The sequence below is a fragment of the Enhydra lutris genome, unplaced genomic scaffold (assembly GCF_002288905.1).
Source record: "Enhydra lutris kenyoni isolate GAN:26980312 unplaced genomic scaffold, ASM228890v2 scaffoldscaffold3, whole genome shotgun sequence".
In the NCBI taxonomy this organism is placed as follows: domain Eukaryota; kingdom Metazoa; phylum Chordata; class Mammalia; order Carnivora; family Mustelidae; genus Enhydra; species Enhydra lutris.
In genome coordinates this window covers 87,289,774-87,348,530 of record NW_019154087.1, presented here as the reverse complement: position 1 = coordinate 87,348,530, position 58,757 = coordinate 87,289,774, and the positions used below count along the sequence as shown (strand labels likewise).

The 58,757-nt window shown below is 38.5% G+C and overlaps 1 protein-coding gene across 1 annotated transcript; it reads left to right on the top strand.

Annotated features, from left to right (window-relative positions):
- The first annotated feature begins 17,842 nt into the window (after positions 1-17,842).
- LOC111155049 (ATPase H+ transporting V1 subunit B2) lies at positions 17,843-43,536 on the top strand. The gene is made up of 14 exons (XM_022515079.1): positions 17,843-18,066; positions 24,963-25,018; positions 29,955-30,053; positions 30,817-30,910; positions 31,041-31,118; positions 31,582-31,721; positions 32,089-32,190; positions 33,108-33,205; positions 33,951-34,074; positions 35,550-35,700; positions 37,608-37,690; positions 38,902-39,006; positions 40,074-40,203; positions 42,102-43,536. The coding sequence occupies exons 1-14, from the start codon at positions 17,931-17,933 to the stop codon at positions 42,239-42,241; spliced, it is 1,536 nt and encodes a 511-aa protein (XP_022370787.1). The 5' UTR covers positions 17,843-17,930; the 3' UTR covers positions 42,242-43,536.
- Positions 43,537-58,757: the final 15,221 nt, after the last annotated feature.

Here is a 58,757-nt window from a genome sequence, read left to right as displayed (position 1 = left end):
ATCTCATGTGAGGTACTCAGTGAGGTATTGGCAGCTGTTAGCAGTTCAGAAGGGACTCTGTTCTCTGAGTGGATGTTCTGATGGATTTATTGCCACCTGTTATCTGAGGATGTCATGTGTGCCCTTTGTCCACAAAGATTTAATTGGAACTTCCAACAGGTTTCATTCAGAGCCTTAGTTCCCTGCGTCAGAGACAGGAAAGCAGAACTGGAGAGGATAAAGAGAGGGGGAAATTATCCTAAGCAAAGATGGACTGGGCTGTGCTGTTTTTCATCTGTGCTTATCTATCATTGAATTCATTAACTCTTGCCTAGGTCTGAATATAAATTGGAAGATTGGATGAAGCCAGAGTACAGTTCCTGTCCCTTGTTACTTAGTGAAAGAGACTCCATGTACCCCAATTGCTTTCCGGAAAGAAACAAATCTTAGAACATCCACCAGACTGAAACAAACAAGAATTTATGCATATTGTTCTCAAGTCATAAAAATCCAACCTCTATTTCCTCTAAAGCATAGATAGTACTGCCATCTTTGCATCTCAATGCTAGCAGATTGCCTGACATACAGTGGCTTCCAACCACTATTTCTTGTATGGATGATTGAATTAATGGCTACAGAAGAGAGTGTGGCTCCTTGTGGGGTCTTGGAGTACAACTACAGATCTATATTTTTCCCAACTTAGGAGTCATCAGTGGGGCCAAGAACATAAACAATTCACAAAAGAACAAAAGCAGCAACAGATGTTCCCAATTCATGTTCCCTCCTGTTTTAAGTAACTTGGGGATTTTCAATTTAGGGTCAAAAAAGAAGGAAAGAATTTTAAAGGAAACCTGAAAAGAGAAATAAGGGCAAGGGGCAAGGACATTAAGGGAGCATATGAGTTTCCTGTTGCTGTTTTAACAAATTACCACAAATTTAGTGGCTTAAAACAACACAGATTTATTATCTTAGAGATCTGGAGGTCAGAACTCCAAAATAGGTTGTATTGAACTAAAAATTAAAGTGTTTACAGAACTGCAATTCTTCTGGAGGTTCCAGGAAAAAATCTGTTTTCTTGTCCGTTTTTAGCTTCTAGAAGTGTCCTGTGTTTCTTGGCTTGCAGCTCCAATCCACCTTCAAGGCAGCAGCAAAGCACTAACTCGTTTAACACACACTCTCTCTCTCTCTCTCTCTCTCTCTGTGTCTCCCTAATTCTTAGTTTCCTATATACTCCCTTTACTTATAAGAATTCATGTATAATTGCATTGAGCCAATCCACATAATCTAAAATAATCTCCTCCATCTGAAAATTCTGAACTTAATCACATTAACAAAGATTCTTTACCATTGAAAGTAACATATTCACAGGTTCTGGGATTTGAAGGTGGACATCTCTGGGGCCATTGTTCTTCCTACTGTGGGGAGCATGACATACTATTCCCTTGTATACTCTGTGGCCTGAGCCTTTATGAAGAGAGTGGGTTGTGACTAAAAGATGGAGAAGCAATATTAATAAAGGCATTTTTATAAGACTCTAAGCATAAGGTGGTGCCATATATGAAGCCCAGGTGACACTTCTGCCACTCTGCTACCCACCCTAAGTGCAGTTTTGAAACACTGAGGGCTTAGGAAAGCTACCAGCAAAGCAAAGCTGTGACTAAGAGAGAACACCAGCAGCAGAGGACTTGGGTGTAGCACCTCCACAGTGAGGAAAAAACTCCTCTGAGATACCACCAAACTGGGGATGACCCACATAACTGGAAAGTCATGGTTTGTGGGAGCTGAGGGCTTGAAAGAGCAGGTACAGGTTAAAAATAATCATACTTTATGTATTAATAGAAGCAATGGCAACGTAATAAGAGCTATCATTTATTGAGTACCCACTATGTAAGGTATGTTTTTAATACACATATATAATTATACTTACATAGGTTGACTGTGACCATGTTAGTACTTACAGGTTATCCAAGCCTGGGATGTTCTTACAAATGTTCATCACTGGGGGGCCTGGGGGGCTCAGTTGGTTAAGCGGCTACCTTTGGCTCTGGTCATGATCCTGGGACTGAGCCCCACATCGGGCTCCCTGCTCAGTGGGGAGTCTGCTTCTCCCTCTGCCTGCTGCTCTGCCTACTTGTACTCTCTATCTGTCAAAATAAAATAAATAAAATCTTTTAAAAAAAACAAATGTTCATCACTGTTAATAATCAGAGTGTTGTCTATTAAATAGGAATGAGTTTTTATCTTCCCATTTAATTGTTTAAATTTTAATTCCAGTATAGATAAGATATAGCATTACATTAGTTTCAGGTATACAATATAGCGATTCAGAAAACTACATTGAGATACCACCTTACACCAGTTAGAATGGCATAAATTAACAAGGCAAGAAACAACAAATGTTGGAGAGGATGTCGAGAAAGTGGAACTTCTTACACTGTTGGTGGGAATGCATGTTGGTATAGCCACTTTGGAAAACACTGTGGAGGTTCCTCAAAAAAATTAAAAATAGAGGTACCCAGCAATTTGACTACAGGGTATTTACCCCAAAGATACAGATGTAGTGAAAAGAAGGGCCACATGCACCCCAATGTTCATAACAACAATGTCCACAATAGCCAAACTGCAGAAAGAGTAGAGATGCTCTTCAACAGAAAAATGGATAAAGAAGATGTGGTCCATATATACAATGGAATATTACTCAGCCATCAGAAATGATGAATACCAAATTTTTGCATCAACATGGATGAGACTGGAGGAGATTATGCTGAGTGAAATAAGTCAAGCAGAGAAAGTCAATTATCATATGGTTTCATTACTTACTTGTGGAACATAAGGAATAGCACGGAGAACATTAGGAGAAGGAAGGGAAAAATAAACGGGGCGGGGGGCAGAATGAATGGGAGATGAACCAGGAGAGACTGTGGACTCCAAGAAACAAACTGAAGGTTTTAGAGGGGAGGGTTGAATGGATGGGTTGACCCAGTAATGGGTATTAAGGAGGGCACATATTGCATGGAGCACTGGGTGTTATACATAAACAATGAATCTTGGAACACCACATCAAAAACTAATGATGTACTATATGGTGACTAATATAACATAATAAAAATAATTAAAAATATAGTGATTCAGCAGTTTCATATATTACATTATATCAGAGTTCATCAAGATAAGTATACTCTAATCCCCTTCATCTATTTCACCCATTTCCTTACCCTTCTACCCTTTTGCAGCCATCAGTTTGTTTTCCATAGTTAAGAGTCTGTGTCTTTGTTTCTTTTCTTTCCCTTTGTTTCCCTTTGTTCATTTGTTTTACTTCTTAAATTCCACATATGAGTAAAATCATATGGCATTTATGTTTCTCTGACTGGCTTATTTCTCTTAGCACTGTACTCTTTAGATCCATCCATATTGTTGCAAATGGTAAGATTTTATTTTTCATGGCTAAATAATATTCAATTCATATATCTATATCACATTCATATGAATTCATATATATATATATATATATCACATTTTCTTTATTCATCTGTCAGTGGACACTTGGGCTTCTTCCATGCTTTGGCTACTGTAAATAATGTTGCAATAATGGATGTATATATCCTTTTGAATTAGTGTTTTCATATTCTTTGGGTAAATGCCCAGTAGTGCAATTACTGAACAGTAGGGTAGTTCATTTTTAAGTTTTGGAGGAAACTCCATATCGTTTGCCACAGAGGCTGCATCAGGTTGCATTCCCACCAAGAGTGCACAAGGGTTCATTTTTCTCTACATCCACACCACCATTTGTTGTTTCTTAAGTATTTGATTTTAGCCATTCTGACAAATGTAAGATGATATCCTTGTGGTTTTGATTTGCATTTCCCTGATAATCAGTGATGCGGAGCAGCTTTTAATATGTCTATTGGCCATCCTGATGCCTTCTTTGAAAAAATGTCTGCTCATGTCTTCTGTCCATTTTTTAATTGAATTATTTAGTTTTTGTATAAGCTCTTTCTATATTTTGAATACTAGCCCTCTATTGGATATGTCATTTATAAATATCTTCCCTCATTCAGTATGTTGCCTTTTAGTCTTGTTGGTTATTTTCCTCTTTTTAAAATCGTGTTATGTTCATCACCATATAGTACATCATTAGCTTTTGATGTAGTGTTCCAAGATTCATTGCTTATGTATAACACCAAGTGCTCCATGTAATACATGCCCTCCTTAATACCCACCACGAGGCTATTTTCTTTTACTGTGTGGAAGTTTTTTATTTTGATGTAATCCCAGTATTGTATTTTTGCTTTTGTTTCCCTTACCTCAAGAGACATATCTAGAAAGATATTGCTATGACCAATGTCAGAGAATTTACTGTCTGGGCTCTCTTCTAAGATTTTTATGGCTTCAGGTCTCACATTTATGTCCTTAGCCCATTTTGAGTTTATTTTTGTGTATGGTATAAGAAAGTGGTCCAGTTTCTTTCTTTTTGCATGTAGTTGTCCATTTTCCCCACCATCATGTATTGAAGAGACTGTCTTTTTCCCATTGCATAATCTTGCATTCTTTGTCAGAGAATAATTGACCATATAATTTTGGGCTTATTCCTGGGCTTCCTGTTCTATGTTCTATGTGTCTACTTTTGCGCCAGTACCATATTGTTTTGATTACTACAGCTTTGTGATATAACTTGAAGTCTGGAATTGTGATTCATCCAGTTTTGCTTTTCTGTTGCAATGTTATCTTGGTTATTCAGGGTCTTTTGTAGTTTCATACAAATTTTAGGATTGTTTGTTCTAGTACTATGAAAAATGCTGTGGGTGTTTCGATAGGGATTGCATTAAATGTGTAGATTGCTTTGTGTAGTGTAGACATTTCAACAATATTTATTTTTCCAATCCAGAAATTTTCAATTTCTTTCATCAGTGTTTAATATTTTTCAAAATACAGGTCTTTCACATTTTCACAAGTTTATTCCTAGATATATTAGTTTATTCCTAGACATATTATTATTTTTATTTTATTTTATTTATTTTATTATTTTTTAATTTATTATTTATTTTATTTTATTTTATTTTATTTTTATTATTTTTAGTGCAATTGTAAGTGGAATTGATTTTTTAATTTCTCTTTCTGCTGCTTCATTATTAGCATATAGAAATGCAATGGATCTCTGTACATTGACTTTGTATCCTAACCTTACCAAATTCACTTATCCATTTTTTCATCTCTGATTTAATTTCCTAATGTAAAAAAAATGAAGCAGATATGTATATAATGAAATGCAATTTCATGTGCTACTAATTCACTATTAGTAGCTATGCAAACAGACACAATTCTTCTAGAAAGTAATTTGGCTTTCTATGTTTTGTCTTTCAAGTCATAAAATGTTCATACCTTTTGACCTAGTAAGTTGACTTCTTAGGAATCTATTCTAAGAAAATAATCTAAAATATGTGAGGAACATGATAAATACAATATTTTTATCATAGTAATTAAGGAAAAATTGAAAATATCAAACATCAAATATCCAACTTTTAAGAAATGTGTAAGTACATGGGATTAAGAACTATCTGTTGTTAAAACAGAGAAGAAAAGATTATTATGAAGACCATATATCTGGGATGCTTGTGTGGCTCAGTCATTAAGCATCTGCTTTCAGCTCAGGTCATGATCCCATGGTCCTGGGATCAAGCCCTGAATTGGGCTCCCTGCTCACTGCTTCTCCCTATCCCTCTCCTACTCCCCCTGCTTGTATTCCCTCTCTCTCCTTGTCAAATAAATAAATAAATAAAATAATAAATCATAAATCAAATAAATAAAGTCTTTTTTAAAAAAGACTACATATGAACCTGAAAAAAATTATCTTTGCATATACATAGTTATTATAATGTGAAGTGAAAGGTAGGACATGACAGTTTATGTATATTCATGGTAGAATTATACGCAATTGCCAAACGGTAGAGATAGCCCCAAATATTCATTGATGTATGAATGGATAAACAAAATGTGGTGGGGTATATCCATACCGTGAATTCTTTAAAAGGAAGGCAATTCTGGGGCACCTGGATGGTGCAGTTGGTTGAGTGACTGAGTCTTGGTTTCATCCAGGGTCAAGATCTCCAGTCACTGGGGAGATTGAGCGCAGAGTCAGGCTCTGCCCTCCATGACAATTCCGTTTAAGACTTTCCAGGGCAGAGTCTGCCTGAAACTTTTTGTCCCTCTCCCTCTGCCCCTCTCCCTCCAAATAAATAAATGAATCTTAAAAAAAAAAAAAAAGGCAATTCTGACACATGTTAATCTTGAAGATGAATCTTGAAGACGTTATGCTAAGTAAAATAAGCTGGTCACAAAAATACAAATGCTGTATGATTCCACTTATAGGAGGTATCTGGAGTAGTGAAATTCATAGAAACAGAAAGCATAATGGTGGTTTCCAGGGCCTGGAGGGAGAGGAGGAAGTGAGGAATTGTTTAACTAATAGACTAAACTAATAGAGTTACAATTTTGCAAGACAAAAAACTGGAGACAGGTTGCACAACAATGGGAATATACTTAATACTACTGAACTGGAGACCTAAACATTTTTAAGATAATAAATTTTGTGTATATTTGACCACAACTAAAAAATGTTTGACATTTCAAGTACATTGTATTATATGCCTATGAAAACTCCATATAAATAGGATAAATATACATAAATTATATTAGTGGTTATGCTAAATGGGCAAATTATGGGAGATTCTTCATTTATTATCTAAATTACAGTGGAAAATGTAAAAATAAAGAGTCACCAGTAAAAAAAAAAAAAAAGTAGCTCATTCTATATGCTTTTGGACTAACGAACTCTGAGTCCTTGATATAGACTAGTGATTTCTAGACAGAGCAGCTTACTGAGAGCAATTTGGGACTTAAGTGGAAGTTTGAGGACCTTTGATAGTGGTTTTGTTATCATTCCAGTTAAAGTGGCTGGCACACAGCATCATCAGACAGATAGATTTTTCTCCAGACCAAATAACATGCATAACCTAATTACTCTTTTGCCTGTGACTGACATAGCCTGCCAGAGCAGATGGTCTGATAGCTCAGACCTAGAGGGTGCTTTTTGTTTCTCATTGCTTCCTGGTTTTCTTGCTGTTGAAATATTGAGCAATCGTTTCAGACTTCCTCTTATATCAAGTGTGTATGTCAGCGTTCCAGCCTCAGACTAGAGGGGTTTGGTTCCTGTCACAAGCTTCTGAAAAGAACGCCAGGAAGATGTTACTTTATGGCAATGATTTATATGGTATTGTAGACCCTGCAGGAATGGGTTTGTGTCCAAAAGGCATGGAAGTGCTATGCCCAGTAAACTGAGGGAAGAGTTCATTTCAGACCAAGGGAAATGAGGTAGTTTAAAACCAAACTCAAAATAAGCTGGAACTTCATAGAATAATTGTATTGTAGAGACCCTGGACACAAACTGGATAAAATGATTAAGTAGACTGGAGATTAGGGAAATTCAGCATTCCCCCATTTCCAACCAACACCTCTTGATCCCCAGTGTTCTTGAGGATATAGCCCTGCCTATAAGAGATAGCAGACTCAGGAATGTCTAAAACCAAAGAAGATAGAAAATTTGGCCATATGATAACCAGCTTCTTTATCCCTAGAGCCAGGTCCCTTCAAATTCAGTCTGGATTTCCTTTAGCCAAGCCTACCAAGAAGAGCCTGCAGCTCTTCCATGACAGTAATAGGTATCTTTGTAGAATTAGGAGGATTTTCTAGCTGTTGATTCTCACCTGCTATCTCAGTCATTTCCTTTGTTTCCTCAGTATAGACCTAAGACTCATATCCACATGCCTGCCTATCTTGTACTTTCTACCTGTTTTTAATCTAACCTGATAAAGTCCCTCCCTCCTTTCTAGTTTCTTATTGCCTCTCAATATGTCATTTCAGAAATTCTCCCTTGCTATCAATTTTCTGCCTGCTGTCTTTCCCTGATTATCAGGGTGCATCATTTCTGCCTAGTGTGAGTCAAGCCCACTGTGCTTAAGAAATGCAGTCCTAACTACATTTACCAGTCAGTGCTTCCATCTCCTTTCTTTAGTGCCCACCTTGGAGCTATGCAGGAGAACAAGACTGGCCAAAAGCCAGAAGCAGAAATATGATACTTTATTACACTTGTGGCTTTTTTCTTTGAATTGCCATTATCTGCTTCTAGACTGCACACCGCTTAAGGGCAGGGTTTTATCTTCCCCATCTTTGCATTCCACATAGCAGCTGGCATCTTGCCCAGTAGAAGTACTTGATAACTAATAGTAGTTGTTGTTATTGTTGTTGGTAATGATGATGACAATGATGATGAACTTTCTTTCATCTTTGAGCATTGCATAAAACTGGTGAAGTATTAGTTGTCTTGAAAGAGACTTGCACTTTCCAGACCCTCACTGGTTAGGAATGGGAATAAGGAAATTCCCCTTCCATATGGATTTCAGCTCCCACTCACAACCACTTTGACTGTGTGAGCAGAATTCCACAAGCAGAATTGAGAGTTTTGAAATCCACCACTGGCCCTTGGGATCTCAGGCACAGTCATGGTTCCTTACAAACTTAATTCATGGACCAGGGATGAAAATCTACCATCTCATGTATCACTGCATTGGATCAGAGAGTGTATAGAAATATCCATGACTTCAGTAGGCTATTATAGGCCACTGGTATTGTCTCTTAAAACCAAGGGCCATGTTTCCTATAAACATATTTTTATAAGCACCAAGAAACAGAAAAGATACACCTGAATTAGCAAGGTTTGGGTCCTGGTTCCTCTCTTCCCTAGCTATGAAACTTTGGATAAACTACCTGACTTCTTTGTGTCTCAGTTTGCTAACTTCTAGAGTTTGTGTGGAGGAGATTAATCTACTACAATGAGTAGATTAACAATGAGTACCTGTAAGAGTGCGTGGCACATAGACAACATATAATATTAGATTCTATGAACTTATTTATCAGAAAAACAATAAAACATTGACTGTGCTCCAACTGAATTCTATTTTGGAGTGGAATTTACAAATACTAAGTTCCTTAAAATAAATCCCTCTTCTAAATGGATCATCCACCATGAACTGCTTCAGAGCTATTACTTCTTGTTTACTATGATAATTTACATGCCTGCTCAACTCACAGCAGACACCCAATTAATGTCCCTCTAATCCAAATTCTTTCCAGATTCTAACTGAAAAGATCTGCATTTCCATGGATACTACCCTAACCTAAGTAAATCTTAGCTGAATTTCCCCTTACCAGTTAGACAATCAACATGTCATTTCATGCTGTTTTGCCTGTTGATTTTTGTCAAGTGTGTTAAACTTGTCACCACAATTTAACCTTTAGCTTCTTAGAAATAACACTTTATAGATATGTCACCTTTACTTTAACAATGTGACACAGGCCCAAAGAAACTGTCTGCCTGAAAGGACAAAGCTCAGTCCAATGTAGTCCACTCTGCTTACCACTTAGGAGCAGAAACATGTACTCTAGTTCTTCCAAGGCTTTCCAATGCCTAGCACTATGTTGAGTTTATTACCAGTATTCATTCAATATTCACTTGTTGATAGAAAATGTCATCTAAGGGCTAACTGTACTTCTTTAATGAATACATGAGGGCTTCCCTAGTGATGGTCAGACTGAGACATTGAGATTGTACCCGCATGTTGCCATGACAACTAGTGGCACAACAGAGATGATCCAGATCAGAATAAATCCCTCGATTTTTTCCTGAGAATCCCAGATATTCTAAGTCTAGCTTGTTTCCATTTCATCTTTGCAACCAAAGTAGGAGCTTCAGGCAAACACCAGTTCAGTGTCTGGGTCTCAGATTCTCATTTCAGAGAATCAGAATCCCCCACCTTTATGAGAATTAATTTACTCTTCCAAAGGACCCGTAAATAGGGATAGAGTAGACCATCTATAATTATTCTGCATCAGAGGGAATCTCCCAGACTTAAAGAAATGTATACACAGGTGACAGAAAAAACTGGGCAGTTGAAGACCAAAAAACAAAAACAAAAACAAAAACAAACAAACCATGGTCTAATGTCTAGGAAAGTTAGATTATCTTCTTAGCTCTGCTACTATATTGCTTCTGATATTTGGGAAAATCACTTTATTTCCCTGAGCTGCAGGTTCCTCATCTGCAAATTGTCCAGTTATATCTAGTTGATTCTTATGTCTATTCCAAGTCAAATAACCATAAACTAGTCTGAAGGGTAAAAACAATGAGTTTTTATCAAATGCTAACTCTGTGTCATCTGTCACTACTTTCTTTGACCCAAATTCCTTCCAGGTCTCTGTAATACAGAACTTTTCATTTGCCCGATTGTATACCTATTTTACCACTAGTCAAAACTTCTACCTATTAAAATAAAAACTTACATTTTATTTTATTTTAAGATTTTATTTATTTATTTGACAGAGAGAGAGATCACAAGTAGGCAGAGACGCAGGCAGAGAGAGAGGGGGAAGCAGGCTCCTCGCTGAGCAGAGAGCCCTATGCAGGTCTCGATCCCAGGACCCTGGGACCATGAACTGAGCTGAAGGCAGAGGCTTAAACCACTGAGCCACCCAGTGCCCCCAAAACTGTACATTTTAAATAGAAACATCTTAACATTCTTAATTTTGTTGCTGATTAAAAAGTGTAATGGAGGCTGAAGCAAAGAAAAAAAATTTTTGGCAGATAGAATACAAAACTGCCCATAACTCAGAGGCCACCACTGATAACATGTATTCCTTTTCAATATTGTCTCTGAGGGTATGTGTACAAATATAGATAATAGAGATTATACCGTGTATGCCATTTTATATAAAATTTCAACTTAATACTGTATTATAAAAGGTATTTTTTTCTGTCTTAATGTCTGAATAATATTCCATCAAAAAAACACATCAGCATTTATCCAACTGATTTCCTTTTGTTTGGAATATTTAGGATGAGAAAAGGCTATTTAGATCTGAGGAAAAAAAAGAAAGGCTTTGACAAGGAGTACCTGGAGTTTCAAACTTTTTCCCACTTTACACTACTAGGCATGATACAGTCAGCACCTGGTAAAGGAACTTCCAACCATTGTTTTTTTCTTGGATTTACATGTTTAAACATTTGTACCACTTGCTCAGTAGCTATTGCTCTGAGTATAGGGGGGCCTCTATTGTTCCCTTCCTTTCCACAACACATCAGTGACCCTAGTGACATTGAAAATAACACAAAATAAAACCAAAGATTGGCTTTTCAGGAAGTCAATACAGTTTTCACCCTATAAAGCTTACTTTCCATCTGATGGTCAGAAATACAAGATAACCAACACAACAACAACGAGAAAGTACACACACACACACACACACACAAATACACTCACACCCATATGCAGGAATTAATTAGGTTCCTTTCCCATATGATGCAAAAAACTTTACATAGATGATTTCACACTGGTTTTTGCATTCTTGCATGGAAATTTACAGCTCTGTTTATTTAATCTACTGTGGTTTGTCTTCACAATGCTTTCCTTGATCAAAATTTTCCAGCAAATGAAGAGAAATACACAGTATATGGGGAAAATTAGATCACTGGCATGAGCTTTTCTTTCACTTCCCTTCTCTGATTTTCTTCCCCAATAATAATTTGTAATAAAAGAATAAACTTTTTCATTTCTTTCTGAGATGTTGATTTCTAGATGCCTTCTTTTAATTCCTTGAGAACTATCACATAAAAATCTTTCTCACTGACATATGGATGCTCATTGACAGAAGGAATTGAGAATCAGCCCAAAGTCATACTGTGCAATAAGAGATAGTCCACACTGAGACTGGAGCTGCTGACTCTGAGTCTCATGTTCTGATCATGTTCCCTACACTGGGGCCAGCTGTCTTGTATTCCTTTGGGGTAAAGTAAGGACAGGATTTCAGCAAATAATAAAAGGGCAATAACCAGCATATGGGATGAGTATTCCTTAGGAAAAAGAAAAAAAACTCTCTGTACGGAAGTATAAGATTGGTGAAGAGCTGCTCATCTTTAGAAAAAGAGCAACACATTTTGATTCATCTAATAGGTATGTATTAAATATTATGTGCAAGTTGCCTTGCTAGGTACTATATATATAAGACACAAAAAAATTACAACATTTAATGTCTGCTTACTATGAACTAGTTAGGGAGACATGCCATTTATAAAAGCTATAGAAAATAATCCAACATATAGCAATTAATATGTAAATGTTTGATCAGAGTATATAATAATAACACTAGCTGAAACATATTTAGCTTTTGCTATTTGCCAAATCTCTTTTATTGCTTACAAATTTATGAAAAAGGTAGTATTATGTTTCTCAGTTTGCAAATGAGACCTAGAAAGAATAAATAAACAATTTTTTTCAAGGTCATAGAACTAATAAAAGCAGGACTTAAATTAAATCTGTCTGGCTCCAGAGTCTCTTAATCCTAATACTGTATTCCATTCCTTTCCTCAGGTTACACTGTCTGCTTGAGTGTATGAGTTTAGATAGTTAATTTCTACTTTAAAAGAAAAAAAAAGAACCCTTAAAAAATGCAATATCAATTATTCGTATCACTGCATAATGTCTCCTGGTTTTTATCAGCGTACAAAAGTGTTTTATGTTATTGCAATTGGTATGTATTCGTGTTTAGCTCTTTTTACTATTGTTTTGCACAATTAGTTCCATATACTTAAAATCCACTAGTTATATATTATATGTATACTAGTACTCCATTAAATATAGATCCTTCTACTAAAAGTCTATTAGAAGTAATAAATGAATTCACTAAAGTTAAAGGACACAGAACTAAGATACAAAAATCTGTTGCATTTCTATACATTAATCATGAAGTAGCAGAAAAAGAAATTATGAAAACAATTCCACTTATAATTGCACCAGGAATAAACTTAAACATAGAGGTTAAAGGCCTATATTATAAAACTGTAAGACACTGATTAAATAAATTGAAAATAACACAAATGAAAATATATCCCATGCTCATAGATTGGAAGAATTAATATTGTTAAAATGTCCATACCACCAAAAACAAACTACAGATTCAATGCAATCCCTATTAAAATACCAGTAGCATTTTTCACAGACCTAGAACAAATAATACTAAAATTTGTAAGGAACCAGAAAAATCCAAATAGCTAAAGCAATTGTGAAAAGGAAGAACAAAGATGGCAGCATCATAATCCCAGATTTTGAGATATCTTACTAAGCTATAATAATCAAAATAGTATGATGTTGGCACAAAACAGACACAACAAGGGAAGAAATAGTATACAATGGGAAAAAGACAGTTTCTTCAATAAATAGTGCTGGGAAAACCAGACAGCTACATGCAAAAGAATGAAACTGGATCACTTTCTTACACCATACAGAAAAATAAACTCAAAATAGATTAAAGATGTAAATGTGAGACTAGAAACCATTAAAATCCTAGAAGAAAACATAGGCAGTCATCTCTCTGAAATCAGCCTTAGCAACATATTTATGGATTTGTCTCTTGAGGAAAAGGAAACAAAAGCATAAATAAACTATTGGGATTACACTGAAATAAAAAAAAATTTTAAAAAAAGAACAAACTTTTGCATAGCAAAGGAAGCCATCAACAAAGCAAAAAGACAACCTACTAGACTGGGAGAAGATATTTGCAAATGACATAACCAGTTAAGTGTTACTATCCAAAATATATAACGAACTTATAAAACTCAATACTAAAAAAACTGATAATCCAATTAAAAATGGCAGAGAACCTGAATAGATATTTTTCCAAGAATATATGCAGATGGCCAAAAGACACACAAAAAGATACCTAACATCATTAATCATCAGGGAAATGCAAGTTAGAAATGTATATGTATGTGTCTATAATGGAATATTACTCAGTCATCAAAAAGGATGAAATCTTGCCATTCACAGTGGTATGGATGGAACTAGAGGGTATTATGCTAAGTAGAAATAAGTCAGTGAGAAAAAAAAATACCATATGATTTCACTCATATGGAGTGGAATATAAAAAACAAAACATGAGGGCGCCTGGGTGGCTCGGTGGGTTGAGCCGCTGCCTTCGGCTCAGGTCATGATCCCGGGGTCCTGGGATCGAGTCCCGCGTCGGGCTCTCTGCTCAGCAGGGAGCCTGCTTCTCTCTCTCTCTCGATCTCTCTCTCTGCCTATCTCTCTAAAAAAAAAAAAAAAAAAAAAAAAAAAACCATGAACATAGGGGAAGGGAAGGAAAAATAAAATAAGAGGAAAACAGAGAAGAAGCCAAAGCATAAGAGACTCTTAGTTATAAGAAACAAACTGAGGGTTGCTGGAGGGTAGGTGGGTGGTGCGATGGGGTAAATTCGTGATGGGAATTAAGAAGAGCACTTGATATAATGGGCATTGGGTATTGTAAACAACTGATGAGTCACTGAAACTAGTAATACAATATATGTTAATGAAATTGAATTTATTTTTTTAAAGATTTTATTTATTTATTTGACAGAGAGAGATTGAGGTCACAAGTAGGCAGAGAGGCGGGGGGTGGGGGAGGGGGAGTAGGCTCCCTGCTGAGGAGAGATTTCCCAGGACCCTGAGATCATGACCTGAGCCAAAGGCAGAGGCTTAACCCACTGAGCCACCCAGCAGCCCCTGAAACTGAATTTGAATTGAACATTAAAAAAATAAATTTTGAGGTTAATACTTTGCTTATGTACTGTAGACCAAAACTGATTCCTGCTTGCAGAATAACAATTATACAAAACTTTTTAAAAATTAAGAATTTTGAACTACTCCTAAGATAAAAAGATAAAAGGTGTAATTATATTAATTCACATTTTTTTTGTTATTCAAGATGTAGAGTCAACCTAAATGTTCATAAAAAGGAGATGTTAAATCAACTACAGTTGATTATACTATGGAATATTGTGTAAAGTTTCAAAACAATGAAGTAAATTTTATGCATTGATATGAAATGAGCCCTAGGATTTATTATTAAATAAAAAGAGCAAGTTATAGAACACAGAATGGTATGTACAACATCATCTTATTTTTATTAAATATTTACAGGCACCTCAAATCTGTATAGATACCTATCAAATTGACAAGACTGGTTCTCTCCGGATGGAACTGGATGGGAATCAAGAGAAACTTTTGACTGTTTTGTGTTATGCACACTTAAAAAAGAAAAAGAATAAATTATTGTATTACTTCTCTGAAAAAAATTAAGAAAACAAGAAAAACAGGTGTAACAATAGCTGATAGTTTGATATTCATATTTGAAATGTACCTACTATCATGAAAAATTAACATGAGAATACCAGATTGTATTTTTATAAGAAAAAAAAGAAGCTATTGTATATATGGAAAAAAAACAGCGCAAAAATCTATTAAATGACTGAAACTACACAGACAGGTTATTAAATTAAAAGAATTCTCTTGGGGTGCCTGGGTAGCTCAGTTGTTTAACCATCTGCCTTTGGATCAAGTCATGATCTCGGGCTTTGGAATCAAGCCCCATGTCAGGCTCCCTGTTCAACAGGGAGTCTACTTCTCCCTCTCCCTCTGCTCCTCTCCCCTACTTGTACTCTCTTTGTCAAATAAATAAAATCTTTTTTTAAAAAGTAGAATTCTCTCACATATATGCGTATATCTACATATATACTTTATACAAATAACTAACTACATTTATACTTAACTACATTTATACTTATATAAACTTTTACATATATACTTACAATACTACATATTTATATACTACTTAAAAGGTATACAAATTAGGGGCGCCTGGGTGGCTCAGGCCTAAAGCCTCTGCCTTCAGCTCAGGTCATGATCCCAGGGTCCTGGGATAGAGGCCCTCATCGGGCTGTCTGCTCAGCAGGGAGTCTGCTTCCTCCTCTCTCTCTCTTTGCCTGCCTCTCTGCCTACTTGTGATCTCTGTCTGTCAAATAAATAAATAAAATCTTTTTAAAAAATCTTTAAAAAATGTATACAAATTAATCTACTTTGCAATTGCTTTTTTAAAAAACTTAATAATTTATTTTGAAAGATTTTTTTATTTTTAATTCCAACACTTAAGGCTATGAATTCTTCAAAGGTTAAGGAATACCTTTGACTGGATAGGCCGTAACTTATGAATGGGCATCTAGATTATTTCTAGGTTTTTGGCATTTCAAAATGTTTTAATGAATATGACTGTATATATCCGTGTATATGCATATAGATTAATATAGATCACATATCATATAATAATATACGTGATGTACATGTATCTAATTAATATGTAATTGAAAATATTTATCATATATACTGACAGAGATAGATAAATACATGATAGATGAATATGATACCAATCAAATTGCTTTTCTAGATAATATACCGATTATATTTTCAGCAATAAAATAAAAAAGAAAATTCTTGTTTCCTTATGCTTTTACCAACTTAATTATTGCTATTCTCACAAAACAAAATGGTGTCTCATTGTTTTCCCTTTCTTTTCAATAATTATTAAGATATACTAAATGATGCTCAGTATCACTCAAATTTAAGGAATGTTTGCTTCAGTGATATGGTTCAAAAGAGCTGTGAGCATTTATACCGCAGGGATAATGAGATTCACCTAGAATGAGATGAGATTCACCTAGAATAGACTTGAAATAACCAAGTAATGTTCACTTAATTTGTAATATACCGTCCAGACGTACAGTTCAAACCCTAAAATTTTCACATATGTACAAAAGGTTATTGTTCTCTATTAAGCATCTATCTCCCCAGCATATCACAATGATTTTCTAATGGCCAAATACTATGAGTATTTCTAATACTTCGATCACTTGCCTTCTCTTCGGTTTTCGGCATTATACAATAATCTTTCCTAAAGATTTTCTCTTCCTTTTGCATCTAGGACATGTGTTCTAGGTTTTCACAACTCTAATATCGTTCCAAATTTGATTGCAGGAAGGTCTTCATTTATTCATCCCCTGATTTTAGTGATCCCTTAGAGATGATCTTTAGCATCTCCCCACAGTACACACATGCTCTGACCTACATATTTTATTTCCTTGTTAGGTACCTGGTGATAAGTCAGAAATTTTGATCTCGGTTTAGTCTAGATACCTTCCTGTGAGGCACTGACCTGTATAATTCATTAGAAATCTCATTCAGAATGAGATTTCTGGAAACTTAACACATCACCAATTAGCTTTTCTCTTTTTCTCCACCACCACTGGCGAGGTTTTTTGCTTCCTTCTCTATGCTGTACCTATAAACAGCACCACAATCAATTCAATCACTCAGGCCCTACGCCTGAACTGTCACCTCCTACAACCACCTAGTCATTTTTGTATGACTACTCTCTTTAAAATAATATTGAAAGATATTACACTTTGTGTTTCACACCGTCCTAAATAGTCCACTATATGTTTTTTGAATGGATATATCAGTGAATAAATTGGATAGGAAGACAGTAAAGTGCAAGAAATGAGAGCACATACTACCCTATGTTAATCACTAGAATAGGTTTAACATTTTTTGTTTTTCAAAGTGGTTTTTCAGCACTTTCAGTGTCATGAAAATGGACACCAGTTGACCTTTTCTTGTACGTGCTTGCCTTTCTTCCCTCTCCCTCCCTTCATGCGCATCCTTTTTTCCTTGTTTCTTCTCTTTCTTTCTTAAGTCGTGCCTTTTTTTCTATCTGGGACCCTCTCAATGCTTTTCTTCTGTCCCTGGCCCAGGGCCCTCCCTCGCAGCACGCTGGTCAGCTCCTCTGGCCAGTGCGCCGGCTCAGCCCCGCCCACGCGGAACTCGAGTCACGAGTCTGCGGGAGGTGCGCGGCGAAGGGGGCGGGGCGAGGCCGGCGCTCCGCAGCGGGCGTGGGCGGAGCCGGGAGCGCAGGCTGCCTCTGCTATATCTGCGCCTGCGCTGGGCGGCTGCGGAGCCAGTCGGGACGGAGGAGACAAGATGGCGCTGCGGACGATGCGGGGGATCGTGAACGGGGCCGCACCCGAGCTACCCGTGCCCACCAGTGGGCCTGTGGTGGGATCTCGGGAGCAAGCGCTGGCAGTTAGCCGGAACTACCTTTCCCAGCCTCGCCTCAGTGAGTATCAGAGAAAAAGACGAATCCTGTCTTGCTCCTTAGCTCAGCCTCTTGCTTCCATTCACCTGCTTAGCGGGGGAGGGGGGATTTATTTTTCCTTTCTCATCCTACCTGTTCTGACTCATTAGTCTGTCTCTAGAAGGAGATTTGAGTGTACCAGATATTTTCGTAATATAGGTGGGCGGAGGGCAGGAGCATCGACGAGAACTTTTTCCTGGGGTTGGTGGGCTCCTGGCTATTGACCCGCCCTCTCCAACTTCCTTGACTGGAGCACCCTCGGGCTCTTGTTTCTTGTCTCTAAAGAAAGGCAGCTTCTTGTCACTTCAATCTTTGTTAATCATCCCCTGACCTCAGCTGGATATGTAGGGGTCGAGGGAACGCCCCTTCCCATCTCCTCCCACCAGTGTAGATCTTCAGGGCTGGTCAGGAGTTCTTCCGAGGGAGACTAAGTGCCATCGCTGACGTGGTCTGGCCCTTCGTTGATGAAGGTCAGGCCCGCAGCCAGAGGGAGATGTTCTGTGGAGGGGCTGCTCCACAGGAGGACACATTGGTGTCAGAGATGCTACAGCCGAAAAGTACCCTCTAGGTCATCTAGTCTAACCCTGTCATTTTGCAGTAGGAAGCCTAAGGTTCTGGGAGGGACAGGACTTGCGAGATTTTAAACAATTATTGGCAGAACAGAAACTAAAATTCTGTTTCTTTTTCTTTTTTTTTTTTTTTTAAGTAGGCTCCACGCCCAGCATGGAGCCCAACACTGAGTTTGAACTCAGGACCCTGAGATCAAGAGTCACCTGCTCAACTGACTTGAGCCAGCAGGCGCCTCTGAAATTCCTTTTAATTCTCGTAGGTCCTCCTTTTTTTTTTTTTTTTTTTTTTTTAAAACCATTGTCTCTTCATTTACTGACAAGTTAAGCCTAACACAATTAAGTGCAAGGCTATCTTGGGGAAGCCAAGCAGCTTTGGCCATATTATATAGTATTTTTTAAAATATTTATTTGTTTGACAGACAGATCACAAGTACGCAGAAAGCTAGGCAGAGAAGGGGCAGGGATGCAGGCTCCCTGCTGAGCAGAGAGCTGGATGCGGGGCTCATCCCAGGACCCGACATCATGACCTGAGCCGAAGGCAGAGGCTTAACCCACTGAGCCACCCAGGCGCCCCCATATTTATATAGTATGTGCAGAATATATCATATGCGTGTTTAAGTGCTGTGATTATTTAAAAAACAAACAAACCTGCCTTAATAAATGCGGTTTTAAGTGGACTACCCAGTAGTTCCAAAAGAATTGTTTTTTTTATTACTAACCAGTACAGTTGTGCAGCAGCAGAGCTCTTCACAGGTTTCCTTCAGAATTTGGGATGAGCCTTGGAAATGACTCTTTTTAAAACTTGGGAAGCTGATGTTTCCCCAGGTGGTGAGACTATGTTTGCACTGGTTAGTTGCCAGAATGCTTGTTTGTGGGTGGCTCATTGGCTAAAAAGAATTTCAGATGGAAGTGTTTCAGTCTAGCCGCCCTCCAGTCTGACTAATCCTATCCTGATCTGTCACTAGGTCATATGACAGCACTGCAGTATGAGGAAGAAGAAAAACACAGTTGATTCCATGGTTTGCTGAGATGTGCTTTTTACAGTGGGGATTGATCTGAATTATCTGAGAATGCTTACTGGAGGTTTATATAAGCTGAAGTGAATGTTTCAAGAAATTAACTGATGTTGCATTCTATAGATTCTGACAATAAATTTATACCTAATAATTCATATTCTTTTATGAACTGCATTTGCATGCTTTACTTTTCTTTGGGTAGACAGATATTAATGCTGCTTCTAGGAAAAGATTATAGGGGTGCAATAGTCAGTTTCCATATAATTATTCATTCTGTGTCAGTTCAAAGGGTATCAACAGAAATAATAAAATTGTTTCAAGAGTACTCCATGATTGTTAACCCTTAAGGGAGATGAGTACGCTTTTTCAGTATTCTTTGTGTGTTTAGCCAGTGGCTAAAGAATTCCAGATGAGGGGTGCCCGGGTGGCTCAGTGGGTTGGAGCTTCTGCCTTTGGCTCAGTCATGATCTCGGAGTCCTGGGATGGAGCCCTGCATTGCATCAGGCTCTCTGCTCAGTGGGGAGCTGGCTTCCTCCTCTCTCTCTGCCTGCCTCTCTGCCTGCTTGTGATCTCTGTCAAATAAATAAATAAAATCTTAAAAAAAAAAACAAAAAACAAAAACAACGCAGAATTCCAGATGAGATTCCTCCTGACAAAATTGTTACAATATAATGGTTAAAACTGAACCTCAGGAACCCTTTTTTGTATCCTCACTGCCTATCACAGTACTTGACACATAGAAGGTGTCTTGTAATTGTTTTATAACTTGCATTTAAACCTTGTTCTAATAGTTTAGTAGATTCTCAATGTGGCTGGAATCAGAGTAGGGAATTGGGACACTTGGTTGAGTTGCTTTTCTGTATCTGGGTTATTCTGAATAGCATAAATGATTCCATACTTAGGCTAACAGCTAACTACATTTGAATATCATCCTTTTCTTAAATTGACACATTCTTTATTCTAGCCCAACAGTTTTAATTGCTTCTGAATAAATACTGATTAACCTCTTAATTTTTCTAAAGATTGATTATATCGTCTTAGGTGGTATATTAATGTAGTTACTTAATGTGTGCTTTTGAATGAAGGAATGGGACTAATAATATTGGCAATACCACTGTAAAAATTGGATCCTGTTTTAAAACAACTTCACGATATTGGATCTGTTAACAAGAAATGGGAAGTGAGATGCACAGCCTTAGAATAATCTTGAGCACTTTAGTTGAGTCTCTAAATTCACAAGGAAAGAAAACTTAATTATTTAAACTTTGAGCAAAGTTCAATAATACATACTGAACTTTTAGATACTGAACATTTTGAATTAGATAATCTCCATTGTTCTTGAGACCTTAGATCAGAACTAACCTTGTTCCTTATTTCATAAAGCAGAGGTAGCCTCAATGAAAAAGTCAAGTAAAGGAATCATAGGTCTACTTTTTATAGAACCTCTCCCTTTTTGTCCACCTGTCAGGGTGTGGGTCTCTACTGTTCTTGCACAATATGAGATGATTGCCTGGGGTTTTTGTTTTGCTAATAAGGTAGAGACTAGAGTACTGGATCTCTTGTGCAATGACTGTCCAATTTTCTCGTTGAAAATTTCACAATCATTAAGTGGCCTTACTAGTATTGAACAATCTTATATCCTGCAGGAGGAAGAGGATGTCATCTTACAGAACATATGCTTCTACAAAAACCTTTGTAGATTTTGGTTTTGAAATATTACTCCATAAATATTTATTGCCTGCTTGATAGTTAAGAATCAAAGATGTAACTTTTTGGTCTTAGAATGTGCTCACCATGTAATGTAACTTGTGTCAGTGTTGTCAGAAATTCTGAGTATCACCTGCAGACTTAACTACTTATTCATTTGGAAATTTTCATAAGAAGAGTGTTCGTTATTTTGGTAAACAGAAATGTTTATATAACTTGTGAAAAGGTTTTGACTTTTTTAGAAGAGCAGCTATAATATCTTTGGCAGCTTTACTTGAAACTGTTCTCTCTGCTTTGGGCCGTTAATGATAATAGTGAGGAAGGCTGGATAAATACTGTTTAGAGTTAAATAGAGTTTGATATCATTTTTTCTGCTTGTATTTTTTAAAACATTTTATTATTATGGAAAAGAGCTATAGTTGCTATATAAACTGTCTTCTAGTACCTGTTTGTAATCCAAATGTTAGGAACTGTGTCATCTATATTTTTTAATTATATTGGAGACTAAGTTCAGAAATACTATAAAGTCAGAATGCCAACCTTAGAATTGGGGTGGGGGGTGGGGGTAGCCAAACAAAAAAACAAAACAAAAGACAAAAAAAAACAAAAAAACCCACCTCCCTTTTAGTAACAAATTTCTCAGAGCCTTAGTTTCTTTAAATGTAGAGTGGGTATATAAGCCTTGCCTACCTCCCAGCATTTTGTGAGCCTGAAATGAGGTAACCTATCTGAAGACATTCTGTGTAAGTACAAAGCACTCTCCAAATGTAGTTTGGTGATATTTCTGTTTGGGTTTGGGTTATTGTTAGTGTTCAATTTGTATATGTCAGTTTAATTTAAATCATGCATGCTCCTGGGGCACCTGGGTGACTCAGTTTGTTAGGCCTCTGCCTTCAGCTCAGATCATGATCCCAGGGTCCTGGAATTGAGCCCCACATCAGGATCTCTGCTTAGCGGGGAGTCTGCTTCCCTCTCTCGCTGTCTGCCTCTCTGCCTACTTGTGATCTCTGTCTGTCAAATAAGTAAGTTAAAAAAAAAAAAAAAGAATCATCCATGTTCCTTAAGCTCTGATTTGTATCCGAAGTAGTTTCCTTGCTTTTTGTGTGTGTGTGTGTTTTTTAGTGAGGGGAAACTGCTGAAGTAAGCATCTCATTAGATTCTCCCTTTTCTGCTTAAAAGCTCCTCCAGTGGCTATACTCCCATTAGAGAAAAATTGTTCAGCAGTAGTGACAAAATGTAGACACAAGAAAAATACTGTCCAGTGCATTAAATAGTAAAAATAGCTTACTTTTTCATAGCTAAGTTGCAGCCTCCTGAAATTATTCTGGGATAGTATAGCTACGTAAGTCTTGCAGATAATTACAAGAGTGTACCAGACCACAAAAAAACAACCAGTTTGTTTTGGAATTTGAGCTGCAGTACAGAGTTAAAAGAACAAGTGACTTTGGAGCCAGACTGTAAGTTCAGATCCTTGGGCAATTTACTTGAGTTCTGAGTGTCATTTTTCTCTTTTATAACTTGGTAGATCTTTTACGGAGATTAAGTGAGAATTCCTGACAAGTACTTATTAAATTATATTGGTGGTGTAGGTATTAATCAGTTAATTTGAATAGTTATTTGTAGGCTTTTTATATGAAAAGGCTATATACATTGTTGCAAATTTAGAGACTGCTTTTGATGAAGTAGAATCTTAATAGAAGTCAGCTTGATTCACTGTTTCCAGCAAAAACAGTGAGTAGTGTTTCTTTTTCTCCATCATGCTTATGCTTGTGACTGGCAAAACTTCCTAATTTTAAATGAGCTTGAATTTAAACATGAGATTCTGAAGCATGTTTGTTGTAGAGGTTAAAGTTAAAGGAGGTGAAATCATGGTGGAAAAAATTTTCAGAACCTGAAGGATTTTGTTGGTTACATTTTATTCAAAACAGTTGCTTCTAAATCTCAAAACTGGATCCTCCCCCCAACCCCCCCAGCCCATACCCTACTCCTATCCCTGTTTTAAGTAAAGGTTTTGAGCTACTATTCCTATATTTTTAAAAATTGGTTTCTAAGAAAAACATGTTTCAAATGTAGCTCCCTCTGCATTTCTATGTAGCAGTTTTAGAAAGTCATTAAAAAATTGAATGTTTGAACACTAAAAATGAGAACAATAAATTTTTTAGGGGTAGAAATTATTTTTAAGAGTATTAGTTTATTTTCATACAGTGGGGAAGATTTTCATAAAAAATAAGTGTGACGGCTGAGGTTTTTCTGTAATTTAAAGGGAACAAATGATTAATTGTTTTACATTACCATCCATTCAGGTAACTTAAGTTTTTTAATTTGTGACTTGCCTCTTATTGTCTGAGGTTAAAAAAGTCATTTGGGAGCCTCTTACGAGATTATTACAATTGTAGATATTCAGGCAAATATTAGTATCAGGTTTAAATGTCCTATGAGTATGAATGAAAAGTAAGTGCCCCAGTAGTGCTTTCCTGCTTTCGGCATTTATACCAGGGTACTGGCTTCCTGTTTTTAAGTTCTCAAGCCCCTTGAGTGGACAGACTAGATATATTAAATGGTTTCCTCATTCTTGGAAGTCTACATCTGTGCCAGAATTTCTGTCCCAAGACCTTAGAAGAAATCAAGCAAGTAAAAAATTCTCAGTCAGTGGGCAGTTTCTCACAACGTATTCAATGCCTTGTAGTAAGTTTTCTTCATTTATTTTTTTTCAATTGTTCTGATCATTCCATTTAGTTAATTCTGACATAGTTAGAATTACTGTCTCCTGAATGTTCTGTTTTATACTAATTACCATTACATTTGACATGTTTGTAGGTGTGGTAGGGTTGCAGGATAGCTACCTCCTTTCTAAAATGAAGGATTTGAGTCATGCTCTATAGACTAGTAGTTTAATCCTAGAAAATAACTTGCAGTGGAAAATAGAAGCCTCTAAACTGACAGTAACATTTGACTTTTTTTTGCTTGTTTGTTTAAGGGTCGTATTTGACCTCTGGCCTTTCATTCCATTAGCCGCTCCCCTCTTCCTAAAGCTCTTTCCCTGTAGTTTTTATGACATCATTTAATTATGGTTTTTACCTCACAGATGACATTTTCTCAGATTTCCTTTGTGAGTTTTGTCACTTGTGCTTAAAGTTGTTGAGACTTTCCTTTATCTACTTTGCTAAGTGCCTCCTCTTCTTTAAAGCATTTCCTTTTCTAGGTAAGAACTCCTTACCTAGGTTTTTCCTCTGCTCCCACAAACCCTCTATACACCTCTGTTATAGCCCTTAATTCTTCCCCCTTCTCCATATAAAACTGGGAACTCTTGAAAGAACTCTGCTTCTCTGTGCCTTCTTTGTTTTTGTATTCTGGGTCCTTAAAGTCACTTACAGTAAGAATGCAAAATGGTTTTGGTTGGATGAAGGTGGATTATGAAAAGTTGTACAGGCACAGGTATTTTATAAATTCAATTAAAAAATTTTCTGTTTGAGTGCTCCATATTATAATAAGTGCCATAGAGAGAGGAGCTTTTTGATAATATTGCAGAGGTAATTGTGGGTTGTTGTCCTGTCTGACTGACTAAAGCTGATTCTTTTCTTTCTAGCGTACAAGACAGTATCAGGAGTCAATGGTCCACTAGTGATCTTAGATCATGTTAAGGTAATACCACTGTGATAATCATTTAAGCATTTATGTAAAAACATGGTCCTGTTCAGTACACTTTAAATTTTATGTTGTGATTTTTTAACCCACTTTTTGGTCTGAATATCAGTGCTACATAGGAGATGAGTTTTTAAATCAAAAGTCAGAAGACTGGATTCCATTGGTGGATCTAATATGGATTCTGTTAAGCTACATCATCTGCAGAATTCTTTTTTTTGGGGGGGGGGTCAATCCTACCTCATAGGTTTACTGAGGAAAAACAATAATATATGAGTGTGTGTGTTTTATAACCTATAGGTTATTGTATAGCTCTGGTAACTTCTGGTTCTTGTCATAGACTGCCATGTGTTATAACTATTTGTTAATAGTCTTTGTCCTTTTTTTGCTAAATTTTAAGATCTTTGAGTGAATAAACAAAGTTAACTTTTATCTTTGAGGGCCTGATACTGGTATTCAGGTAGCAAACAAGAATAGATTATCTCAACAGTGATTAAAGCCCTAAAGCAAAGAATAGTTTTTACTTAGTTTGTTGTAAGGATGTGGAGTTATATCTTTTTTTTTTTTTTTGCCACACCTGTACATAAGAATTATAAACACTAAGACTGTTATCATAGAAAAAGTGACGTAGAATATAGACCATAATTGAATACCCTACAGAAAGCCACCTACGTGAGTTTTATGATCAAAATATCTTCAGAGAAAATAATTGATATAATATGCTCTCTAGAACAGTAATTATGTACTGGTTCATGTTGGGGTAGTTTGGGCGAAAGACACACAATTATTGTTTGTTGAGAGAAGTAATGATGGAAATATGTTTGGCATGTGACCCCTCTAGAAGCAGAAAAGAAATTGAAAAACATTTCATAAAAGAAAGGGCAAAATGCATTGTTTCTTCAGTTTTATTACTAAGATTATATTTTTATGCATGACAAGGTATCTATACAAATTAGCCTCAGGATTAAACATAACAAATTTACCTCTGGGCCACACTCTCATACTAGTAGTCTGCAATTTGATTCAAAGTCTCAATATCGTGTACCCAGTTTGCACAAAGTTTAGGTTAGTACCCATTAATGTTTTGTGAAAGAGTGGAGCCTGCACTTTTATTTTTGAGGAAAAGATAGGAAGTTTTTTTTTTTTTTTTCTGTAGTCCTTATTAGATAACATTTTTGGCTTACATTTTAAAAACATGAAACCTTTTTGTTAGTAAATGTTACTGAAAACAAAAATATTTGCCTTTCTTTTTTCTTTTAAGATTTTATTTATTTGAGAGAGAAGAGGGAGAGAGAGCATGAGAGCATGAGCAGGGGGAGGGGCACTGGAAGAGGGACAAGCAGAGCCCAACACATGGCTCAGTTCCAGGACCCTGAGATCATGACCTAAGCTGAAGTCAGTGTTTAGCTGACTTGAGCCACCTAGGTGCCCCCAAAATATTCAGGTTTCAATTACGTAAAACACTGAGCTCAGAACAGAAGATATGATGGTGAACAATGAGTCCTCCCCCAGTGGAGCATCATAGGGGAGAAGCAAATATAATACAGATAAACATAACTAATTAGTAAGTGCTATGAAGGTTAAGTGTGGGGTGCTATGAGAGTAAGGAGAAAGACTTGAGAAGACATCTTTGAGGAAATAACTTTAAGAGTGTTCAAAAAGTTTCATTGAATGTTTGCTTGGGGTAGAGCGCCAGCTGAGGAAAAACTGGTAAATAAATGATAGGTAGGTGTAGGAATGGTTTTATAACCCCAGATTTATAGTGGCTTTTTAATTTAAAGGGTCAAGGAACAGATAGTCTTACACAAATTTTGTCAGAATAGAGATGGAGACTGCTACTCAAGTCATGTTATGAAATTGGCTTTTTTTTTTTTTTTTCAGATTTTATTTATTTATTTGTCAGAAAGAGACAGGACAAGCAGGGAAAGTGGCAGGCAGAGGAGGAAGTGGGCTCCCTGCTGAGCAAGGAGCCTGATGTGGGACTCGATCCCAGGACCCTGGGATCATGACCTGAGCCGGAGGCAAACACTTAACCAACCAAAGCACCCAGGCATCCCTGAAATTTGCATATTTTTAATTTCCAAACCAGACAAAGGGTAATACTAGAAAAGAAGAAAAATAATTATCCTCACTTAAAAGCACAGATTCCAAAATTCTTAATAAAAATATACTCATATATTGGAAATTAGCAAAAATAATTATGTAAAAAAATAATAGAATTATGACAAAGTAGAATTTATCCCAGTAATACAAAGATGATTTGATGTGGGGTGCCTGGGTGGCTCAGGGGGTTAAAGCCTCTGCCATCGGCTCAGGTCATGATCCCAAAGTCCTGGGATCAAGCCCCACACCGGGCTCTCTGTTCTGCAGGGACCCTGCTTCCTCCTCTTTCTCTCTGCCTGCCTCTCTGCCTAGTTGTGATTTCTGTTTGTCAAATAAATAAATAAAATCTTTAAAAAAAAAAAAAAAAAGGATGATTTGATGTTAAGAAATATATCCGTAACTTAGCTTAAGTCAGCTCATTCATGGATTAAACTAGAAAGAGCTTATGGCCTTCTTGAAAAATAAATAGGATCTGATAAAGTTAATTCATTTCCATAAAAAAAAAAAAAAAGAAAGCAAGAAAGAAAAAGTCTCTTGGAAATAAAGAGTAGAACAAACTTTTAACCTCTTAAAAGATATCCACCATAACCTATAGGAAGCAACATACTTAAGAGATCCTGGTAAAATTCTCATTTAAATCAGAAACAAGATGAGGATGCCTGGTTGTTCCCACACTATCCGTCTTTGTACTTAGAACCTAACCAGTGCTGCGGAGGAAAAAAGAAATAAGGGTATAAAGCTATTAGGAGGGAAACCTAACCAGTGCTGCAGGGGGAAAAAAGAAATAAGGGCATAAAGCTATTAGAAAGGAAAAGGCACAGCAGTCATCATTTCTTGGTGATACAATTAACTAAACTAAGTCACTCAGTGGGCAAACTATTAGAAACAATGATGTAACACAGTTGCTGGATGTAAGAATCATTCTACAGAAATCAGGAGTGTTGTATATTCCAGAATTCATTATTTACAGAAAACCATAAAACTTTGTTGGAAGACTTAAAATAAAGGGAGATTCCATGTTTGTGAATGAAAGGACTCAGAGTAAACATATTGATTCCACCCAGGGAACAGAATCCGTTAGAGATACAGTAATTAAGATTAAAGACTGGGCGCAGGCATAAGCAGTTGTATCAGTGGAGCAAAATTAAGCACTCTGAAACCAGTTCTTATCACGCTGGATATTTGACTTGGGTCAATGATAAAAGCATCATTACAGGTCAATAGGGAACATGTTGTGCTGCTTAGTAAATATTATTGGGGTAATTGGTTTTCTATATGAAAAAGAATGAAAATGAGAAAAGTAAAATTGCATACCACAGACAAAGCCAATTGAATTAAAGGCCTAAACCTGAAGAACCTTTTAGAAGACAAAATCAAAAGCCATTTTGTATAAATTTAAATTAAAAAGTTTTCCTAAACAAGATACAAAAGGCACAAATCATAAAGGAGGACAAGTCGTTTTAGTACTTAAAATGTTTTGAAACTTCTGTATGATAAGATAAAAAATAAAGGGCAAGATAACAGAATGGAAGTCTATATTTATGAAAGGGTTGATGTCCAGAATCTGTAAAGCTCCCTCACATTAAAGAAAAAGCAGATCCATTTAAAAAGTGGAAGAAATATAGGGAATATAAAGAAGAGATATAACCCAGTAATAGGTAATAAAGTCTGAATTGTCAGTGAACACGAAAAGCTGTTTAATACTGGGAAAATACAAGTTGAAAAGATGCTAATTTTTTCTTTATCAAAATGGCAAAAATTAAAGTTCAGTAATGTAAGATTGACATAGTTGTAGGAAATGATGATTTTGTATACTGCTAGGGAGATTGTAAATTAATACAGTTCCTTTTCAGAGTAACTTGAAAATTTACGGAATGGGCACAGCCTGTATGTAGCCCACCACTTGGTTACCTTAGGGAAAACACACTTGGCCTGAGGGAGCTGCATGGAAGAATGCTCATGTAGCATGTTTGTAATAGTGTAAATTTGGAATAGCCTTGAACTCCATTGACACATAAAATGTGTCATTTTAACTACATTTGTTTTATTTTAACATTGATTCTAAGATGCCCATTTATTCATGTTACCATCTCCATAATCAAGAATTTTAAAATCAGGGGTGCACCATATTTTAATTGAGAGATATTTTCCTTCACATCACTCAAAGTAGTGATGTGCTTTTCAATAGATAATGTTGATAAAATGAGGTAAATATTACCAAAATGGATCTAAAACAGGTCCAGTGAAGAAAATGAAAAGTTGCAGGATAATATATTTAGTATGTTGTCATTTATGTAAAATAACTAAAATCTATTTTTGGAAACTGCATTTTCAATTATTAAAAGTGAAAGAGGAATATGTATTTGGTTAGGAGAATTTGAGGACACATTTATCTTATTATAATAGTGATTATTGTATTTTCAATTGGCATTTTATCCCCATCCCCACAAAGCATACAGGTGAGTACACACACAGCCCAGAAGCAAACATCAGTTCTGAGTGATGGGACTGTGGTTATTGTAAGTTTTGCGCCTTTCTTTAGTCTCAAAGTTTAAAACCTATACACAGGAGAAAAAACTAATTGCTGCTGTTTTATGGATTTAAGACCTTTCTCTCTACCTTATGCTGTGTTTACCAAATTATATGTGCCAGTGTAAGTGTTTTAAGGTTGTAAACTACCTGAGGATGTTACAGACTCTCAGTATATACCTGTGTGGTTTAGAGAGGTGGGGAGATTTTACCTGTATACATGCTTTGATAGAGATAGAGCGTATAGAGTAATTTGGGGAGCTTTTAAATATTGGTTATTGACCCTTTATTTTATCTGGTATAGTTTCCCAGATATGCTGAGATTGTCCACTTGACATTACCAGATGGCACAAAGAGAAGTGGGCAAGTTCTAGAAGTTAGTGGTTCCAAAGCAGTGGTTCAGGTAAGCATCACTTTCCAAATCTGGCCAGTTGAACAAAAACATAAGGAACACCTCTTGCCTTTTCTAGAGATCATTGAGTAAGTCTATTTTTAGAGATTATTACTGACTGTGGGAAGAAAAAATTATTTTTTCTTGTTGTCTTGCCAATTGATAGCCACCTATGTCTATCCTAGTCCAGTAGCTCCACTGCCATTGGTAAACTTTTTTTTTTTTTTTAAACAAAGCAGATAATCACATGGAAGAAGAGAGATGAAAGGCAAAATTTATAACTTACGGGATAAAACCAAAGCAGTATCTGAGCCTGTTTTTTTAAATCATCTCTTATAATACCTAGTTTTTAATGTTACCAATTATGGGAAATGCCAGTTTTCTCAAATTACATGTTCCCCTAAAAAGTAATCTAGAGCAAGGGTCAGCAAGATTTCTGAAAGGGCTAGATAATAAATTTTTTAGGCTTTATGGGACCACCTAAGGTCTCTAATGCATATTCTTCTTCCTTTCTTTACCTTCCTTTCTTTTTTTCTTAAACCCTTTAAAAATGTAAAAAACATTCTTAGCTTGATGGAGTTGGACTAGAGTCATGATCCTTGGTCTAGAGGTTGGCAGTTTGGTTCATCACTGTGGACTTTTCTTCGTTACATTGAAAATAGTTTGTATATATGTATTTTACTTTATATGAGCTGTTGAACAGACAGAAATAATACTTAAGTACTTAACAATTTAAATTCCTTTTGTCCTTCTGATTACTTCTCTTTCTCACTAGGTATTTGAAGGGACATCAGGTATAGATGCCAAGAAAACATCCTGTGAGTTTACTGGGGATATTCTCCGAACACCTGTGTCCGAGGATATGCTTGGTAAATGGATGTTGTTATGTATTCTGAGCAGAGATCTGTTTTCTTTTAAACATATTTCCATGGAGTCTTTCTTAAAAATTACCTATTTGAGTCATGGTCCACTCTGTACTGTCTTGCTACTGTTTCACAGGTCGGGTCTTTAATGGATCAGGCAAACCCATCGACAGAGGTCCTGTTGTACTGGCTGAAGACTTTCTTGACATCATGGGTAAGATAATAAATGGGTTTCTGTGTTTTGAAGAAAATAGCCTCTGTTTTATATCTTTGTCAAATAGAGAGTGATTTTTGTGACAGTTTAAGTAGATAACCAATGTGGTCCCTATTAATTGCTTTATTTAATAAATTTATGTTTTTTAGAAATCATCTTAAAATTTTATGTAAAATATTTTAAGGTATTATAAAATGTCACTGTGGCATATCTGAAATGAACATTGCTTTGAAATATAAATGGCTTCTAAATTAGGATTTTTTTTCTTATTTACTGTACCTTTTTTTCTTTAGGAACTTGTTCTGCTACTATATAGTTTGTGAGTCTACAAGAGACTAATGGGAAGATTTCTTAAATAGTTTCAGATTTTAAAAAGTAGCTGATTTTTTTTAAAAGCGGAAAGAAATGGCTTATATGTTTTAGTCTTAATGTCTTAAAATTTTCTCTTTTGGAAATATATTAGGCCAACCAATCAATCCTCAGTGTCGAATCTATCCAGAGGAGATGATTCAGACTGGCATTTCGGCCATAGATGGCATGAACAGTATTGCTCGGGGGCAGAAAATTCCTATCTTCTCTGCTGCTGGCTTACCACACAATGAGGTGAGAGCTAGGATCTGTTTGGTGTGAAATTTAACAAGGGAGAATTTCTAAATGCTTCACTGTTAATAAGAAGCCAGATAAAAGGTTTTTAACAATACTCACGTGTACCCAATACCCATTTCAGCAATTTTCAATGTTACCGTTTATATAATCCAGCTACATTGAAGCTTAATCTATGCCTGATGTCTGTGTTCTTGCTTACTCTTACAAATCTTTACAAAAAGTACAAAGTAGCTTTTTTGGGTAAATCCTTTAGAACATAATTTCATTCATTATAATTGCAATTCCAAAAAGTTTAGGATAAAAGTTATTTGTTGTAGAAGTGTTATTTTAAATTTCAACTTAGTTCTCTTGTACTTCTCATCAGATTGCAGCACAAATCTGTCGCCAGGCTGGTTTGGTAAAGAAATCCAAAGATGTAGTAGACTACAGTGAGGAAAATTTTGCAATTGTATTTGCTGCTATGGGTGTAAGTATAATTTTTTCTGTTTTGGTATGACATAAGATTATTTATTTTATTAGAACAATGTAGAAAACCACACATACATCATTGGATTTATTTCTAGGCAGAGAAGTTGCAACTTGGCATTTTGGATAAACTCTGGATTAAAATTTAACATTTGACTGCAATTTTTTTTTTAATTTTTTTTTTTAATTTCTTTTCAGTGTTCCAGAATTCATTGTTTATGCACCACACCCCGTGCTCCATGCAGTATGTGCCCTCCCATAATAGCCACCACCAGGCTCACTCAGCCTCCCACCATCCCTCCAAAACCCTCAGATTGTTTTTCAGAGTCCACAGTCTCTCATGGTTCATCTCCCCCTCCAATTTCCCCAACTCCCTTCTTCTCTCCCATCTCCCCATGTTCTCCGTGTTATTTGTTATGCTCCACAAATAAGTGAAACCATATGATAATTGACTCTCTCTGCTTGACTTATTTCACTCAGCATAATCTCTTCCAGTCCCGTCCATGTTGCTACAAAAGTTGGGTATTCATCCTTTCTGATGGAGGCATAATACTCCATAGTGTATATGGACCACATCTTCCTTATCCATTCGTCTGTTGAAGGGCATCTTGGTTCTTCCCACAGTTTGGTGACTGTGGCTGTTGCTGCTATGAACATTGGGGTACAGATGGCCCTTCTTTTCACTACATCTGTATCGTTGGGGTAAATATCCAGTAGTACAATTGCAGGTTGACTGCAAAATTTAAGAGTAATTTTCTTTATGCCCAAAGCGGTTTGTTTACTCTGTTGGCTTTTGTGAAATTTTGTGGGTACTTGAAACTTCAAAAGAGGGAACAGTGTAGATCCATAGATTAGCCTTCATCAGAAATACTGAGAATTTTTCTTCTCCTAGCACTGATGAAGTCATTTGCTATTTAGGTAAACATGGAAACTGCCCGGTTCTTCAAATCTGACTTTGAAGAAAATGGCTCAATGGACAATGTCTGCCTCTTTTTGAACTTGGCTAATGACCCAACGTGAGTAAATAGAGCTGTTTCTTTTTGTTCACTCAGGCTTCAGATCAAAAATGTTACCTAAGACAAGGGAAGTGAAATATGACAATGAAAGGAACATGGGGCTAGGAGTGGGAGAGCTGTGGTTAATTAAATTCGGCTCTATTTCTTGGTTACTTGGCTTTGGCCAAATCACATAGGCTCTGAATTTCAGTTTTCTCTTTGAGGAAATATAAGTAATACTTGTCTCATACTGTTGTTGTGCATTTTAAGTGAGATAATACATGTAAATTACCTGGGACCCAGACCATATTTAATGATCTTTTCCTCTTACCTGAGAAATCTAGGCACTCCCCTGTTTCTTCCCTCCCTCCTTGTTTCTCTCTCAATTTTGAGAGGAATATAGTTCTGAAAAATTATGGGGCCATTTCTAAAATAATCTAACTTTGTAGCATTAAGTAGTTCTTATTATGAAAAAAAATGACTACTTATTCTAAAGTAATAATTGCTTTTTTATTTTTTTAAATTAAATTTATTTAGTTACTTAAAACTTAAATAAATTTTCTCAGTTTATTTAAAACTTTTGAAGGGGGACTCTAATTTCCAGCATCATGTTGTTTTGTCTTTTTATTTTTATATATTTATATAAAATATATTTTAATATAAAATGTATTTATATAAAATATATTCATATATTTTAATTTATATTTATATATTTATGTTTTTGCCTTTTTATTGGAGTAACAAAGGACTTAATATTCCATTTCAGTATTGAGCGAATTATCACTCCTCGCTTGGCTCTTACTACAGCCGAATTTCTGGCCTATCAGTGTGAGAAACATGTACTGGTTATCCTAACAGATATGAGTTCTTATGCTGAAGCCCTTCGAGAGGTAACTTTTTTTTCAAAATGGGTTACTTTTCAGTTATCTTGTCTCTACAAGTTTTCATTTTTCTTTAATCGTGTTTTTTTAAGTTTCATCTCTCACATATTAGTAGAATACCTTAATTAATCGAAAAGGAAAACACAACTTTTTTCTGTCTCCCAGGATGTTTTGTCCAGATTGTCAATTTTTAACCCTTTTCAGAATTTCATTTTTAATAATATTAATATTTAAATATATGAAGAGCATACTCTTGACACCACCCTTTTTAGAACTTTTTCCTTAAGAAAACATGGTGTTTATTTAGGAACAGTGTTAAGGTTCTAACAGGTATCACCCAGAAGTTTGGGGTGTTCATTCTAATACAAGTTATTGAAATTTTGAGTAAGTTACTCTTTTAAACATGTAAAAGGGGATAAAAAAAGCTTCTGAAGAGACATGCTATATAAATATCTGGCTTCTTAAAAATCCCTGAGATCCATCACCGTATCTCACTCTGCTGCAGTGGTTTTTCAGGGAAGCATTTTTCTTTCCGTCTGTCACAGACCAGTAATTTTCTAAAGTACAATTAAAATGAGTTATTAGAAAATATTTTAAAGACGATACATAACTTACAACCCTGGGATTTCTTTTTTTTTTTTTTTTTTCACTAGATCCAACAGACATAAAATTACTCTCTCAGATCGCCATTAGAGTTTTTAAATGCTTATCCTACTTTCTGTGTTATCTCATTATCCATTAATAAAAGCTGATCTGCAGACCACACTTTGAATAACACTGCTATAGGATACTCTTTTGGAGGTGCCAGAGTAGCACCTAAAAGTTGGGCTCAGTGCTTTAGGGTTCTTGGTGGTTATTGATTAATATACACAGCTATATTACAATGTGCATGTCTCCAAGAGAAAGACTATTTATTCTTATTTTGCTCAATGAATGGGCTCCTGGCTCTGTGATCTTGGGAAATTATTTAACTGACCCTTGATCCTAACTATGAATTGGGGTTAATAACAATCCTCATAGGATTGTTGTGAGGATTAAATTAAATATGTAAACTGCATCAAATGATTCCTGGGATGTATTTCCTCCCCTTTTGACCTTTTTAACATTAGCTTACATAAATATTGCAAGATCCATGGCATGACATAGATCTTGTGAACTAAAAATATTCTCTTAGTTTTAAAATAACTTACTTTGATTTATAAAATTCCAAGCAGATTTTTTTTTTTCCTAGCAAGCTAATTAAAGATTTGCATTATGGTGATAAGATTGTAGCAAAACACTTTCGGTCCCCAATTGTCAACATTTTTATTGCAGAATAATCTGAAGTTTTGTTGCTAGATTTTTAAATCATCTTCCAGAGACAGTATTTAAAAGTGAAAGATGATACTTCCAACTTTGCAATTGGGTATGTTCAAGCTAATGTGTTCTAAGCTTTACTTTTCATATTCAGGTATGTGACATTCTCCTTCTTGACTTACCGTCAGGTTTCAGCAGCCAGGGAAGAGGTGCCTGGTCGGCGAGGTTTCCCAGGTTACATGTATACAGATTTAGCCACGATATATGAACGCGCTGGTCGAGTAGAAGGTAGAAATGGCTCAATTACTCAAATCCCTATTCTCACTATGCCTAATGATGGTAAGTTTTTGGTCTTTGGATTATAGCAGACATAAACATTTTAAGGACTTGATTCTGAGAACATCTACCTTTTTGAGTTGAAAATTTTTTTTCCAAGTTTTTACTTAAATTCCAGCTAATTAACATACACTGTAATATTAGTTTCAGGTGCAGAATTTAGTGATTTATCACTTACATACAATACCTGGTGCTCATCACAAGTGCCCTCCTTCATCACCATCACCTGTTTTCCCATCCCCCAACCCACATTCTCTCCAGCAACCCTCAGTTTCTTCTCTGTAACTAAGAGTCTGTTTCTTGGGGCACCTGGGTGGCTCAGTCGGTTGAGCCTCTGCCTTCGGCTCAGGTCATGATCTCGGGGTCCTGGGATCGAGTCCTACATCGGGCTCTCTGCTCTGCAGGGAGCCTGCTTCCTCCTCTCTCTCTCTCTCTGCTTGCCTCTCTGCCCACTTGTGATCTCTGTCAAATAAATAAAATCTTTAGAAAAAAGAAGAGTCTGTTTCTTGGTTTGCCTTTTCCCCCATGTTCATTTGTTTTAGAGCTGAAATTCTTTTGAAGGTTTATCCTTTAAGAGTTTACCTTAACTAGGTGATTTGTATCTAAATGAAATTTTTCATTTGTAAACTGCCCATAGTAATCATCCTTTTGTAGAAGAAGAAAAACAATTTCCTTTGTAATTAGAATTTTCAGTTTTCATTTGTTAGGTTACTATTGAGTGTCTACTATTTGTGGGACACTGATCTAGATATAAGGAAATTCTTTTTTATTTAATTCATTCTCTAATGTAAGTTACTTGATCTTTTGGATTGATTTGGGTATTTTTTATGTACATGCGCCAGTAAGTTAAGGTAGCTTAAGTGGCAGATGAAGAGCACAAACAGTAAATGCCCCAAGGCTGTCAGGACAGGGTGATCACCAGAGGCCCGTTAAAAGATGACTCCGTTTTACTTGACACACAGTGCAGCACCTGTTTGAGTTTATACTCAGGAGTGAAACAAGTCAGTAGTCTTCTTCTATGACTGCTTTTTTGTTCTTGTCTCAGTGTTTAAAAAGCAATTTTTGCAAGGTATTTTCAGAGTAATAACTCACTATAATTGAGTGCTGTTTTTAATACTTTATAAATATTACCTCATTTGATCCTCATAGCAGCTTTGAAGTGAGTGCTCTACTCTGAGGCACAGGGAGGTAATCTATTGAGGTTAAGAAGTGATAGTTTTAGAACGCAGGCAGTCTGAATTCATAATTCATACTGTATGTCTCTGACTTGAAAATGATTATTCCAAAAAAGTACGTGTAAGATTATTTTATGTAATTCAACTAACTTAGAAACGTCTTGCTTTGTAGAACTTTCTTGGTGCTGCCCACATAATGGTGTTTTGCTTATCCAACATTCCTGTACTTCCCATGTTGAAATGGTTTATATCCATCTGAATAGCTTATAAACTAAGAATGTTTTCTCAGTATATGTTAAATTGGCAAACCTCTGCCAGGGAATTTTTGTAGTTTTATTTATGTTTTGGGGGGAAATAACTAGGAGACAATGGTACTTTTCCTAAATGCAGCTAATTTACTTCATGTGCCAATAGATATCTAACCGTGCTGCAACTCAGTAACTAAAACCATCCAATATGATAGTCGCTAGCTACATTTGGCTGTTTAAATTCCAGAGTTCATTAAAATTAGATAAAATTTGAAATTAAGTTTTTCACTTCCAGTAGCCACATTTCAAATACTAAGTAGCGACATTTGGCTGGTGGCTACCAGCACAGATATAGAACTTTTCTGTCATCACAAAAAATGACTTTAAAGAGCACTGTTTTATATAATGCTGTATGTAACATACACTGGCTTCCTGTGATTCGTTTATATGATATGGATCCTTTAACTCAGATGTCTTCCTCTGGTAGATATCACTCACCCCATCCCTGACTTGACTGGATATATTACAGAGGGGCAGATCTACGTGGACAGACAGCTGCACAATAGACAGGTATTTGACATTTAAGCAATGCTGCAAAGCTTAGAAATCTACTCTTCAGTTACTCTTTAGTGATTAGTGACTTTGCTTTTAGGAATTATTTTGTTAGAAAATATCAAGTTATTTTCCATATGGTTATATAGTTGTCATTTTTGTATACCAAGATCCTATTGTGGGTAAGAGTGCCAGTATTAAGATATAAGTATCCACTTTTCTTTTTTTGTGCCTTAAAATGGAGCCAGTGGTCTCAAAGAATTATGGGGGTATTCTATTCTATAATTACCAATCTTATTATTAGTACAGAAATAATGTTTTTTCTATTTTTTTCTTTACTGATATATATTAATACTACATTATATTGGCTTTAAGTACAAAGTAATGATTTTACACTGATATATATTGCAAAATGGTCACCATTAAATCCAGTTAACACCCATCAATACATATAATTATGAAATACTTTTTCCTTATGATAACTTTTAAATCCAGTCACCTAGCCACTTTCAAATATGCAGTACAGTATTATACATACTCTAGTCACAATGCTCTGGATTATATCTTTATGACTTAATTCATTTTGTAACTGGAGGTTTGTACATTTTGACCCCCTTCGCCCATTTCGCCCAGCCTCCATCTCTGGCAGCCACCATTCTACTCTATCCATAAGCTCATGTTTTTTTTTGTTTGTTTTTTTAGGTTCGACATAGAAGTGAGATCATAATAGTACTTATCTGTTTCTGTCTGATTTATGTCACTTAGCATAATCCCCTCAGGGCCCATCCATCTTGTTAAATGACAGATACGGTTTCTTAATGACTGAATAATCAAAAAAAGATTGATGGTTCTATAACAGATTCCAGCTTCTAATATCAGTGTTTAGGTGAAATTACTGTTAATCTTTTTATTTGGTATGTGATTATATGAGTCAGAGCTCAGAGGCTATTTAGATTTGATACTGTCAGCAAATGTTGAAAATCTAGTTTTTCAGTATCACCTTGTACTGGTTTTTGTAGACTTCACTTTCTGAATTTGATTCTCAAAAGAAATGCCATAAAGTCTCACTTCATTTTCTAACTAGGAGAAGATACTAGAACTCCTCTAGGAGATAAATAGAAGTTTTCTGTAATTTAAGGGATAATAATGAGTTTTAAAATGCTTCTTTACTACTGATAAATCTTGAATTTTATATTTAAATGTATTTTTTCTCTCATGTTCTATTCAAGATTTACCCGCCTATTAATGTGCTGCCCTCATTATCGCGGTTAATGAAGTCTGCCATTGGAGAAGGTATGACCAGAAAGGATCATGCCGATGTATCTAACCAGCTGGTATGTATATCCTCTTGAGGAAATGAATACCTTTCTTAGTCCATTCTTTCTGCTGTCTTACACCTCTTATCTTTCTCCCATATCACTGTACTTATCCCCCATACAAGTAGAATTTTAGTATAAGTTACATGTGGAAGATACAATCATTCATTAGAACCAAACAGTCTTCCTTTTTTTCAGAGGATGGTTGTGGATACTCAAGATTAAAATCCTTTGCTTGAAACCCGCATCTAATGCTATATAAGATAATTTCTAAATTAAAAACAAACAAGCCATAAGGCCATTTTAGGTTTTTATTAATAACCATAATAATAAGTACAGAATATTCCTAAAAAGATACTCTAATTTCTTATTTAAGAAATTAAACAATCATCAGAACACTAAGAGATACAGCTTTATTTATTCTATGGAATCTTTGGTTTCTGTAGTTACTGTTTTTTATTTGACAGAGAGAGCCAGAGAGCATGAGCAGCAGGGTAGAAAGGGAAAGGGAAAAGCAGGCTCCCCAATGAGCAGGGAGCCTGATGTGGGGCTCAATGCAGGGCTTGGTCCCAGGACCTTGGGATCATGACCTGAGCCTAAGGCAGGTACTTAACCGACTGAGCCACCCAGGTGCCCCATAATCCTTGGTTTCTGTAGTTGTATGAGATTGTACACCAAGCGCAAAGAAAGAAAAATACCTTTGACCTTAAAGTAAAAATGGTAAACCTACTCATAACCACAAATATTTTTCTTGAACTTTGAGATGGATTTCTCTGTGATATGAGTTCTGACTTTCAAATGCTCTTTAAGATGTAAGCTCATTGACATACTGAGGAAGTGTATTTTTTAGAGTGTTAGTAGCGTCTGTGGACTGCATACCTGAAGACTTCTTTCTCAGTGAGACTACTTTATAAAATCTGGTACTTTCATATGAACTTTATGTGAATTGTGTTTGTAAATAATGTGAAATTCCTTTTGTGGTCTCTTACAAAGACAGCTACAGAAATATTTAATTTATAGCCCAGATTACTTTTAACATTCATAAAATCTTACTTTGTTTTTTTTAAATATTTTTTTCTCTTTAGTATGCATGTTATGCTATCGGTAAGGATGTACAAGCCATGAAAGCCGTTGTTGGAGAAGAAGCGCTAACCTCAGATGATCTTCTTTACTTGGAGTTTCTGCAGAAGTTTGAGAGGAACTTCATTGCTCAGGGTAAGATGACTATTTTCTTGCAAACATAAGCTCATGTATAGTTTTGAAGACTTCTTTCCCACTCTGAGAGAATTTGCATTCATCTCCAGATGATTTTCCTTCTAATTAGAGAAGAGGTTTTTCCAATTGCCTGTCATGTCTTTGCACTTAACCTTCTGGCTCCTTCCTTTCTGCCTTCAAGTCCATTATCCATTCAGCTCCTATCTGAACTTTTCCCTTCCTTACACCTGGCATTTTGCTCTGCTGCCTCCATTGCTGGTTCTTCTTCCTCACCCCTCTGAAATGATCTCCTCATGGTTTGGTAGTGTGGTGCTTTTGTGATTGACTTATTGTCATCTCCTTTTCTGATTTTGTATCTTCCTGTTCCTACATTGTTTATGTTTTCAAAGGCCTAGCTCCCTGTTCTTTCTGTGCTTCCCCTTCCTCCCCCAGCTTTCACTTTTTCCCTCTACTGTTGATTAAATTGCTATGTATGATCCTTATCCTCTTCCTGAAGCCTCTAATACCACATTGCCAACTAAATACTTTTGCTTATGCTGCCATCTCCTCAGGCTCAGCATGGTCAGAACCCAAAGTTTTTTTTTTAAGCTGACTACCTGCCTAGCAGTTTGCTTTTCAATTTGTCTACCTCTTGTATGAGTGTTGTCCTACTTAGCCTAAGCTCAATAATTGGGCATTATTCATAACTTTATTCATTTATTTGCTGGTAACCAAATATTTACTAATTTTTGTTGTTCTTACTTAAAATAATCCTCTTCTGGTTTCATTTCCATTAGTGTACCTTAGTCCAGTGTTTCTCAAATTTTAATATGCTTTTGAATCAATTGGAGATCTTGTTAAATTGCAGATCTTGATTCAGTAGAACTGGATGGGGCCAGAGATTCTTCATCTGGACAAGTTCTTGGATAATGTGGAAAGCTACTGATCTGTGACCAACTTTGAATCTTAAGGCCTGGTCCAAACCCTTGTCTCATCATCTTGGTCATTGGTGCCAGCTTTTTCTCCACTTTTCCTGACTCTGTATATCCCTCTAATATTTGCTGGAATAAACTTATTACTAATTATATTGATTGTGTCTCTAGTAAAAAGGCAGTAATGGTTTTCATTACATAGCACATGTACAATTTTCAGGCTGTTTTGATTGATCTCTCCCTTGCCACTATTTTTGACCTCAGTGGTACTCAACACAGATGTGTTAACTTTGGAATAATGCATCATGCTCACTACACTCTTATATGTATTTGATGCATTTCTTGTTAACATTAAGCCCATAAAGATATGTATATTTTTTTTTTAGTGCAGCACCATGATACCTTAAAAAGATAAAAAATGAAGATTTTCTGGTAGAGAAAAGAAACCAGAATTCCAGCCACTCTGATTCCATAGTTAAGAAATCAAATTTATTTGCAGGATAAGAATGACTCTGCTACTAAAAATAATTAGTAACCACTTTGAAAACAACTGGCCTATTCAAGGTGTTCAGTTGACATTTAAGGTTTTGTAAGTGTCTGTACTGCCCTCCCTCACATTCATCCTTTCTTCCTGGAAAACTGCCTTTCTCAGTAATCCATAGACAAAACACTGGGTGTAGTTTCCATTGCTCCAGGTATTTAGATCCTACCCAGTTGTCCACATGGTTGTCCCACACACACTAGATTGCGCACTGCCTCTAGCCTGCAGGCCTCTCCCTTTTCTCTGATTCCTAATGGTACTTACTCTATATACCCTCACATACATTTGATTGCATCTGGTGTTAAGAGACCTGCTTTGTCTTTGTTGTTGTTGTTGTTGTTGTTAATACTTGATGCTCACAGTAGTCCTATATAATGGAATAAATAATAACACTGGTAAGTTGTAAGTAGTTTGCCTTTATTCATTAAATTTCAATTTTTTCTAAGGTCCTTATGAAAACCGCACTGTCTATGAGACTTTGGACATTGGCTGGCAACTGCTCCGAATCTTCCCCAAAGAGATGCTGAAGAGGATCCCTCAGAGCACCCTGAGTGAATTTTACCCTCGAGACTCTGCAAAGCATTAGCTGCTACTGCATCGCTGGCTTGATACACTTGTGAAATACTGGTTCTGTTTTCTTTATTCCTTTTGCACTCCCCCATTCCCCCATCTTTGTGTTGGAGTTTACGTTGTTACCCTGTAATTAAAAACAAAGAATAGGTAACATACTGTGCCAGTGTTGCAATGTTTTAAACTTCTAACAGACTTTAAAATATCCCCTGTTCAGAAAACCTGGATCATCAGTGCTGTTTTTAAAATAGCTACAGAGATGGAGGTGAAGTTTTCCTACAGGTGTGTGTGTTTGTACATAGTGGTGTAGTTAGTTGCCTAATAATGTCTTCATTATATGGGTCTCCTTGACCTTACCTCTCAGCCCCCTCCAGAGTATCACTGTCTGAAGTTATAATGCTTTGATCTCCAATTTAGAGCCAGGATCAGGTCTAAAAGAAGCCTCCTCTCTGAAGAGCCAAGGGCCTCTTCCCTGAGCATTTGTTTTTGGATTGTTGCTGTGCCCATAGGTCTGTGTTGCTGCTCTAAGCAGACGGTTTTTACTGTCCACCTGCTCTTTCCTATTTAATGCCTAGATTAGAGAAGGAGTTTCATTTTTCTCTTTAGTCATTATGAATCGGGATTCCTGTGTCTTACTGTTCTCCCTCCCTCTGAGTAACGTAGACTCCTGCAGCTTTTGCACAGCTGGCATTGATCTGATAGTAGTGAGATGCCTTGTCTTAATGATCCTTACTGGGTTTCCCTACAGAGAAATCGTGATTAAAATAACTAATAGAACTGTTGCTTGGAAAGAGTGGGGGTACAATAAAAGAAAGAAAAACCCATATCCATTCTACATTCTGACATGCTAACAGTGGTTTAAGTTTCTCAAGTGTTTACCAGATGCTGAGGGCAAGGTGGAGAGGAGAAAGTTCTTCTGTGTATGGATATTTTAAACTCTGTTAGAGAGCAGCCTTTGGAAGATCCCCTATTTGATCCTGTTTTCTGACCCATCTCTGCCTTTTCAGGGTAACCTTGTGGCACAAGTGATAGCATTTAAAAGCTTTTGCCTTTTAATTCTCGCTCCTTCTTGCTGTGAGTTCTGAGCTGTCTTCTCTGCACTTCTGCCATGTCTACTGTTTGGTCTCTTTGTGTTCTTTGTTACTTGGTGCAATAGCAACTTCTCTGTGCATTCCATCTTTCCAGTTATGTAAAGTTCTTCCCTTTTTTCTCTGAGGGTATAGGGGGCGGGGGGGGAGTCAGCATGATTATATTTTAATGTAGAAAATGTGACATCTGGATATAAAATGAAAATAAATGTTAAATTAAATGAAGTTACCTAAAGTGACTCTGTATCTTCTAATCAGAAAAGCAAAATCAACAAATGGATATATAATATATAATAATGCACCTCTTTGATTTATAAGTTTTGAACATCATAACCAGTGTTGTGAGCCAGCCCCCTGTGTTATAGGGACATGGCCCAATTTTTATATCCTTCTGTCTTCAGGCTGCCCTTTCTACCCTTTCAGGTGCTTCCACAGTAATACATCTTCCAACATATACTATATTTTGATCCAAGCTTAAGAGTTACTATAGGTGTTGCATTCTTTGTTTCAAACCTATCAGAGTGAGTGATAGAGGATGGATAAATAGAAAGTGAAATACATATTGAAGCCTTGCTTCAAATAAAATCTTAAATAGATGTCCAGAATATAAAGAAAACATGCTGGTTAAGGACCAGGGTGTGTGGCATCAGGGACCTTCCATTTCTCTCCCCTCTTCAATTTTAGGAGATGTAGACTTAATCAGACAAGAACTAGGTAGACCTGTGTTCTCGTTCTGGTTCTGCCAGTAACTGTAGGACCCTGTTTCGTTTTTTAACAAATTTGAGTCTGTTTGCCTAGATTCCTTTTAAGGTTACTAGAAGTACCGGAGATTCTGTGTACGAGACAGTGTCTAGTACTAGTACTCCCAGCAAGACAGTGCCTGATCCAGGGTAGGCACTCACAATAGGCTTTTATTAATAAACTTTTATTAAGGTAGATTTGACTTATTATATAATTCTTAGCAATAGTTGACTTAGTAGCACTCTTGTTACTTATTTTTTAGTGGAAACATTTTCTTAATACAACTTTTTGTCCCAGCAATAAGACCTAATTAAAGGACCAGTTAAAATGAGGTCTTTAACATGGACTCCCACTGTGATTACGTCATTTTTAAAAGGGTATGTTTCAGTCGGCTTAAAATACCTGGGAAGAGAAAAGGGATCTTCAAAAGGCCAACCTAACTAAATGACTCATTAAACGTTTATTGCTTGCAATTGACTGTTACTTCGGTTTGTGAGATTTCATGTAAGTGAAAAAATGTTCTCAGACTAATAAATTCCTCACCGAACTGTTTTATTTTCAGATGTTTGAGGTCAACAAAGTATTGTGTGCTTTTAAGATTTTCTGATCATTAACACTAGTAAGGGAAAGTTAGCTTAATCTATAAACAACAGAAAATAGTCTCCAGACCAAACTAAATATACCATTTGTAGACTACAAGAAAAACTTGGCAGGGGAATCCTTGAGGGAAAATTATCCCTTGCAGAAAACTTAAGTACAAAGAAATGGGTTTTGTTTTTGTTTTTTTTTTTTTAAGATTTTATCCATTTATTTGATGGACAGAGACCACAAGTAGGCAGAGAGGCAGGCAGAGAGAGAGGAGGAAGCAGGCTCCCCGCTGAACAGAGAGCCTGATGCGGGGCTAGATTACAAGACCCTGGGATCATGACCTGAGCTGAAGGCAGAGGCTTTAACCCACTGAGCCACCCAGGCACCCCAGAAATGGGTTTTAAAAATGAAAGTTATGTGCCTTACTCAGCTACCAACTGTAGTTTTATTCCAAGCCCTTTACCAACTTGGGGTTGAACACCTGCCTAGTGCTTAAGTGAGCAGGTGACTTGATGTTTAGGAACAGTGAGAAATCACTTTCAGTGACTAATCAGTCCCAGAGCTTTGTATCCTCAGCAAGAGCGGCAAAACCTGCCTGGGAAACTTCGTAAATGTTTTCGGACACCTGAACAACCTATCAGTCTGCCTGTCCCTGATCAGTCTGCTACAGTTCCTGAGGAAGGGAAAAGAAGTTTCTCCCTATGGCTATATCTGAGGTTGAAGACACAAAGGAGCAACACTTCCAGTTGTCTGGTTCCCTTCGTTAGAAGCCTGGGGATCCCCTAGTCTAGAACAGAACATCCAGCCATTTGCTCTGATGAGCAGCTTTAAGAAGTGCACATCTATTTGACCACTTCCCAAAAGGATTACATCTCCAAAATCAAAAAGCTTTTTATAAATGTAACAGATCTGCGACTTATTCAAGTTAAAATAAGGAAGGGCAGAACATGAACTAGAATCTGGGCCTTTAAAGTTAATCTAGTGCTCTTTCCATAGTGTGATGTTAAAGTTCACTCATAAACTGAAATGGCATCCCCAGATTGTGCCTACTCTGGAAACCAGGAGTTTATATTGTGACTAGAGTTCCAGTATTCTATGGGTCATAAGGGTGTGTGGTGAATGTGAACAAAAGGCCCTGAGGGGCCGGGGTCTGGAATTTCAGGGCTCACACCAAAAAGTTTAAGCTTTTTTGAGGAGAGGTAAGGCCAGGCTCTATGTGTGGACTATAACCTCAAGTGCGTCTTGATTACTTTTGAGCGTCCTATTCTTCATGTCCACAAGAGGGTAGCAGCTCTTCACAGCCCTGTACTGGCTCAACACCGCTCCAGACACTTCAGTGGCAGCAACAGGCCAATCAATGATTCATTGAATCACATGGTGTTTTTTGGACTACACATTAACCTGGGGGCTATGAGGGACCATGCTGTAATAAAAATAAACCAAAATCGGTGCCAAGAGCCCAGGACTGTACTCAGAAGTTCTGGGTTAGAAGGGTTTCGGAGGTCCAACTTTCCTGATAATTGAAGGCCCTTTTAAACATCAGAAGCATGGAAACCTGGTTCTGGTTAACATGGAACTGTCTCAGGAGGCAGTCTATTTCAGGAATTAACCTCTCTGATGGTTGGGGTGTTCCCAAGTCAAGGTAAAATGTTCTTGAACTTTACCTTTTTGAAATTTTTTTTTAACCTTGGCCTGTCCCCAGGGCTCTTCCATGTGATAACCCTACATGACTTTGAAGATAGTTGACACTTCTAATTCTTCTTCTAATTTTCCTAGTTTCCTTACTTTACGGGTGATGGAATTTTTTACCTCTTTAGTAACTGAATAGGATTAGGAACCATATCTAACCTCCTAGAACAGGAATCTTTGTACTTCTGTTATTAGCATGAAGGAGAAGTTCTCCAAAACAGAGGCTCAGCCCATGAGAATCAAGTACCCTCCCAAGCATATAGCTGGAACCAAAATCATGGAAACACTGTACATGGTCTTTGGGATCAACTCCCATTGAGGCAAGTACTCTGATTCAAGCTTAGGTTACTGGAATCTCAATGTGCTCTGAGGTAAGACATTCTGTTCTCTGGCTCTATTGTACTTTCCCCTAGGATCTGCTTATTCAGTAGCTCTCAGGTGGAACTCAAGCACTAGGAAAGTTTCATTAATTGTTTACCTAATAGATACTCACTGTACAAGTAAGATTCAAAAAGTACAGATAAGGACAAAGAAATAAAAATCCCATAATCCTACCACTCAGAGAAACAACACTGTCATAAAGAATACCCTAACAATCATGGCTTTGCCAACTGTGGCTTTGCCCACTTAATCTTGTTAAGCCAAAACCCATGGCAATTATGGCTTCTTTCTCCCATAGACTATATCAGATTATGGGAATCACGTCAACAGGAGGTGTGGTTAAGCTACAAACTCTTAATACAAAACAGCTATATGTTTTAATCTGAGTGCTATCAGAGTTAACACAGCTTGTAACAACAATAATTTCAGATAAAGTTCTTTTCAGATTTCTTCAACTACCATGAAGGGAATTACGGTTCCCTGGCAGTACTTCTTAAGAGCCCCCTCACATTGGCCCACTACTTCTATCTCCTTCAGCTGCTTTGATCAAGGTCACAGGCAGGTGTGAGGAAACTGTTTTCCATTATGCTGTTTTCTGTGCTTCTCTTCCCCTTTCCCATCATGAGACCTCAGGAACCAGAGGGGTCAGGCTGAACCCTGCGGGAGGGCAAGGAAGGAGAGCAGGCTGAGGTGTGAGGAAAGCTAGAAGCCCTCACCCTACTGGAAGGCAGAGGCAGCAGGGTAAATGCTGAAAGGTTTGTATTACTCATTTCTGGGCCATCTAGAGAGTGAATTGAGTCAAGAAGTGTACCCCTGAGTGCTTCAAAAATGCCAGGCACAACACCTGTGTGTTTTGCCAAAGATTCTGAAAGACAAAAAAACAAAAACAAAACAAAACAAAAACACAAGTATGAAAGATGTTTTAAGTCAATAAGGGCTGGCATGGAGAAATTTAATCACAGGTTCAGGCTGCACACCATAGTTTACAGGAGAATCTGTTTTGACAGATCATTGCCTGAAGCATTGGAATGTGCCCTGGACCATTGCAGGTCATAGAGTCGCAGATCATGCAGGAGAATGGTTACTCGTGTATGTGTGTGTGTGTGTGTGTGTGTGTGTTTTACTAGCAGCTGTATTAATACATAATTTAAATGTCCTACAGTTCACCCATTTAGAGCATGCCAGTCAGTGTTCTTAAGTATAGTCACAGAGCTGTGCAGCCATCACCACAATCAATTTTACACATTCTGTTATTTCCCCCAAAAAAACTTGTACCAATCTGAAGGCACTCCCTGTTTCCCCCGACCCTATCAGTTGCTGTGGGTTTGCCTATTCTGGACATTATACATAAATGGAATTATGTAATAAATTGTCCTTTGTAACTGCTTCTTTCACTTAACCTAATGTTTTTAAGGTTCACCCATGTCTAAGCATGTGTCATCTTCATTATTTTTATTACTGAATAATATTCCATTGTAGGGGTGTACTACATTTTATTTACCCATTCACCAGCTGATGGATGGGTCTGGGTTGTTTCCACTTTGTGGCTCTTCCAAATAGCACTGTTGTGAACATTCATGTACAAGTTTTTATGTAGACGTAGATTTCATTTCTCCTGAGGAATATCTAGAAGTAGCATTGCAGTGCTGAGGCATGTGGTGACTCTGTTTAATCTTTTGAGGAGCTACTGTTTTCCAAAGCAACTGTATCATTTTACATTCCCACCAGCCATGTGTGAGGATGGGATTTTTTTTTTTTTAATGCCAAAGAACTCTGTTTGCTTGAGAAGCGAGTGACTTCTAGAACTCAGAATTCTTACTATGAGATCAAGTGCTTAAACACAGTCCAAACTAAGAGACAAATGCTGCATCCTGCCTTTTTACGTAGTTGCCTAGGAAGCTGCACTTACCAAGCACTCATACAGTTTAATGACTATATAACACTTTATCATAAACAGACCATATTTCCTCTATTGTCTAACACTCGGGACAGTTCTAACTTTCACTTATGCTGTGATGAATTTGTTGGCATGTAAATAATTGTCTGTATTCTGAGATACTTACTCAAGATATTTCCATAAGTATGGGAAAAAGAATACAAACATTACTAAAGCTCTTGACTTGTATTGGCAGACTGTGTTTAACAAATATTTATGACAGCTTATGGTCCCACCATCAGTGTATGAGTATTCATTTCATTGTGCCCTCACCAGCACTCGGTGTTCTTTCTTGCTAAACAGACTCAAAAGCAAAACCTTAATTTTATTAAGAAAAAATTCCATTCAAGTAACATATATAGAAAATTACATAAATCATTAGTGTATATAGCTTGATGAATTTTCACAAAGTGAATACACCTATATAACCAGACACAACTCAATAGACTGGAAATTTCCAGCACCTCAGAAGTTACCATTATGCTCCCTTCCAGTGACCCAATCATTCCCCACTCCCTCCCCAGGGAAACCACTATCCTAACTTTTAATATCATGGAGTAGAGTAAGCTTTGCTAATTTAATGCATAAAAATATATTTTTTTTAATATTTGAAGGAAATCAAGTTACCACAAAATTCCCAACCCTTTTAGCCATTTGTGTTTCTTTTGGAAATCCAGGGCTTTTACTTTGCAAGGATATATTTATTTCAAGGTCACCCATTGGATGGGGAACCAAGAAGCCCACATGATTTCTAAATCCCAGGATCTCAGATTTGACGTGGGCCAGTGTGCCATGCTTCTTGTGCCCTGTACCCCTCTTGGGAATCCAGTGGGACTTTCTAATCATCTTGCTTAGGTATTGAGGGCTTTTTCCTTCCCCTCATATATCATCACACCAATCTCCACAGAATGCCACTCCAGGATTCTAAGCCAGCAACAGAATTTTCACACAATGAATGAAACATTTTACCCAAGACAAGACCACTGCTAAACTCTACTCCTAATCAATTTCTCTATAAGTGGTGAACTCCTTTCTAGGACAGGATAGAATAAGTATTAGGAAGCCATTGCTCTTTCCCCCACAGACCTGGGTAGAAACCTGGAATGGAAGAACTGTTTTTCCAGGTCTGGGAACACAGGATACATTTTTCAGAAGATTCTCCAGCCCTGCCTTGTCTGCTCAGTTTCCTGTCTTTCTCTTACACTAAAACCCAAGAATGAACATACCAGAAGTGATGTCACCACAAATTCAGGAGATTAGAACACTTACTTCTATGCTGCTACCATGTAAAGAGAAGAAATAAGAAAAATAGTGTTTTCCTCAGAAACTCTTGGAAGATCCAAGTGTATTGCTGTTTTCAGCACTATCTCCCAACCCCATTGAAACCCACCATACCTTTGGGTTTTTTACAACTATCCTAAGATAAGCCAGGATAACCTTATTCCTTTTTATCTAAGAAGCAGAGAAGTCAAATAATTACTTGGATTTGCTGGTAGAATAAGAACTGGAACTCGGGGCTCCTAAAATCTAGTTGCATGCCTTTCTGGCATTCTGTATCTTGGCTGTGATAAGGAGTCCTCAGACTGGCAGCCTAGTGTGGGTAATCATGGGCTTTGGAGAACAACAGGTCCAAGAGGAAATCTATGTTCTACCACCAAATTATCAGAATTTAGGCAAATTATTTACCATCTCTGACACATCTGCTTATCATATAAATGGGGATAATACCTACTCTAAACTGTTAGATTAAGTGAAAATACCATCAAATACCTAGCAGAATATCTAGGTTTAAATCTCTGCTTTGCCTCCTTCTTGTTGACTGAAATATTGTTTAATCTCTCATCCTTCATTTCTGTGTATTTACATAGTATGACTTTTGTTTTTTTTTTTAAAGGAACGATTTAAGAAAAACATTTTTTTATTGATGATCAACTGATTCACAGTTATGGAGAAATTTAATGCCTACACCTCAATGAATAAATCAGTTAATTTTAGCTTCCTCAACTATAAATCAATCGGATCAGGAGTCATCCCTATAATCATCAGGTGGTAATACAAATCAAAAGTAAATGAAAACTACTTTATAATGCATGATTAAAAACAAAGTAGAAATATCAAGGCTTCGTGTTTCTTAAGACTTTATGACCTTAAACCTTGAGTGTTCAGAAGAAGCTAACACGTCTCTTGTATTGTGGCTTGTGAGATACTTTCCATTTTATTAGTGTCAGCACTGAAGCTAGATGTTAAGTAACTCGCCCAAGGTCACATAGATGGTACACAATTGACCTGGGTTTAACTCAGAGTTTGTTCTCCAAAGACAATGTTTTTTAGAATAAGAAGTTCATGAACAAGACCTTAAGTCTTATTAGAGAAACAGGACCTATAACCATAAAGGTGAGTCATATGAGTTTCTCAGTGGGCTGCCAGGATTGTATTCCTAAACAAAAGTGTTTGAGGGAAGAAGAGGTCAGGACTGGCAACTTTTGTCAAAGAGCAAAACAAAAAGAGCACATAGTGACTCTGTACTGTCTTCTCTCCCCACCCACCACCATCACTCCCAACCAGATCAGCAGAGAGACCTCAAGAGAGCATAAGATCTGGGACCTGGGAGATCCGACTATCCCACCAACCCAAGGAGACCTCTTATCTCTGCTATGTGATATCCCCCAAGGACCAGGTCTCAGAGGACAGAGATGGCAGTGACTGAAAGACCTCATAGCTTCAGGGCAAGATAGGATCCTGAGGCTTCTGAGGGACACAGGAAGGTGTAGGAGCAGGTATCAGCTCCAGAAAGCCTTTACCCTTCAAGCTCCAGAGAGTTTCGGCGGCATAGCTCTCTCCCTTCCAAGAGAGGGTGTCCTGCCCCCAAGAAGTTCTTAGAAGGCAGCCTTGGCATAGCCCTAGGTAGCAATGGGACATGCTTGAGAGAGGGAACCCCAACCCTAGCTCTGGCTACATCCTTGGACCACAAGCCCCAGCCACTGCTGCTCATGGTTTGATCATCAAAGATGTCAAATGTTGGGTAGGCCCTGCATTTCAGGTAATGCCTGCTTCATCCTCAGGTTGGAAGCTGTGAGGAGACCATGCCCCATTAACCTTAGCCAAGACAGATCAGCACTGTGGCCCTGGAAGAGGCAAGTGACCCTGTCAAGTAGTAAAGGGACCAGGGCAGAGAAGGAACAGACGAAGGGGGTGGAAGGAGGAAGAAGGAAGGGAACAGTCCCGTCTCCCGCCTGTCTGAGCACCGAGGATGCGCTGAGACCTAGACTGCCTGATGTTTTTTTCCCAAGTCCCTTAGCCCACCTTCCAGGGTGGTGCTAAGTCTTTAACCTTTCCGAGGCCTCCTGTATCCTCGTGGGGAAAGAGCCTGTTAGATATTATTGGTGGGCACTGTGTTATATATACTTTCTCAGGCCCCTCCCCATGATCCATGCAGGAAACACCCACTCCTATTGTACAGATGAGAAAACTAAGGCTTGTACTATAGCTATCTTGACCACAGCCCCACTGAAGCTGAGTACCAGTGAGTTACCACATCTGTGTGGATTCCCAATCCCCAGGTTTGGGAGCAGAGCCCTGCCTAGTCTTGGGTGCGGGCTTTGGCTTCAGGGTTGGAGGTGAGCCAGATGGTGTTACTGGAGCGTCCCTCAAAGGGACGTCTGTGCCTTCTAATCACCAAATTCGCTCACTGATTCTTATCAAAACCATCCAGTGTCCTATCCCTTTCTTGTAAACTAGCTCAGATGCCCTGAAGGCTGCCTGGAAGAAAGCTGCCTGTGAAACAAAGAGTCCCCTTCCTCCCCTCCCCCATCACCACAGCCCCTGTGGGGACAGCAGGTATCTAAGCAAATGGCGAAGCAGGACCGCAGCTGCCGCCCAGCACATTAAACACTGTTTTCTTAATTCCCTCTCCCACTAAGTGGTGATTACCCGGACTGCCTGGGGGCTGATCCTTCCAGCCACCCGACTTGAGCCTGTGCTGCTCGGAGCAGCTGGCGGGGTACACTTCCGGCAGGGGCAGAACCAGGCGGCAGATGCTAGGCACTGATTATTCTGGGGGTGGGAGGGAGGCTGCATGGAGGGGCCCGCATTTGCACTTCAAAGGGGGACAGGCCCCATTGCTCCACTCTTGGGACCTGGATCTATTCTGGGGAAAATCAAGTTGCTTGGAGTGAGTTACCCATTGTGGACCACCCCTTCCCTAACTTGGGGGATAGCAGTTTTAAACGACCCCCCCGCCCCCACCCCCGAATTAAGGGGCACTGACTGGAGACTCCCAGGACCTTCCTCTATCTCGAAGCTCTGCATGGATGGGGTTTGTTTCAGTCTTCGATGGGCAAGAGCAGCCGGGGACCAGCTCCCGTGCTGTGTTGATGCCCTTTGATCTCAGACCTCCCAATAAGCCCTTGTTATGGGTGGGCTTGTGTCCCCCGCAGAGATATATTGGCGTCCTTACCCCCACTACCTTATTTGGAAATAGGGTCATTGCAGATGTTATTAATTAAGGTAAGAAGACCCCTAATCGGATATGACTGGTGTCCTCAAAGAAGAGCAGAGAGACACAGTGAATGCCGGTGAGGGAGGGACAGGGAGGAGGTCAGGGAGATGCCAGCAGAGGTGTGATGGTGCTAAGGAACATGTGGGGCTGCAGAAGCTGGAAGAAAAGGAAGCGTCGTCCCTTGGCGGGTTCAGAGGGAGCAAGACCTTACTAACCCCTCGATTTCAGACTTCTAGCCTCCAGAACCGCGAGAGAATAAATGTCCATTCTTTTAGGACACCCAGTTTGTGGTGTTGTGGTGCTCATTAGGCAGCCCTAGGACAGTAACAGACACCTGAAAAGGAGGTGGCATTATCCTTATTTAACTAAAAAGGAAACAAACTCCAGAGCTCCCCTGACTTCCCTGACTTCCCCAGGAGCAGGAAGCTGAAGTTCTGGGGCCTCGCTGTCCACACACCAGCCTTCTTGGCATAATTTTGCAAGGACCTCCTTATAAGCCCAGAGCACTCTGCTGTGGAGGGAACAAGGCCTGGTGCCCTTCCCTGGCCCCCATGGGATGGGCCTCCTGGGAATTAAGGTACAGTAACAGCACCACCCATAGTGACCTAATGGGTCAGAGGGAAGGCTGCTGGGATCCAAGGGGGAGGTTACATCCCCACCCACAACCTGCCCCCGCCCAATCCCCCAATCACTAGGAAGCTGAAGTTTTCTTTCAGAAATGTTGCCCATCAGCATTCCAGGGAATGCAAGACAGTTTGGATAAGCTCAGGAGGTGCAGATTGAAGCACAGTGAGGGGGAAAGACAACCAAGGCAGAGCCAGGAGAAAGTGTTGTTCCAAAGGTCATTAGCCACATGGGTGACTGCTGCAGTGTCCCAGTCATTCACGGTCCTGTGAAACAGGGATAGCATACATCACAGTACAGGGTTGCCATGGCTTCTGTGGGGCATGGACCTGAAGCCATGGAGCCAACATGCTTTTCCACAGGGTCCACAGTTCTGGGCTCCCTCCTTTCTGTGCCTCTGAGAGAAAGGAGGGACTGTTACTGTGCCTGCCCTTTAGGGGACACAAAGGGGAGAGGATCCCTCCCCAGCACAGTCCTGGCCCAGCCTTCTTTCCAGGATGCTGAAGCAGACTTCATGATTTCTACTCACCTCATTAGGCTATTGCATGGAGAGACCTCAGCCCTCCCCAGGCCAGTCTCCCCACTGTCACAGTCATTTGTCTTCAGGCCTTTTTCCTATCCTCTATGTAGAGCACAATAGTCTGGAAGTGTCTACTTCTTCTGTTATTTACTGTCTGGGATGGCTTCACCAGGCAGCCCAAGGGTAAGAGACTTGTTATGTACCCTCCAGATCACGAGGACCATCTGAGTATGGGAAGACAGGCCCTTGGAGTTAAAGGGTTTGCTCAAGGTCATTTGGGGAACCGGCAATGGAGATCCATGGGAAGTCTGACTCCACATCCATAGCCGTCTGCCAACTACTAAACACCCAGTGTGGCCGAGAAGTTGCTGGGCCAGCTTCTGGGCTACTGCTCAGAGGTTAACTACAACCGAACTGGCAAGCTGGTTCTTGGGCAACCCACAGAACAACACAACACAGCACAACCCAGCACAACCCCCCTCAGCCCTCCTTCCCTGGCCAATTCTAACTCTGGTTGGACTAACTGTCCTGTGTGCACCTGAAGTTCCGCCATTGGAGAATTGCTGGAGACATCCAAGGATCCTGAAAAGTGTGTGTCAACTAAGCACACTGGAAATACTCAACAAATGTTCCTTCTGTCCTCTGTAATCTGTCCAAGTTTATAAACAAGTTTGGTTCTTGGCAGTAAGCATCTCTGAGCATCTGTACAATTGTATTTTGGAAGCAGGAAGGGGATAGTTGTGAATGTAGCCTGTACTTTGGCTTTACCCAGGACTCTTGGTTTGGGTCTTGGTGCTGTCCATGAGGGCTTGGAGGGTGCCTAGAGCCCCCACCGCATCCATAATGCTTTGGTTTGTGGTGCAGTGTTGGGGGGTGGCAATTATAAGGATGCAGAGGAGGGGGAGAAGAGAGCATAGGGGACATGGTTTAGGCCATGGTGGGTGGCCCAGATTCCCCCTCTAGGAAGAGACTCACTCTCTCACCCGCTAGCAGTGTAGTGGCTGCAGCTCTCAGAGGAGTCCCTCTCTGAGATTTGCCCTGGGCACCAGAGAGCTTTCTAGACCATAGCCACACTTCTTCCCAGGGGTCCCCAGGTGATGGCTAGGATGGAGGGACAGGTGAGAAGATTGCATAAGGCCCAGCCCTCTCAGCTCACCTTGCATGAGGATCTGCTAAGGCCTCTATTGTGACTGCCTCAACGTGAAATCCTCCCTGCAGCCCTAAATTTCAACAACAACTTAAAAAACATCTAGAAACTAAAGAAAAGGAGCACTTTTTAAAAAAATTGGTCTGCTTCTGTGTATGTGTGTGAGTGTGTGTGCATGCTCATGGGCATGGGAGTGCATGGGCATGTGCAGAAGAAAAGTGAATGATCGATCTTCCTAAGCTTTTTCCTTTTCTGATATAGTTGTGCTATTTGGGAATCGATAAGTAGAAAAATACCCTACCAAACCAAGATTTTTTTAAAAGATTTATTTATTTGAGAGAGAGTGTGTGTGTGTGTGAGCAGGGGGAGGGGCAGAGGGAGAAGGAGAGAATCCTCAAGCAGACTTCGTGCTGAGCTTAGAGCCTGATATGGGGCTCATTCCCAGGACCATGAGATCATGACCTGATCTGAAATCAAGAGTTGGCCACTTAACCGACTGAGCCACCTTGGTGCGCCCAAACTAAGACATTTTAAAGACAGCAGTATGAAATTGAACCTGAGAATATTTTGCTTTTCAGGGGGCAGGAGGAGGGAGGTGGTAATGAGATTAGGGAAACAACACTTTGGGGTGGGGGCTTTTATTTTCGTTTTCCTGTAGCTGTATCTTTCTCGCTTGGAGCTGGCCAGTTGGCATCACCATGGCCCCTCCCGCTTTCTAAATACAGTTTTTGAGGCTAAGCCAAATGAGAGCCAGAGCCAGAAATTCCCTGGAAAGCATCTGCTTCCACAGGGGCAGGGGCAGGGCCAGGGCCAGGGAAGCTGGTGCAGAAGGCTGGTGAGATTGGAGGGTGTGTCAGTCCCTCCTCATTTCTTCTTTCCTGGAATGGGCAGGGCTCCCTTGGGCTCTCTGTGTATAGATGAAGGGCTTCAGTGGATTGTCCTGAGGTTCCTCTCAGGCTGACCCTAGGCTGGTGGTGACAAAAGCTGGGGCCAGAGCAGGCCAAGCTCTAAGCTGCTCAGATTGTCATTTTCAGGGGCTGGAGGGTGGGTGGCTCTAGCAAGCCTGGGTCTGTCTTGTGGATAATGGGGGAGAAAAGCAAGATGACCTTGAACCAACTGACATTTGTCTACTAACCTCTGCTTCCTTGTTGTACCCTCTTCCTCTCCACCGCCACCCTGGAGCCCAGATTTCTGCTGTAACTCCATTCTTCTCCACTTTAGAAAATGCCTCAGAAACTCATTCACTTACTCAGGGGTCACCTCTCCTGGGGCACTCATGCTTTTGAAAGCTCAGCCCGAAGAAGAGCATTTCTATCAGTGGAATTTCAGGACTCTGATGGAAAAGGCCTGCATTGAGGGGAGTGTGGGACCTCTCTCAGTCTGTGGAACAGTGAGGAACAGGAGCTCAGAATACAACCTTCTATGGCTAGTCCGGGACAGCGGGATCCAAGGGCTGGAATATAGATAGAAGGAAGAAGCAGCCTAGTGTCAGTGAGAACTTGTGTTGTGGCCACAGTTAGGCCCCACAGCTCCATCATATGTAAAATGTGGGGTTGTTGTGAATAAGAAATGCAGATAGCAGCTTGAGAAGCCATCCAGCCCCCTTCTCCTGGGAATGGGCTATGTCCCCCCTTGCCCTCACTCACTAGCCTGCTCTATTGTGCCCCTGTCTTCTTGCCTGGAAGAACTGATCAAGCAAAGGGAATCTCAGACCTGGAACTCTCAGGCTAGGTGTGGACTGCCTGGCTCTGCTGCCCGCAGCCCTAGAGAGTGCCTGCTGGTGATGGGTTGTAACAGGCAAATTGTACTGTTACTTCTGGTGTGAGGAATTTAATTTGCCTCACCTCTCATTGATTACAAATGCTGCTGTAAGCTGACTTACAGCTCAATTGGTGATAATGGAGGCAGTGGGGGATGGTGGACACTGAAGGAACAATACAGTGGGGACTCTGCGTGTGTGCTTGTGTGTGTGCTAGAGCTGGCATGGTGTTGCAGGGCTAAAGGAGGTCTATTTGACAGGAAAGGCTACACTTAGAGGGGTGTGAATCGGACTCTAATTGGCTCTCTTTGGGCATGGGGTTTTGGTCAGTGGCACAGGCTGGCTCCAGCCTAGACCTGCCCGACATGCTGCCTAACAAATCCCTCTCTGCTCTTTTCTTCTCCTAGCTACATGCCCTCCCTCTCTCCCAGGGGTTTTTCCCCACAAGTCAGCCTTCTGGAGTTGAGAGCTGGAGAGAAAAAATTGGGCAGGGGTTGACTAGAACAGTCAGCTCTTCCCCAAGGGGTAGGGTTTTGCTGAGTCTGCTGGAGTGTTGGGCACCAGTGTAGTTCAGCACAGCTGGAAGTAGTGATATTTTATTAACAAATAATAATGGTAGCAATGAATCATGAGAGTGGTAATAAAAATAATAGCAATACTTTAGCTACCTTTCAGTGGGCATTACGTCATTTAATTGTCAAAAAAATCCTCTGAAACAAAGGGAGGTTAAGTAACGTATCCAATGTCATGAGCTCAGCAGTGATGGAGTCTGGACATGAACGCAGCTCTGGTTTTGCAGTTTGGGCACTTGACCCTTTGTCACACTGTGTTCCACTGGGGTATCTCTGGCCAGATCTTAGGGTTGAACGTTTTTCTCACAAAGATTATAACTGACAAGAGGAATGTCTTGGCATTTATTGAGCTTATATTGATGGTAGATGCGATGTTTCAGGAAAGTGCTCTAGGTTTGCCAGGGTAGGTGTCGGAACCATGAAGTGTAGAGACCCGAGGCCAGGTAAGGGGATTTAACTTTATTTGGAGGTCAGGGGGAACCCCTGAAGGTTTTGAAGAAGGGAGAGACATGGTGGGAGTAGCACCAGGTTGGGGTTAGGTGATAAACCTGCATCTTGTATGTAAACAGATTTAATGGACCAGAGTGGGAGCAAAGAAATCAGTGGGGTTATTAGATTGTCAAGGTGACTACCTCTATCATTCACTAGCTGTGTGACCTCAAAGATGTCCTCTCTCCTCTCTGGGTATCTCTTTTGTCATCTATAAAAGTGAAGTGGTTGTAATCAGAAGATGTCTAAGAGGTCTTGGGCACTCTGGGAGTCTTTTGGTGATCTTAGCTGGCCAGTAGATGCAGGAAGAAAGGAGGATGGAGGAAGGGCTTTAAGGAGATTCTACAGGATCTAGGATCTGATTGGATAGAGAGGATGACGGAAAGGCAGTGGGCAAAGGATGGCTCCAAACTGCAAGGAGAGACTGGTGGAAGAGAGATATCCTGTGGGAATAATCTGGATTACACGGTAGGTTGAATAAACTGATTGGGGCCCCAGCA

Excerpts from the sequence above, each read along its gene's own strand:
- LOC111155049 (XM_022515079.1), top strand. The coding sequence starts at position 17,931 with ATGGCGCTGCGGACGATGCGGGGGATCGTGAACGGGGCCGCACCCGAG. Across the intron at positions 18,067-24,962 it reads CCTTTCCCAGCCTCGCCTCA|CGTACAAGACAGTATCAGGA; the intron begins GTGAGTATCAGA and ends TTTTCTTTCTAG. Across the intron at positions 34,075-35,549 it reads ATGCTGAAGCCCTTCGAGAG|GTTTCAGCAGCCAGGGAAGA; the intron begins GTAACTTTTTTT and ends ACTTACCGTCAG.